Source organism: Lepidothrix coronata, unplaced genomic scaffold (assembly GCF_001604755.1).
Source record: "Lepidothrix coronata isolate B3197 unplaced genomic scaffold, Lepidothrix_coronata-1.0 Scaffold334, whole genome shotgun sequence".
Taxonomy (NCBI): Eukaryota; Metazoa; Chordata; class Aves; order Passeriformes; family Pipridae; genus Lepidothrix; species Lepidothrix coronata.
The window spans coordinates 10498-82586 of NW_016690514.1; the positions used below are offsets into that span (position 1 = coordinate 10498).

General features: G+C 41.0%; 1 long non-coding RNA gene across 2 annotated transcripts; it reads left to right on the forward strand.

Annotated features, from left to right (window-relative positions):
* The first annotated feature begins 34913 nt into the window (after positions 1-34913).
* On the forward strand, positions 34914-57542 carry LOC108509097. Of its 2 annotated transcripts, none has more exons than XR_001878577.1 (5): positions 34914-35007; positions 36503-36611; positions 44558-44595; positions 53724-53943; positions 57305-57542. It is a non-coding gene; the product is annotated as an uncharacterized LOC108509097 (long non-coding RNA). The 2 variants fall into 2 exon arrangements; XR_001878576.1 differs by lacking the exon at positions 34914-35007 and adding an exon at positions 36023-36174.
* The last annotated feature ends 14547 nt before the right edge of the window (positions 57543-72089 follow it).

Here is a 72089-nt window from a genome sequence, read left to right on the forward strand (position 1 = left end):
ATGAGCATCAATCCCAATCAGTGCTGCCCATCCAACCATCCAAATTACAGTGAAATTCTAGTGGCTGACAGCTCTGACTTTATTAGTGAAACTCAATTAGATTCAAAGCAGATAGTCGCTGATCAACAACATGAATAAAACTGGAATCAAGCCCACCACTCTAGTTCTTCTCCTAAATATGCCTCACTCATTGAAAGGTTCACTTTGAAAAATGCCAACACACTGCTGTGCATGGCTTGATATCCATACGTTGCTGAATAATCTAACAATTAGCAGTTAAATGAAGGTGAGCATTCCCTCATCTCTAATAACACCAAGAAACAGGCAACTAGCCAAGAATCTGGTACATTAGACAGAAACACATGTACAAAATCTACAAATGCTTCTTGAAAGCACAACACTATTTCCAGTAAGCACATATAGAAACTAAATACATCTCAGGTTGCCCTCAGGTAGAAAAAGATTGATTGATTTCAATCACACAGTCCAAAGTAGCCACAGCATGGATAGCCCCTGGTACTGAACCAGGAACTTCAACAGCAGCTGCCCACCTGCCCACAATAGATAGAATGCACAAAGATATTGTTCAGCTAAGACAATAAGTCTATCCAAAACCATTTATGAGTACACCAAGCATTTCTTTAAAAATAAGCCTAATTTATATCACTTTCAAAGCTATTGTTATTGTGTCAGTAAGTTTCAGCAACCATGTGTTGAAAAGATGTGTATAGCCTTTGTTACTCAGTTAGATTCTCCACTCATCTGTGGAACAACCCAGCAAATGTTTCTGCTGGCTACAGATTAAGTAACAAAAGATGTCCTAGCATCACATCAATCAGAAGTACAAAACCATCCTCAGATGCAGTCACAGAATTTTATCCTGGAACTTACAGAGTAAAATTTTCAAACATACAGACAACTTCTTATCACTGTCTTGAAATAAAACTTTGGAACCAGAAAGCCTCAAATTTTTGTAAGCTTTACTCCCCTTCTTGCACATCAGTCTCAATTTGAAATATAGCCTCAAACTTACAGCCCATTTCAGGACTGATGTCAGAAGTCCTATGAGAAATTTCCATTTAACAACCTATTCTGTTCAGCATCAATAAATTAAATATCCTCTTGCCAGCTCTAGAAAATCCTTATTTGTCTATTTCTTTCTAGCATATACCATGTCCTTAAAGATCTTAGCAGAAGGTTTATCTTTGGATCTCTATTTTAACAGAGCTCAGACACATTGCCAGTAAATTAGTACACTTGGGAAGGATTTTGTTTCAACTGAACTTATTTCTCTGCAATCAAGAACTACCTCACTCCAAAGGTTCCCCATCTGCCTGATCACACAAACCACAGGGCTGGAAGACACCTCAAGAGAAGTCTAAATATTTCCTCTTCTTGCCCCAAGGCAGAACGAGTTACATTTATTTAAGTGATCTCTCAGTGGTTATTTCTTACCTTTTCTAAAAATAATCGTTCTCTTCTTTACACTGCACAAAACCAATGTGTACATTTTTCCCCTTCATAAGTTTTGTTTGATCACTCTTATTGTTTACATGTGCATCCACTTGAACAGTATCTCTCTTTTATGTGGTGTATGACCCATGCAAGTAATATCTTTAAATGTTCAATGCATGGTATATGAAAGGAAGTTCTTAGATGTCCATTTTAGGACATTTAAAAGACAATTTATTCTATACTGGTTCTAAACACTTAACACAACTAGGGAATGGACCTCTGTTATCCTTGTTTTCCCTTTCTTGCCAACAAAGTCTTCTTTATGGTAATTCTGATCACATATTCCCTATGACTACCACATTAGAAATGATTGCACAGACAAGGAATTTTTACTATGTTTTATTCATTATAAATTATTCAAATTATTTTAATTCAGGTTTCTGGCCATCTTTCATTTGTTACAGACCAAAGGGCAAATATTTTCCTTGTACAGTCTAAAGTCATGTTTATCTACCTGAACAGTGGAAATCCATTTTCTTGTGTACAACACAGGTTCTTGTTAGTCCTTAGAGACAAAACACAGAAAGATGACTCCTTGTTTCCATGAAAGGCTTTGATGGGATTGTAAGTTGCGAGGTATATTACTAACATAAAAAAATATTCCACCATGTTAATTAAGATGAACTCTCTGTATTTTTTACTTCAGATGAAGGGCAGCTGGCAAGTATTCCCAACTGTGACTCTGTAACTTTGTAGTATATAGTCTCTTAGGAACCGTGAGCAGATTTAACCATGAATAGCTAAATGCGCCTAGATACATGAAGTTATATTTAACTATCTCCCTAGCTAATTAGATCAGGGAACCAGGATCTTATGGCTAGATTAATTAAGATAAATCAGGGCATTTGTAATAATTAAGTTAGCTATTTGGTCTCCTTTCCAGAGCAGGGAGTCAACGAACATCATCTGTGCAGCAGCCGATGACTGCCTCTTCAGACCAGGGATGCAGTCCCACCAAAGCTACTGTCTTTGCAAGACTGCCCAGAAGGATCCCACAGACAGTCTCATTTTATTTGTTACTTTTAAGAAGACCAGAGGAGCTCCTTCCCTGGTAGAATACCTATGTCTGCTCAAAAGTGAGGTTTCCAGAGACAGCAGGGTGAGACAGGCAAGAGATTCAAGCCAGGAACATGTAGCTCAGAAAAAAAGCCTTGTAAAATGCTGAGAAGAAGGTAGCAGACCCACAGTCAAACTCCAAAGGTGTTGGAAAGGAAGTTCAGGACCAGGGAGGACTGTGGTTTTTCATTCCAATGCACAAAACCTCAGCGTACTCAAAACAAGCATTAGTATTCAAAACTTGAAAGCGTTCATGGGCAGAGATCAGGCTATGAATAAACCTTATATCTATCTATTATTTTGGTTCTATCAACACTGTAAGTTTTCTCTATGTAAGGAGTTAATTAACTAAGATGACTAGCTGTAATTCTAATGAAAATAATATCCTTTGAGTTTTTTTATCTTCTTTGGGAACACAATGTACAGCAGATGATCTAAATCAGTCCTCTTCAGTTCCCTGGCCCCCTACCTGGGGACCCTCCACAGTGACCAAAGGCTATTTTGTGTCTTCACTCTGTAGCTACAAACTTGTACTTCAGAAAAAAAGACATATATATGTGCCATCATGAACTCACTTGGCCTGAACAAGGCCCTCATCTTGATGGCACTCATACTGAATGTGCACAGCAATCATGTTGTTGTCTCCATCATTTATAGATGTTATGCTTTATTTAGACACAATTAAAATCTCAAGCAATTAGAAGTGGATCCAAAGAAGGCTTTCTCTATGAAAGAAACTCAGGCCAGTATGACTGTGACAGCTACTGGCCTTTATGCAATATGCAGCCCAGCACAGCCACAGCTTGACAGACAAGCTTTGTCTATTACAATAGCAAATGTTTCCCCTAAAATTCTGTTTTGGAAGGTTTTTCAACTCATTAATGTAGTTTAATTATGATCTTGCAGCACTTTATTTAATTTTCTACAGGAATCAAAATCTAATTCTTCTTGAAAATAAGACTGACAATGCGACCTATTACAGACAGGTTTGGGTTTGTTGGCTTTTTCTTTTTAAGTTAGTCAAGAGTCACTTTTCCTTAAAACTAAAAGGTGTAAGAAGGAAAGAATTCTCTTCCCTTTCAGTCAACAGAAGAAATCACATTAATATTTCTTCAAGTGATAAGAAGTTTAAAAGTGTTGAATGCTTTCAGCTGGCAGAGCTCCAAGTTTTCCATATTGTTACAGGATTTGCATGAAAATTTGTTTAAGACCAAGTTCTCATGTTGATACGATCTCACTAGTGAACATCTAGATTTGGGAGCCATATGCATGCAAACAGTTGGGGTCTAGTAGCACTAGTTATAAAGCTTACAATTAAAGTTCTACAATAAGTCATTCTGTTCTCATGCCTCCACTCATTATACATGAATGACAGCACACACTTAAGCTTAGGACATAGATCATACCATGTTCTGCACATCTGCTAAAGTACACATTGCATGTTACTGTCACTGATTATCAAGGTATTCTCTGAAATAGGTTGAGTTAGTTCATGGCTGAAAATATGGACTTCTAGAAAGGGTGAGCAAGGGAAATGACAATATAACCACTATGATAATTTAATTGAAATACAGATAAATTATCTACAGGAATATGGTAAGGAAGGGTACAGAGCCAAAGCTAGATGAAAAGTTAGTAAATATTAGGTTGAAGACACCAAGCCTTTTTTTACTGTGACACATTTACAAATATGGACAGGGAAAATATGGTATATCCAAACAGATTAGAATACAGTTTCTAATATATAGAAGCATATAAAATTGCTTCTTTAACAAGGAGAAAATTTGCCAAAGAACTTGTTTTTTTAAGTAGAAAGGAAATAAAAGCTGCTGAAAGAAATATTTCTATTCTCAGTCTGTAAATTTATTGTCATTGTTTCACAGCAAACTCCTGGACAGACTCTTTTTCTGAACCACAAATCTGTCAGTGCAGAACTTTCTTCACTCCCTGTCATCTCTGTGTTTTAGATGGTGAGGCACTCGGATGTTCAGTCTCTTTCCTCACGGGGTCAGTGGCTGCAGGAGAGCATGCAAAGCCAGCTTGTTTCCCTCAACACCATCCTCCATATATCAACTTCAAGTTAGAACAGAGATGGTAGGTATTTAAAGACACAATATTTACCCTGCTTCAAGCAAGGCGGATCCACTATGTTTGTCATTTGTTGACTGCTATGTTTGCTCTTCTCCATAATGCCTTGGTGACAGTGTTGTTCCAAGACATTTTTGCAAAAACACCTGTAGGTGATTTGCTGTATAATTTGAACCCTTGGTAACAGAAGGTACCTCAGCACTGAAGGCCACTTTCAATACATCATGTGGTAGTGGATTGTCAATACAGCATATTGTTCAGTCAGGAATTAGACACCATAAGGAGCGCCACATTCCTTTTGCTAGAAGCATCAATAATTTCTTCTGAATCTGTCAGTCACTGACTCATCCACAGAAGAGAACGACAGCTGAACTTTCAGTGACTTAATAATTATTCTAGTTCTTATAAAAAAATACTGCATCATTAGTTTTCTTGAGCTCTGTTGAAGCTTTTACACACTATTACATGGACAGGAAAACAGTGCACTCCGGTGAGCTATCATATTCCAGTTCACATGACAGCTCTTATTTAGCATGGCTCTAAAAGTATTATTCATTAAGGTAATGTCATCAGTTCAAGGCAACTGGATGTAAAGCGTGGGCCACTATGCCGAAAGCTGAACGTTTCTCTAAATATCACCTAGGGAAACTAGAAGTGAATAAATCATTAGGATGCAAAATACTGTTGGAACATCAGATGGTTGCAAGAGGCTTAAAAGGTTTCTGCTGATACCTCTTCACTGCAGGATAGTTTTCTTCAAGGCGGAGATCCTTAAGGGCAGGAAATGAGAATATAGGAACAAAGAATGGATAAATCTCTCTTACCAAAATTTTTTCCTGCAAGTAGTACCAGATTCATCATAAAAAAATGCCAAGGACATCTTGTCACTCTCCTTGAACTCTCACATCCTACATGCAGCTTTCTAGAGCTATCAGGAAGTTCTTAGCTACAACTGCTGGAGCTACGTAGAGCATGTGTGGACTGCAAAGAAGGAAAGATTTTCCATATTTCCACATTTGCTTTGGTTGGCTAATTTAGGCATTTGAATGATAGGCTTGGGGACTATCCTGAGCACTCAAGTATCCTACAGAGGCCTCATATGCTCATAGTGAAAGCTCCAAGTGAAACAAAGTGGCAAACCAACAGTACCTTCTCCTATCTCTCAAAGTGAGGGATGGAAGAGCCTGGAAAATCTAGCTGGATTTTGAGTTTTGTGCCCTGGAGAGCTGCTGTCTCCCTTGCTTCACAGGGCCTGTGGATCTGAAAAGGAAAGCAATAGACAACAGCCACCTTTCACCCTTTCTTCAGTGACACCAGCTAGTCCCAGTGCAGAGTGTACATTCACTGGTGCAGAGTTTACACACAGGGTTGAGCGATGCTGCTGAAGGAAAACAAGCCCCACAACCTCAATACATCTGGCTAGGAAACCTGTTGGTTAGAGCAGCCAGCACATCTTCCCCATTTGCCTCACTTTTTCTGGTGACAGCAAGAAACCCAGAAGAGCTGTTTTCAGCACCTCAGATATCATTGAATTTGCCTCCTCCCACCAGCTCAGCACAATTAGCAGCAGAATTCAATCATGTACTTACCATCGTTGGCCAAAATACAGCAATTTTGCATATAGGAAACTTTGCACATGAATGGGAAATATTGAAATAATCTGAATATCTCATCTAGTGGTGATGGGTTTCTCTCTATCCTTTTCCAGACTCCTGGTTTTATACCACCTCTAGCCTGGTTTTGTTTTTGTTTTCTTTCTCCCATAATGACATGCTTCACCGCCTTGAGGGAAGATGATTACANAAGAAACCGATGTAGCAATTCTCAGCCTCTGGTCTATCTCAGGCAAACGGAAGTACTGAAGCGTTTCTCATGGTGTTACTCTTTCAAACACGTTGACTACGTGTTTGTAATGGGTTTTCACAGTTTTCTACATCCTGATTTGAGCTTCTCTTGCATGTGTTTTTCTAAGGTAGTTAGATGAGAGACTTGCATCATTTCTAGTATTGTTGATCCATTCTTTATTTTGTCTAACATTGCTTAATTTCTTCTCCATAGTTCAGCAATCACCTTAAATTTGTCTAGTGGACACACATCTACAGCATCCTGCTATGTCACCATCTTCTACTTCATCCTAAAATAGTTAATAAGGTCAAGATGTAATTTTGAATATGAGCCCCTCCTTCACTAACCATTCACATAAGGAAAACAGTAATAGCAGAAAATAATTTCACAAATTATAACCAGGCTCTGTCCTTCTATAGGGGTTATGCTCTACATCCCACTGAGCATTTAAAAACTACTGAAACAGGAAATAGTCAGCAGCCCCCAGATTTTACTGCTTGTACAGAATTGGCTTCCGTTAGCAATGTAAGGTAGCGATGGCATAGATTTCTGTCATTAAAATTAATCCTTGGAAATCTTTGTCATTATAGTTACTAGGCTTTTGCCTGGAGTAAAAGGTTATACTTCAATATTGTATTCACATCCTCTTCATGCCAATGCATCAGTAGACTACAATCACCATCACGACATCATCCATTAACATGCCCTTATAAGTAGTAAAAGGTAGGTGGCTAAGGCCCAGTCTTATTACACATTCAGTGTTGTATTCTTTGTAAGGACAGTAAGTCTCTAATCAAAATGAAACTCTTGTCACCAGCCCTATGGTTTACATTAAGCAACAAGTCGTGCTGCTCTGAACAACTGCTAGGGAAGTGTATGTAAAATAAAATCTTTTGAAAAGACATTAAGATTCCTAAAGGTTAAAAAATAAAATCCCTGGATCAGCAGATCATAATCATATGTGGCACCACTTACCAGGCTAAAATCTAAACTATGCAACATGTGACTAAAAAGCATGTGGCTTTCCCAACACTACAGCACCGGTGGGGTACTTGGCAGCCTATACTAAACAAGTCAGGCGACTATGCAGCCTACTTGAGTTTTATTCTGCAGAAGACAATACCAAACACATCAAAAGAGATCAGTCTCTGACTTCTATCCCAAGACAGAAGGTTTTTATTAATAAAACTGTTTCCTCAGAGTTAAATTCCATTAACTGTACTTAAGAGGGAATTACTACACATCTTGCTCCCAGGCAAAACCTGACCATTCCACATGTGTTACAAATCAGTATCTCTTTACATTTACTGGTGTTCTGAAGAAAGTCAAAGGATTTTATTTTCAGATTCTGGCAAGTCGGGAATTTTTCATGTTTAAGGAATCACATTTCTATCAATCAGTTTCTATTTTAAACTTATGAATTTTCATATCAAATAGCCAACAGCTACATTTTTATATTAACCACATTTCTCTATCTTGAAGTAAGAAGCTTAGGTGGCATCCTTAAGCTTAGGTTTAAGGAAGAGAGCTGTGAGATACAAGATGTTGTAAAGAAGACTTTAAAGTTCTTTCCATTCTGCACAAAGTGTTTCCCCTCTTCTTCTCCCTGCACTTTTTTTAATCTTGAAAGCATTTTCTACTAATGCATGAAATACCAGTTATGCTACATATGGTTTCTATTTTCAAGCCTCTAATGCTTTCAGGAATTTCTCTGATTTCTCTAGTTGTTACCTCATCCTTGTCAATCCTGATTGACACAGAAGCAGCAACCCAAGTCACTCCTAAGTATCTTTCTTTACTTATAAATCTGTTTCCGTACATCTGTAGGGTACTTCAAAATGGCGTGCCTTTAGTACCCTTGTATGAATGAAGGTACAGCATTGAATATTGGTTGATTATTATACTCTTCATTATACTTGAAGAGCATCTAGTTTTCTTACTTGAAGAATTCAGATTTTAACCATCACATTTACAGTGTACCCATGGATACCACATTTATGCCTACCCACCTAAATCAAGACCTGGAATTTGTGCATAAATGCGTACATACAACTGCGGAATCCTCTCCATGCAGATGGATGGGGGAAAAAAATGAAAGAAATATTCTGAAATTCTTTTCTTTCAAAATTAGTGTAAAATCAGTTTTCCATGGCACATTTCCAAATAACTAATAGCTCAATGGTAGCTGAATATCTGAAAATGAAGCCTCACAGAACTCTCCCAAGATTTCATGGGAAGGCCTGTTTCTGCCCTGCAACCAGCTTCTGTCTCTTGATGCATCCCATCAGGCCATGAGTGGCTGCCTGCCCAAGGGAAGAACTTAGCATTGTTCTGACAGAAGCTGTCGTGTACACAGGAGGCTCTGCTGAAGGACTTCATGGTTCACTGCATGGGGCGAAGCTACCAGTGGAACACAGCACAAACAGAAGAAGCTTCATTTGGAAAATACAGTTTATTCCAGAGACTTAATGTTGAAAGATCAAAACACACAAATACTTAAGAACTAGAGACAATTCTAGAGACAGTTTCAAAATTATGGAGGTTGCATACTCTGTATAATCTCAGGGAAAGAGTATGCCCCAAAGGTATGCCCGTTTCTGAAATAAATCAATCATTTATCATCAGATTGTTTCAGTGGGTGATGCATTTCAAATGCAAAGAAGCATAGAAGGAGGGGCGAAACAGAAATTTCACCTGATCATTGCTTCAGCAATAACTTGAACAGTAATTTTACCAGTTTTACCTTTTAATGTTGATTTTATTTTAACTGGATATGATATACTCAGAGGTTCATATCAACAGAAAAAACTGCTGCATGATTGCTTTTTGGCAGCTATTTACAGTTTTCTTGTATTACACGATCAGCTATTTAATTCATAAAGCATGCAAGAACAGACAGAGCCGCCATGAATTTCCCAACATTTTGGGTTTATTCTGTCCACAGACCAGAGTTGGTGCTCTCTGGTGAAACTAAAACAGCCAGACAAAAAGAAAATACTCACTGCATACAATCTAGTAGCTAGGAAGATCTTGAAACAAAGCTTCTGCCTCTTACAAAGTTGTGCAAGACAATGAATAGACAGCAAGAAAAAAAACCTTTGGTCGTGTCCTTCTGTCTTCCTTTTCCCTCACCCCTAAAAGATGGAGAGTCTGCCCAAAATTCTCAGAAACACCCTGAACACAAAAGGATTGTGTGGGATAAGGTGTCTCCCCTGGAGGCAGCAGTAGCAGCAGATGTCGCATCTTCCCTCAGTATGGCACTTCCACTCCATTCTCCCTGGTCCCGTGCTTAATGGGGAACACAGGGAAAAACCCCTCAGAGTTTGAAGCCTGGCTGCCAGTCTTGGTGGTGCTTGGCAAGCATCTGGCAAGCAGAGAGGGGACATTTTGACAGATTTTAGGGCTCTGATGGCTTCTTCAGAAGAGACCTTAATTGGAAACACTGGAAATACCAAGCAATAGCCATGCCGAGGAGCCTTGGGGTGTATGTTTTCCAGTGAATGTTCATCACCCTCGAGGGGAAGCAATAAAATCCACTGTCATCCCTTGTTTAGGAGCCCACTGGCAATAATCTTTTGTTAGCTTTATCTTCAGCTTGATAAACACACCAGCTGTCTCTGTTCAGAAACTGTCATTAGCTTACAAAACTATCCATTTCCAACAGGCTTACGCATGCTCCCCCTAAAGAGAAATATATATCCTAATTTTGGACAAGAGCTAGGAAGGAAAAGGGGAGGAGGAGGAACCAGCACCGATGCCAGCAGCGAGATGCAACAATTCGAACAAAAGAGATTTCAAGATGTCGCACTAACACACACACAAATCTTCCTGCTGAAAGATTGCTTCCCCTCGGCAGAGGGAGATGCTTGAGGAGGCCGCCCGAGCACGCAGAGCACGCGTGTCTCCCCCAGACGGAACCCGGCGGAGAGCACGTCCCTGCGGCGTGGCTGCTCCACAGGGCATCCGACTGCGGCACGTACGCTGCACCCACTTCGCCTCTTTCACCAAAGGGACCCAGGAGCGAACCCGGGATACCCGCGCTGCTGCAGAGGGACCCCCTGCTCCCCATCCCCCGCGCCGCCCCTCAGGGCCGCTCCGAGGAGCGGGGGTGGGTGTTGGAGCCCGGGGCGGGGATGCTGTGGAGGCACCCGCAGCCGCTCGCCAGGCACAAACCGAAACCCGCTGAGGGCGGGAAGGGGCCGGGCAGCACCAGCGGCCTTTTCCCCTTACAAAATTCCGAATTTTGTCTCTGCGAGGTGAAGGGGGAAGGGGGGGTGTGCATGGCCGCGGGGGAGGGGGGTGTGGCACAGAACCAGATGCCAAAGCTAAGCCGGGCGCAGCGCCGGGAGTGAAGGCTGGGGGGTCACTCCGACGATCCCCCCCGGGGCTGGTAGGGGGCAAGGGGCGTGTGGGGCGCCCGGGGGTCGCGGCGCAGCGCGGCGCCTTTGTTCCGCCGCCGGCCCCAGCCCCACCGCCCCTCCGCGCATGCGCCGGGCACAGACAAAGGCGCGGGCTGGACGGTGGGGGCTTCCGCATCCCCCCCGACCCGCACCGCATCCTCCTCCCCGCATTGCATCCCCCCTCAGCACCGCATCCCCCCGCTTAGCGCCCACCCGGCGCGGCGGGAGGATGGGCGCGTCCCGAGGAGGAGGATGTGTGTGTGTCCGCTCCCCCCCCAGCCCCGCGTGAGCCGCCACGCCCAGCTGAGGCGCGGGCAAAGCTCCCTGCGGGAGCGAGGTTCGAGAGGCGCGCGTGTGCGTGGGGGAGAGGCGGCACGGCGGCGCGGGTCGGGAGGCGCAAGAAAAAAGGTCGAGAGGAGGTGTAGCGTGCTTCGGCGCCGGGAGAACGGGGAGCCGGCGGGGAGAGGGGGACCTGTGGAAAGCGGGGGGCGGCATTCGATGAATATTCATGACACAGACACACTGGGGCGCACCGCGGGGGCGGCAGCGGCGGTCCTCGCCGTGTTTGACGGCCGGTCCTTAGCCCCTGCGCGGGCAGAGCTCGGCGGGGCAGCCGAGCCCCCCTAAACCTCGGCTTGTGCTGCCCGGCCGAGAGCGACGCTTAAAACCCGCCGGCTCGTCCACGAGCCGCTCCCGCCGCCTCGCCGGGGACAGCCGCGTTGTCGCCGGCCACAATGGGCACGCGCCTCTTCCCCGCGCCTCGCCCGCCCCGCCGATCTCCCCCACGCTCCCCCTGCAGCACCGCCGCCCCCCGCCCAGCCGCCCTGCCATCTTCCTGACTCCGTGCGTGCTCTTCTCCCAGCGCTTCCTTTCGTGGAGAGCTTTGGCATCTTCTTTTTTTTTTTTTAATTATTATTATTATTTAAGCAACCTCTCTTTGGAAAAAAAAAAAAAAAGGCTAAAGGCACCGAAAAGAAATTGGGCATAAACCACTATTATTCCCACCACACCCACCGCTCCCCCCACCCTTCCCCAAGAAAGCCTTCCCGGGCATTTAAATCTCATGGAATAGCCTTCGGTCCGTTGTGTGCCTCGAACCCGCTCCCAGGTGGTCCCCTCTCGAGGAATCAAGCTCCTCGCAGCGATATTCCTAAAGTGTGCCCGAGTAGGCGGCTCCCGGGCTGCTCCCTGCTCTTCCCGAGTCACACGCACATCTCCTCTCCCCACATCCGAGACAAAACGGATAGGGGGAAAAATGATAAAAATGACAAAGCTCGTGGGTTCTGCTGTGTAAATGACATAAATGAGATACACTGCTTCTTACCTTTATGTGTTTTTCCTCTGTCCCTCTCGGTGTGTTTGTGTGCTGGGGTGTCACAAAGAGAGTCCAGGTAGCCCAGAGCCCCCTTGCCTCGCTCGGAGCGCTGTGGCTCTCGCCCGCTCGCTCGCCGGGACTGGAGTGCCTAGTGCCTGCTGGAGCACTGCCGCCGCTACCGCGGCTGCTGCCTCTGCATTTCTCACTCTCTCCCCCTCCCTCTTTCCCTCCCTCCCCCCTTCCCTGTGACAGTCTGTGGGCAGTTCAAAAGCCACACGCACTTATTTATTTATTTTCCGGCTCGCGGGCGGGGGATGCGCTGCGCGGCGCTCGCGCTTAGGGGGCGCACGGACCCCAGGTTTAAATATCAGCCGTGCAGGCTGCGGGGGGGGGCGGGCTGGATCGCAGGTCCGCGAGCGCACCTTGCGACATTACCCCCCCTACATTCCCCCCAAAAAGGGAAGGGAGCAGCTAAACTCTCTGCCCCAAGGAGAGCGGGCGCGGCGTGGGGTCGCACGCCGAGGTGCGGGGCGCTCCGCGACCATCCGCGCCACGGCGGGGCCGGCTGTGCACCATGGGGCGGCGGGTCGCGCCTCGGCGGAGCTGAGATGCTGCGCGACGGAGGGAACGGGCAAGCCGGGCTGCCTGCCTACACCTGCAGCCCTCTCGGGGAGCGGGAAGCCCACCTGCCCGGCGGAGAGGGACGGCAGGGGCGGAAGAGACTGAAAAACCCCATACGTGGATGCTCTTGGCACGCTTAAGGAGAGAGTCTGCCCTTTAAACACAAGAGGCAACAAAATAGAGGAAAACAGCCCATTTCTCAGAATGGATCTGTCTCCCGGGCGCTCCTGCAGCTGAAGAGCTGGCCTGAACGTCGCTGGGGCTTCAGGACTGGTATCCCTCCAGCTCTCCCCCTTTTCCAGAGCGTCCCTGGGGCCGCCACAGCGCAACAAAGGACGCTGCCCGCACCTTCCCACCTCCCTCTTTTTAAAACCTGGCTGCGGCGGAGACCGGGTGCGCCCTGGTCGTCGCTCCGCGCCCACTCCGCTCTGCGGGAGCCCGGCGGCGGCAGGCGATGCGCGGGGCTGGGGCGCCCTCTGCTCCCCGAGCGGCAAGCAGGCAGGAGCTGCCGGGATGAGCCATACTGGGCGCTGGCTCCGGGCGGGGGACCAGCACCTGGGACCCAACTGCCTGGGACAGTCGGTGGAACGGACCCGCTGGGAGCGAACCGCCGTGGCGGCACCTCCACCGGGACGCTCTGGCTCAAGAGGCGCAATCCGGCTGCGCCAGGGCTTCATAGGCAGCAGCACCATCTTTCAGTAGGAACAATGCAGGCTGTTTCCCATTAACTTGAGGACAAGGACCCTATGAGAGGCACGCAGTAGGATTAGTCCAGTTTGCATTTTCGATGGAGAAGGAGCGAAAAGGGCGCAGGGCATGTGGAGAGGGCGGTCGCGGCGGCCAGGGTGTGTTGCTGAGGGCCCCATGTGTGCGGCGTGATGTGCGGTGGTTCCTGGACATTCCCATGTAGGAAAACTATCGGGCAATAAAATGCATTTGAGGTTTATGTCTTTCACACCCCGCACCCTGCAACCTGTAGCCGCGCCGAGCATCCAGCCAGCCGCTGCCGAGGCGGGGAGCTGGTCCGAGATGCAGGGGGAGACGCGGGGCTCAGGAGCGGACAGACAGCGCCGTGGGAGCCCCCATTATTCCCCCACGGTCACGAAAAAGCCCCGGGCTTGGAAGGAGCAAGGGAGAGAAGGAGCGAGCACGGGCATGGCGGGTTGCCGGGGCTACTGCAAAGACAACTCCCCATATTTTCGTGCAAGCCTTTACAAGCCAGCCTTTTCCTCGTTTTTATCTTATGGGCTTTTCGTTTCCCTAGTTCTTCCCTGTACCTCCGTTTTTTCCCAGTGGTTAAATTCTCGCCTCTGCAGCCCCCGAGGCGCAGCAGCTCGCCGTGCCACACCTGCCCCGATGCAGCATCCCGCCCCTCTTCGGGCGCGGTGCGGGGCTGGCTGCGCCCTGCCGCAGCTGTAGGAGGGAGGGCAGGCGGGACCCTTTCTCCCACGTCCCTACCCGCTATATCTCTCCGCTCAAGTGTGAGCGGAGCATACATGAGTAAGGCATGCAGCATTTCCTGTTAAATTGGGTAATCGAGGAAAAAGAGAAAAGAGGGGGGAGGGACACGCCCTGACACGTCCTCAGCTGTCGGAGAAGGGGGTAGCTGCTCCCCCCGGAGGCGAGGCGCACCCCGCTCCCGACCTGCCTCCGCTTAGACAGGGGAGCAGGGGTCCGCCTGCTCTCTTTCCCGGGAGCATTCCTGTAGAGGGAACAGTAACGCCAGCGCCAGCCTGGGGGTGGTCTGCTGCAAGGTCAAGGGAGAAGAACCCTCTCCCCAGTTTTATTTCTGAGCCACGAGTATTTGTGAGGCAGGGCTGCACAGAAGTGAGAGGCAAATCTAGGGTCCAAAATCAAGGCAGAGTCCAGTAGAGCATAGCAGCGTGTCCTGGGCTGGGCTGAAATCGAGTCCTGGACCATGGGTAGGGTTCAGGGGAAGCTCCAGATTAGGCTGGGCAGGGACAATCAAGCCTAACAGTGCCCATGAGGCCATGACATTCAGACTGTCGAGATTGTCCTGTAAAATTGCCTAACCATTACACAATTAGCATGAAATTATGTTAGAGAGAAAGAAAAAGACTGGTGTTTAAGACTGTGTTTAAAGGTGGGCTTAGGCAGTTAATGCTTACCTGCATGGAATCAAGCACTATCTGACTTGGTAGCTAAAATACAGGGTTCCCAGTATATCACAGAAATGAAATTCCTGAATGTGTACTGAGTCATTTGCCTGGGAAAGCCTGTACAACCAAAAGTGGCACAGAAATAATTATTGCTGCTATCAGTTTGAGAGGGATTTTGGTCCTTTTATTGTTTTCAGCAGCTAGAGGACTGAGATGGTAACCATAGTTTACCAGTTAATATTCTTTTAATACACCTACATGCTAAATTATGTATCTCAGAACAGCTAAATTCAAAATTCACCAAATGCTCACTTTAGTTACTTTGCTGCTTCAACGTATCATACATATCTGGATGTCTTATTTGATAAATGTGATACATTTAGCCAAATGGGGATTCTAAGCAGTCTTCGAATATCTTCGTCATACCTAAGGGTGTGTAAAGTGTCCTCACCTTTTCCTTTTGAAATTAAAAATAGTATCAGGAAGAAGAAAAACATGGAACAGAGTCACCTGCAAAAAGATGAATAACCAGGTCTGTTGTGGAAACATCGGTTTCCATGTCTCTCTTCGAGGTCTCACCTGCTGTCATATTTCCATCTTCTCCAATAGGGAAAAAATCCAGTCCTAAATACTCTTTTCTTATCTTTAATTTGTATTGTTCGTTCTTCTGATTAATAATCAAGTATTTTTTCTGTACTTATGTTAAGTCTGACAAGAGCCACAAGCCATGTCTCTTAGCCCAGCATTACCACAACAAAAGTCCAAAGTACTCACAAGGCCACCTCCCCTCATCTTCCACCAACACTCTACCAACATGCCTTCATCTCTGTCACCCAGCACCTCCATTTTTGTGTCCGGTAGCTCTTTGGTTTTTTTCTTCAGGAGAAGATAGTATCAGTAAGGAGCACCTGTGCTGGAGTAGTGGAGGCCTTTTCTCTACTTCACAGGAAGAGAGAAATGACTAGCAAACAGGAAAAAAAATCGAGTTAAAAATATCACCAGTGCCCCTCTTTCAGAATCAGTCCTGAAAACGATATGCCGCCTTCCTCACAACCAAACAGAAGCAAACGCAGAGCCCTAACAGCTCGGGGCTTTCCAAGCCTGTCAGCTCCAGCTGCAGCTGCCAGAACAGCCCGCCCCCCCCGGTCTCCAGCTGCTCCCCTATTCCTACCGCTCCCCTATTCCCGAGTTTTTACCACAAGAGGGAGCATTTTGTTCAGTTTATTGTCAAAACCTGGTTTCCCTTGTAGGCAGGCAAAGAGAATAACCACAATTTCCCGTATGTACAGACTTTCCCCAGCTCATTTTCCCCATAAGCATTTTCGTAATAACGTGGGTTTTTTCCTTTCACCATGCAATGTAATTTTTTGAAATTCTGTAAAATTATTATTCATTTAAAGTAAATTTTATAATTAATAACTAAACTGTGTTTCCTTGTTGATTCACTCAGTTATAGAGTCATTCTTTCAGGGGAAAATACAAGATGCTAGTGTATCGCATATGTAAAATCTTCTATTTGCAGTGGATATCGTTCTCCTCACCAATTTAAATACCATCTACAAGAATTTCAAAAATTGACTGCAACAGCATAGGCAGACACAAGGTATTATTTCATAGATTTGCAGGCAAAGCACATAAAATACAGAGCTTTGGTCAAATCCTGAAATAACAACTTTGCTAAATCACTACTGGAACACCTCATACAAATGTAAGCCCTGATGTGAAGACAGATGCAAGCCTCTGATAACAATTTTAACCTGAACAACTCAAAGTCATATAGCAGTAGGCGTACCTCAGTCTAGTTTTATGTTTCTGTTTCTACCATAAAAAATGGCACTTCGTGCCTGTAGCCAGGTAGGGATATGTGGGTTGTGAACCCATCTTTACCCTAATGTTCCTGGCTTCAGCTCAATCTCTAACACAAAGCATATGTGCCTCCCAGGAGGTCCTGTGCTAGCTATCAATATTAAAAGGCTTTCCTACTCCACTGAAGTCTACATGCAAGTTTTCCCAAAGATGGATATAGTTGCTGTTCTGACAATACAATTATCTGGGTTATTTCTGTCTGTTATTCCAATTACCCTAAGGAGTTAGAGTTACTTATGTACAAAAGAAGCAAATGTGCTCAACTACTATAAGCTTCCCTTATGATTTATGCATGCCAGGCTTCTCCATGACCATCTATAGGTTAGATCTCGAACTCTTTACTCCATTTTCACTTGCAAGTTTCACTGAAGCAACAGCCGAAGAAGATATTCACTGTTTGGCTTCTATGGCCACAAAAATGTCTTTCAGTTAACAACTGGAGTGACTATATCAATATCTTGATAGTGATCAGAATTGGCTTCTCTTGTGCTATTTTACTCTCTTCTCATTCAACTACAAGAATGTCAGTAATGCAGGATCAAGTGCACAACTGACTGGATAATCTAACTAATGTGACAGCTATTATGATGTACCTCCTAGAAGGTAGGAGAAGTGAGGCACATGGAAAAGAGTGCCAAATACCCTCAGAGAAGAAAAACATAATTCTCTGCTCTAATACTTTGTGTTCTGATCACTGTAATGAAGGATGCTTATATACTTTCCTTGTTGTACTAAAACGCTGTTCTGTTTGAAACACAAGTTGTTGGATTCCTACCTTGAGAGAGAACTTCTGGTTGTCACCCCCAGGACCAAGGACTTGAGAGCCCTGACTGCCCTTGCCAAACCTCCCTCAGGACCTCACCCCACCCCTTCCCACAGCCTAGGACCCCCTTCCAGCTCAGCCCAAGCCATCAGTCCTGGTCCCAGCTACACCACTGTTTATCCTGATCCCATCCCTGTCTCTGACCCAGTCTTCTACTGCTTCTGACTGAACTTCATGGATGGACCCTGGATCTGGTTTATCTCCTTCTCTTGCCCCTCCTTCAGCTCTCAATTCCTCCTCCCTTGTAGGGCAGCCCTGTGCTTGCTGCTATGCAATATCCAGTTTGTAACAGGAGCCTGCTGGCAGCCCAGTTAGCTGTGTAAAGATAGTGCAACGTGCAGTTCCTTGCAGTAACTCCAGCTTAAGCCATTTGGTTTACCTGGCATATTGCTCCTTGGTGAAGGCCCTTGTGACAATGATACCACAGCTCTGCTTTTGAATTCAAGCTGAGTCACGTGAGGCCACTTGAGGAGCACCTGCATCTGTACTTTTGCAAGCAGTTTTATAGTTAAAACTCACTTAATAGTGCCAGTGTTATCTCAGAGTCAAAGCAGAGGAAGGCCAAGATGGATACCCATCTCAAATTTGTCTAACAGCAGCAAATATTCCTGAGACCTATCTGTCTCCATTTATTCCTTCAACTTGGAACCACTAGATTTAAAGTTGTCCTTTTACTGCACTATTTGTGTCAAGAGCAAGCTGCAAATTACTTTTGAAGAGTCAAATTGAACAACTACATTTGAGGTGGCTAAAGCTAAAAATATTTGTAAATGTTGAGATTGAAGTGGCTCTCACAGAAAAAGAGAATCAGATAATACTTATGCCTCAAAACCATTATTCCTCAGCTAACCACCAGACACGTCCACAGAATTGTTGAGACTGCTCCTGTGTACAAAAACACTCCTCTGCTTCCAATAAAGAGCCAATTGTAGAGATTTATCTGAAATTAAAATGTTAGCAGTAGATCACCACAGGAAAGACCCTTTGCTTCAGACTGCCAAAAGCAAGTCTGTGAGCAGCTACATGGTAAGTTATGTGATCACATCTAGAGGGCCTGTCTTTTCATATCAGAGATGAGTACATTCTCAGAACATGGACCGTGCATTCAGCCACAGGATTCTCCATGTTGGAGCAAGACATGCTGTCTGCTTCCTGAATGCTTCTTTGAAATGCTACACTACATCGATATTTTTATTTTCATGTTTTTATGTGCTAAGTTTAGTTATTGGAGAGGATGGGTGAAAATACTTGAGCTTTAAATAAGCTTTGCAATGTGCACTACCAGCTGTTTGTAGCTGAATGACAGAGAGTCTGTAGCCACCTTTTGCCTTTATTGGGTGAATTTTGTGGATGCTACAAATGAAAGAACATATGGGAAATTCTTACATATGGTAGGATCAAGGTTGTTACAGTACATAAATCAAACACACACAAAATGGTTCAAGCTTTATTGAAAAACTTCGGAAAGAAAAAGATAAAGGCCACTGGGATCTGTGGAGATGCAGAAACTGATCATTGATTGTACTCCAGCATGGAAGTATCAGACATTCTCTGCTTTATCAGCCACAGTTCATTGACCAGTGTAACTGAATGACTTCATGTAATGGAGGCAGATGCTGGTTTTGCTTGCCCAGCAGCTCATATTTGTTTAGGGACTGGTAACAGCCTTGGTGACAGGCACAGGCTGCTGATGTCACCACACTGCCAGTCTGTCCTTCAGTGCAGATCAGTTAATTTTAGCAACAACCATTCAGACCATAGAAACAGCAGCTCCAGTTTCTATTTAATAAGTTAAAAAGCTGACAACTTTCCAGTGGGACAAGGACAGCATCATCTTTTCTCATCAAAATCATCAAAAGAGGTCCCGCTGCTGGTAAGTCTGACACAAAGCTCACAGGACAAGCCATCCATTTGACTGGAAAGTTTTAACTTTCTACAGGAAGTACTTTCCAAGTGTTTCTGGAACATCAAAATTTCCAAGATGGTCGAAGTCTCAATCACCTTCCAGAAGACCTGTGACTGGCGGTCCATGGTGTGACCTTACAGTCTAGACTTCCTCAATGTAAGACTTCTGTGAAGAGGCATATGGTTTTACTTCTGGTCAGTCAAGTTCATAGATTCCAGCTTGTATTGATCCCATCTGCTCTGTGTTCTCGAGCAAACTTGTGTGTTTTAATTCATCAGTCAGGAAAACAAGGCTAATAGCACACCTGGAGGTAAGTTCCAGTTTAGTAAATGTGTCCTGAATTCCATGAGCTCCATAAGCCTGAGGCAGAGCTATTAATAAGCAAAGATTACCAGTCAAATCTTTGAAATGCTTTTGCTCCATATTGGGTAGCCACTGCATTAGCAGAAGGGCTTTCAATTTTTTTTGAACTAAGAAAGTGAACTGGGAAATGGCATAGTACAAAACAGTGGCCATTTAGCCACTTTCCCTCTCCACTCTCTCCCCTGCCTTCCCTTACAAACCAGCACTTTGGCTTCTTGGCAAAGGTAGGAATTTATAGCATCTTTCACCAATGCAAGGATTCTGCAAGAATTCAAAAGGTAAGTAAAATTAGGACAAAATTGATTGAAAATCAAGTCACAATCATCTTGCTTTTCAGTCTTCCATCTGTGCAGTCTGTCCTGTTGCAATGTCAGGTCTTTGTGACAAGGCAGAAACTTGTCCTGGTTATACACACCTGTGTGCTGTAAGTCCTAACCAAGTCAAATAGAGCAGTAAGATCATGATCCTGGCTAGGCTTCTCTACAGTTTAAGGATCATAAAAAGCATAAGCGTGAGTGATACCCCTATAATGGGAATAAAAGAGTCAAGGAGGCAACAAGGCTGGATTTAGTGCAGGCTATATCCCTCTGTTGTGGGGATAGCTAATGGCAGTGAAGTTGGCTCAGTCACCTCCTGCTGCTTGTCCCAACATAGCCAGCATGACTGAAATTATGCATCAGGGAGGATATACTGGCACCAGAACTGCACCTAGAGCAAATGATTTCCTCTCTGTAAAAAGAGAAGAAGGATGTTGGAGGGGCTATCACATCAATTCGGGAAGAAGTGAACCTACATACAATTTTTGGTATGGAAGCCATCAGTACTAAGAAAAAATCCTTATTGTCATATATAGAAAGAAAAGATGTCCTAGTTAGAACAGCTGGGACCAGTTCATCACTGTATGGGTGTAACCCAAAACTGTGTATTCTATAGCCTTCCATGCCATTTCCCAGGAACTGTTGTCAATAGACCATTTACACCCTCTGCCCAGAGCAGCCTGACTCCTCAGGCTATAAACTAGGTGTTAAGAGGCCTGCCAGATAGGAGGATGCTCCTGTCCTCATACCCATTGTGGAACTCCCTGCCCTGAGGAAGGTACTGGGCATTCCTGCCTGAACTGGAGGATATATATAATCTTGGAGTCTTGGGACTTTTTTAACCACTCGTGGGATCCAGAGGAAGACTGCAGACCACTACTCTCGACCAGACTGCAACCACCACTCTTGACCAGACTGCAACAGCACTCTCACCAACAGGTTTTCCCCTCTCCTTTTACTTTGGACTCAGGGGGCCCAACGAACACCACTCTGTTCATGCCCCAGGGTGCTGGGTTATACATTTGGGTTTTGTGGGTTAAAACCAACTGTTTGTCTGTATAATCATATTTATTGTATTATTTTATCAAATTGTTATTCTGATTTATAATCTCTGCTTTGAGTTGAGTTCATTTCCCCTGCTGGTTTACCTTTAAACCAGCACAGATGACCAAAGCATATTGGGCCACTCATATTCTGAGTGAATATTGGTTTTTTCGCAACCAATGTAACAGATTTACTTTTGGGGATTTCATGGTGAATTTGCAGTGGTGTGTAATGAATGCATAGCCATGTGCATGGTTTGAAGCTCTGATCTTGTCCAGTCTACAACCTACACCTGGTTTTGTTGTTCTGCCTCTTCTATTCAATCTGCTTCTTTTGCTTGTAGAAGTTAGTAACATAACTTAAACCAAATCCTGTCGTCTTCTCTCTTTACATGTTTTTTTTTTTTTTTAGAAGGCCTTCTGAGGAAAAGTTACTGTATGTTCTGGCCTGAATAATTAAGCCTCTGAGCACAGATGAAATTCCATATTACAGGACAAAAACATAAGCTTTGCCATGCTGCTTTCTCAAACACTTTCTTTTAAGTATAGAAGCAAATACTTGCTAGCCTTTTCTATAGCACAATTTTGAAAATATTTGCAAAAATTACCATAGTATAGGCCTTTCTCATGGAGGAATTAACCTGTAGCCAGCAATTTATTTTACAGACATGAAGCAATTTAGTCACAAGAGCCACTGCCCCAACCAGATAAAGAAACAGGAAGCTTGAAGGAAGGCTGTCTTCTCCTCCTGTTCCCTATAACCGTCGACATTTGAAAAGCTGCTTTCAGCACAAAATGCAAAACACTTTAAGCTGGTACAGGTCATTCCCCATACTATGCAATGAATGAAAGATGCTGAAGATTTGCCTCCACTTCTTTCAGCCTTCTGCTGAAGCTAGAACAAGGTTTACTTTTGTTAGTCAGTAAGTAGCAGAAATGTTTAGTTCACCACAAGGTAGTTGAGCTGTAAGGAATCATGGGAAGAATATACTGCAAGCTTCTGCACCATTATGATACAAAGGCTGAACGAGACCATTTTTACCAGGGTATACTAGAGTTAATATTGTAAACAAAAAATACACGTCAGCAGTTTGCTTCAGGTTGCTTTCCATTTGATCACTTAATTATCAGTTTCTGGATTTATGTGCAATACAATTTTATTGACTACTGAGACCTTTCAAAATAAAGTGCCTGAATATAATATTTTCTCTTCTCTCTCCAACCAAACAACTCTAAAAAATATCTACTTTGAGATAGAGGGGGGAAAAATGTCATAAACTGAAATTACTTCCTTACCAAAAAGATTTCCCTGACAATCTGAATTGTATATCCCTCACTGATATACAGAACATGAGCAAAATAGACTCCTTGAAATACAAGATTTCAACATAGACTGGAGACACATCATAGCATATTACAAGAGCTGTTTTGAGGGAATTTTGGGAGTTTTATAGTTCTGTTTTCTTCTTAGAGCAGGGCAAACATTAATGCTATAATTGGCCTGTCATGGCCTCATCTGGATGAGTCTTGAAAACCTCCAAAGGTGGAGACAGTACAGCACCTCTCATAACTTCTTCCAGTGCTGCAGTACCATCTTGTTGAATAATATTTTCCTAATGTCTTATTTGAACCTTCAAAGTCACAACATGTGTCCCTTACTCTTGCCTGTTTTATGCTTGCTACTTTAAAGAGAAGTCTGGCTTTGTCATCTTCATAACTTCAGTTTGTGTAGTAATAGGCTGTTCAATCTTCCTGTTGTCTCTTCTTTACAAAAGTAAATAAGCCCAGCTGCCTCAGTTTTACCTACCTTGATAACCTTCTGCAGGACCATCTCCAGTTTTTAACCTCCCTCTTGAAGCGTACCCCAGAGCCTGGCACAGTACAACTATGACCTCCTCAGCAGCAGATTAAATCAAGGAATAACCCTACCTTGATCTGCCAGCCATGCTCCCTCTAAGGTAATCCTTGGCCATTTGCTTGATTCATGATGGGAACACACAGTTGGCACATATTTAGCCTGGCATCCACTGTCTCACCAAGTAATACCTGTAATCCCAGGTCTTTTCCAGTGAGGTTACTCCTCTGCCTGCCAGTTCCCCACTAGTGCTGATGCATTGGGTTATTCTGTCCCAGGTGTACTTTTCCTTACTGAGCCCTATTTTCTCAGGTCACTGTGAACCTGTAAAGAACTGTGAAGTTCTGCCATTTGAGGTTTTGGTAACTGCCCCCAATGTAGCATCATCCACAAATTTGTGGGGGATGCGTGCCACCTCATCATTAAGACTGTGAATGAAACACTCGATAATATGGACTGTAGTGTTACCCTCTGAGGAACAACACTAGTTACCAGTCATATCTTCAGCTATTGATTTCTTACCTTCAAGCCCCAATTTCTACTCTACTCAAGCCCAGATTTCCTCATCTGCTGGATGAGATTTGGGATATGATAGAAGGGGATGTCAAATGCTTTACTAAAGTCAGATATATTATACCCACCATTCTCCCCTTACTTACATAGCCAGTCATTTTTTCAGAGAAAGTAATCTGGTTGGCAAAGGATGATTTACTCTTTGGAAATCTGTGTTGACTAGTCCTGTTTACCTACTTGTCCTTTGGGGGTTTGGAAATGTCCAGAGGACATGCTCCTCAGCTTCTTCTCCTGATTGTCATCAGAGGCACCACAATCACATCACCCATCTCTGTCAGCACCCACTTTCTGCCATAGACTGAATACTTCCTCTAATCTGTTGTGCCTCCCTACTCACCACCTCCTTCCAAATATGTGCTAGTATACAGAGGGCTCTGGGAACAGATTTTGTCTGTGGAGGCAGAAGCAAAAAAGGACTTTAGTACTTCAGTAATTTCCATGTTTGTTACTAGACCGTCTCCTCATTCATTCACTGACCTACCTTTTCTCTGAGTTTCCTTTTCCAGCTAATGTTCCTATAACCTCTCTTATTACCCTTTCTCTCTCTGGCCAGGTTTAGCTCCCCACCCACCTTCTGTTTTGACCATCCTGATTTTGTCTCTACAAGATTTGTCTTAAAGCATTGCTCAGCAGTATTGTTATACTCTTACTTCGTTGCCTTTCTGTGTTCCCATTTCTTCTACACTCCTTCCTTGTGTGTTTTAGTTCATTGAGAAACTCCTGACTTAGCCAAACAGGCCTTTTACCAGAATTCCCAGTCTTCCTGAACAACAGGATGGTTTGTTCTTAAGCTCTCGAGAAGTTTTCTTTAAAAATTAGCCAGGTTTCCTGGGCACCTTTCCCCTTCATGGCTGCTTCCCAGGGCACTCTGCCTAGAATTCCCTAAAAATAAGCTAAAATCTGCTCTCTTGAAATGCAAAAATCCTAACCCTGCTGCTTTCCTTCCCAGCTTTCCTTCATATCCTGAGCTCAGTCATCATGTGGCTACTGCTACCCAAGCTGCCAACCATGTCTGCATTTTCCATTAGCTCTTCACAATTTGTGAGCAATAGGTCTGGTAGAGCATTAATTGTGGTTGAGCCTCTAACATTTCTGTGTCATGAAATTATCACCAACACAGTCTAGGGTTTTCCTGGAATGTTGCCATGTTTTTGATGCCTATAGGGTTGAAAAACCCATAAGGATGAGAGTACAAAATTAAGAGACCTTTACTAGCCATTTTAGAAAACTTCATCTGCTATGTCCTCTTGGTTAGGGAGTTCCTACAGACTCAGTGTACTCTCCTCCTCTGTTCTTGACCCAGGGACATGCTCAATTTCATTGCCTTGCTTTGTTTCTACTTCTTGTACACTCTTTCCTCATGTGTTTTAGTTCATTGAGAAACCCAGTGACCATGTCCTCCAGCTTTATGCTGGAGCACTGGACAGTCTGACTTTAAATAAACCTCCCTTCTCTTCTTCCCTGCTCATCCTTCCTACAAGTCATGCCTTTACTTAAGCCTAATCATGGGCACCAGCTACTGTTCAGGAGAGATTTATGTTGTACAAGGGGGTAATACAGAATTCACATTCAAATTGTCCAACCTTGCTGCCCATTTGTGGTTAGCTTGCTGTTAACTTTCACAAGTTATACAAAACCTGACATGTTAAATGTTGTTTCATGTTTTGGAGTGAAAAAAATCTAGGACTTGTCCCTCTTAGACTTCTGCAATCAGGGGTAGATGAAGTTGTGATCTGAAAGGGGACAACACAGCTGTTCCCTGTGACATGGATCACAAGCGCAGACAAGGTGTGAAATGAGTCACCAGACAAGCCTCAGCACTTGGATTCAGTTTTCTACCCACACCTGCATTTGGACCCTGGAAAACACAGGATTGCTTAAAACAACAATGACTTTGCCATGACACCACAGTCATGCTGCACATATGAACATTCATGCCGAGGAAGAGAAGAAAGAGAACTTGCTCTCAACTTCAAAGTAGTCAGCGTATTCCTTTAACTCAGGAAACTCTCATAAAAATGTAAATATATCCTATTTCCTATTGTATTCAGTAGTGCCTATATACGTCCAGCAATACAGTTCACAGCAATCTTTTATAGAGTTCCAGCCAAGCTAAATGCTTTTGAAATGCTAATGAACACAATGAAACAATTCTTCATAACCCAAAACACTGCCATGCACTCAATAAAAGGAAAGCATCCTTAGGAAAGCCTGACTGTCCCCCTTCACATGGGAAACTGTACAGGTTTGCTTTTGTAGAACTTGTTAGTGGAAATCCAGAGCCACCTTCAAGCTAGTACTCATGCAGATTTTGTTATATGCCTCATTATTTATGAAGCAGCTAATTTAAAATGTGTTTCAGCTATAAATAAGGAAAAATATACTTGCAATCCATGTAATAATTTGTAAGTGAGACTGTATGTGGCTTGCATATCCCTCTTGAATTTGTGATGCCAAACAAATTTCAACACACATAGGAATGCAGCATCCTTACAGAAAAGGTACAAATCTATGTGTGCTTAAGCAGATATCCCCTGAAATGTCAGGAATCACTAACATCAGTGAAAAGGCATCTTAAATTACTTTGGATTTATTGTCTCAATCTTACAGCAAATGACAATTGTTGAGAATTCATGTTTTCTGTATTTGGTATTTGCTGACAAGACAAAGAGCTTTCCGGTCTCCAAGTTACAGGACAGTGTTGACAGTGCCATTGTTGATGTTCTATATGAAGCAAGGTTTGTACAGAAAATAAAATATTTTCAAGCAGAAAAGTAAAATATAAACTACTTTCCCCCTTCACTTCCACAACTTCGAACAAATTGGCCAGTTTTATCCAACAATGACAACAGAGATCTCACATGAAAAGCCTCCATGTATTCATTTCTAGAGGGACTCCAGTTTTGCTCCACTTTAGGCAAAGGTTATAATGTGATCTTGCACCTCAAGGACATCCGAAAATGCTTATATGAACATCCTGAATGCCTTGGGTTTAGGGAAAAATTTGGACACATCTATAGATAAAGAGTCGAGTCAGGAGGCAAAAAGTTATTAAGGGCACGTTAAGAATGTTTCTCTTATGGCATATTTACATAGCAAGTCAGCATCTCACATAAATGAAACCAGATGTGCTGCACAGATGTTGGATGGTCTGATTTTACTGCACACGTACTTTGCAGTTGCTGTGTGCACATGCAGCACAACTTGTGTGTGGTAGACATTGAACATCGGCTACAGGGATCTGGAAAACAAACTTCCACTTGTTACAGTAACTTCAAAAGCTCACAGAGTTCCTTGTTTACTTGCACAAAGCTGTTTCTCTTGATACTTTAAATCTAGCAAGGCCGGCAGGAGGATCACTTCCTTCAAACACTGTGAAGCTCTTAGTGCGTAGCTGTCATTGCTTCCCAATTGGCTCCTACCTTTTAGATGGGATCACAGAGCACCACAAACTTGCATGCTACAAATATCAACCACTGCTGTCAAAGGAGTTCAAGGCAATGTAGTTCTAAGTCCAGGATGGTGGGTGGTCTTCCTAGACTCTTGGCTTTCTGCACTGTGTGAACACTCTCCAGTAGTGTCTTAAGCAAAACAAATGATTTGTCATGTGTTTAGTCCCCACTTTGAAAAATCAGGCACAGCTTTCAGATTGCCTCCCTGGAAATAAGCAGAGCAGCACTATTTGCTGCACTAGTGTGTCCCAGTCCAAAGGAAACTGGGAAGCCACCCAGTTGATTTATTCTTGGTGACAAGTACCTTTGGAAAGAATAGATCAGCACCATTCTATGCAGAAGGCACTGCTAGAAATGGCATTATCAGAAAGCTTCATGGTTCTGCACATTTACCAATCCAAAAATCAAGCACAATCACATTAGGGCCAGTTTTGATCAGAGTCGAAAGACTCATTTCAACTATTTATACTTTGAATGAACTTTTGAAGGAGTAGAATGTTTAATTTATCCTTAGGTTCTACAAAAATAGCCGTGACAAATTTAAAATTTCCCTCTGAATCTTACAGCTTTTGTTTTCTGTTTTAAGTTAATGCAGGTAGGGCCAAAACCAGCTCCCAACTGATTAAAACATCCCAGCCAGCCTACCAGGATGTGGTTCTATGCTCCTAGAGCATGATGTGATAGCTAATCCTAACTCCCTGTTTTAGGAGTACTACAAAAGAGGCATTTGCTATGCCCAAGCTTACCCAGCCTTGTCCTGGAGTGGGAATCCTGGAAATTCACTGTCCTGTCCATTCAATCTTCCACACACAGGAAGTAAGCAAATGATCTCATCTACTGTTTTTTGGTCAAATGAAGGCTGTATGTCACAGCTTGTAATACCACGTGTATTGGCCACAGAAGATTTCCTACCTTTTCTCCCCAAAATCACAGAATCATGGAATATCTCAAGTCAGAAGGACCCTTGAGGATCATGGTGAAGAACCATTTGCTGCTGTCCAATCTGCATTTCCCCTGATGCAGCTTCATTCCCTTTCCTTGCATCCTATCACTGGTCACCAGAGAGAGAGGTTCAGCACCTCTCCCTCCACTGCCCCTTGAGGAACTTGTAGACTGCGGTGAGGCCGCCCTCAGCCTTCTCTTTTCCAAGCTGAACAAACCAGGTCACCTCAGCTGCTCCTCATAAATCTTGCCCTCAAGGTCTTTCACCACTGTACAGTTGCGGTCCTATGAACACACTCTGAAAGTCTGATGTGCTGAATGGATTAGTTCACCAATCCTTCACCCATACTATAACTGGAATTTGCTGAGGCAGCACAGCTTTCGCTGGGAGAGACTGTGAGATATCTCATTTTGTCAGTCCAAATCACTACTTATTAGCTAACCTGAAGGGAGTCAGAACAACAGATTAACTCAGATTCTGACTGTCAGAGAAAGAAAAGAGCCATTTTTTAACAATTCATATTATTCAGTCTTTCCTAAAATGATTGCTAACCCTGCTATTGGAAGTGTGTTTTGTGTTACAGGAACATGGTAGTTATAGTCAGTCCCTCAACATCTTTATAATTTCAATCCAATTTACAGCCACCAGAACTAAATGAGATCTGAGCAATGTCATAATAGTACATTCATTAATAGAAGAGGAGTCTATTTGGAAAGTGTAAAACATCTGAGATTCATCAATAGTATTTAAAAATTGGAACACAGTGTGTTGTTTTTGTTGACATTTGTTGCACTTCTAGTGAGCAAAAAGGCTGGAAGGATACTAACAGGAAATTCTGTTCACAAGATAAGCAGCTGTTAGCCCCCAAAGCTTCAAAAGTTCATAAAGGCTGAAAAAAAATTTCTCTCTGTGTCTGATTTAATGAATAGTCAGCATTCCACATCAGCCAAAGGAAATGCTTTGGGGACAGTTTTTACAGAGGCAATCCAATCTTGTGTTTGTGTGAAGAAGGACAGAGCTTGCCATTTGTTTGTGAAATAACAGTTTCAAAGGTTATGCTTTCACCACAAAAATCTTGAACTGTTGTCATTCCAAAATACTTGAGAAGCAGCCTATTTTGTAACTTACTGTTTAATTTCTGGAAAGAGACTTGGTCCAGAACATGTCATTGTTTTCATATTGGAAACCTTCATGACTTTAATGCACATTTCTTGAAAAGTGTTCTGGTCTGGCTTATAGTCATCCACAAAGCAGCTAACAGAACTGCTTCAGTCTTTTTGTCTTCTGTTTGTGGCCCACAGATGATAAAGCTTTCAAGTAAATCCACACAGGAAAGAATAACAAAAGCAAGTCAGTTGTAGACTGCATGATCCATTAGTAAGGTCATAAAATGGTTATGTCTTCAACAAATTTCTCAGTGCTGTGCAGTGAGATACATCTTCAGCTGACATAGGTGACATAAGCTCATTTATTACTGCTGTGCTAATTTACATCAGCCAAAGCTTTGGACCTGGTGAGTCACTGTTAACTCTGGGAAAATTCCATGTTTCTTTGGAAACATTTGTTCTTGGAAAAGTGGCATTGGAATTTTGTATATAAAATACGTCCAAGGGCTGTCCATGATAGCAAACAAGTGGTAGATTTAAATTCAGACATTATGATTTCATACGAAATAATGAAAATAAAAATGAAATTGAACAAGTTAATGCAGGTTCTGTATGATTTATTTCTAGAAGGGTGGTGAAATTTTAGAGCCCTGAATTCCTTCCAATGGAAAAAAACAAGCTGTAAGGAGCTTGGCATTTATGAAATCTTAATCCAAAAGGTAGTTATTCATGCGCATTGCAGGGAGATTGACATAATAACTTCAAACCTTTCACAAACCCAGCGACAGAGGACATGTTAGACCTTCAATCAAGCTACTCTTCAGTTCTTTTTGATATATAAAAAGAGAAGGTATAACACTTGTGTTCTGTTAAAGTTTGGTAACCTGACAATGAAGGCTGGCAGCCTAAATAAGACAGAAAAATTACAAAATGCAGCACTAATTGCTTGCACAAACTATCACTAATAAACTGAGAATTTTCTCAGGCTTTATGAAATGATGAAGGAGAGGACCACACAGCTGCTCTGACAGTGCATTCAAGCTGCTTCTGGGCCACGGCTATTCCAAATTGACAGGCACTTGAGTATTCAGCTGCCTTGGACCAGAACAGATCCAGTAGGTCTAACTATTGTCTCTGATTTCCCTATCATTAATGCAACCTCAGAAGGTGCAGGTGTAACTGATGTTGGAAATGACACCGTGAAAAGGGAATAAACATTTTTTCAGGAACATCCTGGTTTCAACATAACAAATTATACTTTTATCTCTGTATTTAGCATGTTGTTTTATTAATAATGCCTAAAGTCCACAGAAGTAGAAATGAGTTGTGACATTTATATACATTGATTTCTGTCTTCACATTTGAAAATATATTTTCTTTGGAAAAAGTTGAACAGTTTTATTTTCTTCTTCTTCTTTGTTGCTTTGTTTTTAATGTAAAAAGTTCTTTTCAAAATGGAAATAGATGTTTCAGTTTTGTTTGAGCTTGAAAGCAGTATTTTATTGGAAGAGAGCATGCTCTTTTAATTTTGTTTTGTTTATGTGCACGTGTGTTTCATTAATGTGTATTTATATAGAAAAGTTTATATAAAATTTCCATAATTAAAATTCACTGCAATGTTTCAGAAATATATTTAAATGTCTAGTCTACAGGAAACTTGAATTTCCCATAGATCACATTTTAAATTAGTCATCTGTATTTTTGAATAAGCACACTTCAAGACTGAACCACTGCACTAGATCATACCTCACTGAACTTGAACAGAAATGACATCTTTTATTTCACCCCTTTTTTTCCTGACCTGGGTGTTTGTACTGCTTTCCTCAGAGGCAGTACTTCGGTAAGCTGAAGTTCCTGCCTTCCCGTTGCTAAAAGCAGCCCTCTGCTAGCTGAACACTAGTACGTGGTACATTTTTACAGCAGTCTCACTGGATTAAGTCAGTAGATTCTTGTTCTTTTATTCATAATGGTATTTTCATTTGTGTCTCTCTTAAAAGCTTCTGCGCAAGTGGTAAGACTCCTGCTTTGTTCAATGGGAAAATCCAGTCTAACCTTTGTCTGGGACCCAAACACAAAACTAAGCATATCACACTTAGCCGAGGTGCTGTTTGACGATGCTTGCCAGTGCTTTTCCAGAAAGTGCTCAAATTCAGTTTTCCAAGCTGTCCTTCAAATTCATCCAGACAGCTGACAAGAAGCTTTTTTAAGCAATGGCAAGTCTGAGATTTGCTAAGACAGAAGGGGAAGGCAGCTGTTTTTAGTTATCAGAGATAATTTGAATATGACCAGGTATTTCCTGCTGGGTACAGAGAAACTGAGCACCACAGGAAGAGGGAGCAGCAACTTTTACAGAGACACATTAATGCTTGCTTTGCTGTCACTAGGCACATTTACCTGTGTTCATGACATCTTCTTTCTTCACACAGAGAATCCAGAATATTTGTGAAGTAGCATGATTCAGCCTACACTGAAATACTCAGAGACAAGTTGGCTTTCCCTCCAATTTCCTTCTCAAAAATCAGTCTGGTATTTTGTAGGGTAAATTTTCACTTCAATATGGCATCATCCATGTCACTGCTCCATGGACTGTTACTGAGCTAACCCATACCATGACACATCCTCAACTCTTGTTTCTCAACAGATCTTGGTAAATACAGTTATCTAAAGGATACCATTTGCTCCAGCTCATAAATCAAATAAACTTTCTGTATCCACTTGTTAAGTCAACTGCGTCAAAAGATTTAATTTTCCCCTTCCTTTCCCCTAAGTGATTGCTTACATACAAGCAAAACGCTGTCTGATGTTTTGATGGTTGCTGACTCCTTCCCCTTGCAACTTTGAAAACTTCTTCCTATGATACTTACGTGATGTTTGTTCATCTGGAATTAGAATAGGAAAGCAGTTGTAGCTGTGAGGCTCTTTGTGATGTAGATAGAAATCCAGCTGCTCTCCTGCGTCCCTAACCCTTTTCCCATTGCTCATAATTCAAATTCCTTTTGGCTTCAATTTTCCACACTCAACTTCAACACAAAAGTGATTATGTTGGACGTCTGAGTAAAATCTGTTGAGCCATTTTTGAATGATTCAAGTGTGAAAAAATACTGCTAAATGCTCTGACCAAATATAAATAAACAGAGGGAAAACTTAGAGCCTTTCTTTTTCTTTAGTTTTGTTTGGGTTTGTTTGGAGGGTTCTTTTTTGGGGAGGAGGGTTGTTGGTTGGGTATTTTTGTTTTGATGTTTTGGGGATTTTTTGTTTGTTTTATTTTGTTTTTGCTGTAGAGGTCACTGAAGGAAGTTTCTCAAGCCTTTTCAGAAGCGGAAGTTTAGAATGGGATATTCTGTTACCCTGTGTACAGCAGCAGCTCCCCAAACCAGCCTCATATCTTCTACTTTTCCCCAGTTCTACAGCCTTACTTCAAAACTTTACCTCTAAGTGCATATAGGCACACAAGTAAAGAGCATCATTCCACATGTGCTGTCTGTGCTGAGAGCAGCATAATTTAGGTTTACTCTCTGCTCGATGGAAGTTTACCACTGAGCTAAAAAGGGAAACCCAAAGCAACACACTGCTTTCTGTTCCAACTGAACTTTGTTCATCCAAACAAAGTGTCTGAAGGGAAGACAGGGCAAGGACACTACGTGACAAGGCCTTCCTCTGAAGGGCTGTCTAGAGCTGTACATCCGGAGATCCAGAGGAGATGTTTGATAACTAAAGACAGGCAAAAGTCATGTGGGTCTTAAAATAAAGGCCGAAATGTCAACCCAAAGAACTACAGGTTAATCTATCCCACTTTGATGATCCCTGGGGAGATAACTAAGTGTGGATTTACCAAGAGTAAATTAGTCCTGGCCCACTCAATTGCTTCCTATGATCAGGATTTCAGTTTCCGGACAAAGACAATGCAGTGCGTGTCATTTATCTTAACGTGGCCAAGGCTTTCATCACAGTGTTGCATAATATACTTGGATTCAAGTTAGAATGTTATGGTTTGGATAAATAAGCAACCATCCATCTAAAAATTCACTCATGAGGCTCATAAGAGTAGAGGTTAATAGGTCATACTTTATCTGTAAGCTAGTAACAAGTGGAGTACTCTGGGTCTTTTCCTGCAACCTGTCCTGCTTAGCATCTTTATCAATGTCCTGACTGCACTTTCACTGAGTTTGTAAATGAACCAAATTGGGGTGCAATTGCTGATGCACTCAAGGTATAGAATTTAGGTCTGTCATCTAAAGGGACCTAGACAGGTTGGAGTAATGGGACAGGAGAAACCAGTTGAAAATTATCGAGGACTAATAGCAAGTGCTGCCCCTGGACAGGAAGGACAACCTGGTGCAAGGACACAGGCTGATGCTACCTGATTGGGAGCAGCTCTGCAGAAAGGGACCTGGGGGCTTGACAAGCTGGGCACGAGCCAGCAGTGTGTCCTGGCTGCATAGATGGCCAGTTGCATCCTGAGCTGTGTCAACATGGGCACAGCCAGGACATCAAGGGGAAGGTTTGTCCTTCTCAGCATCTTAGACCACATCTCAAATACTGCATGTTGTTTTGGCTTCCCAACACAAGAACAACATTAATGAACTGGAGTAAGTTCAGTGGAGAACCCCAAGCTGCCCAGAGACTGGAGCACCTGCCTTGTGGCGGAAACTAAAGGGTCCAAGGCTTGTTCTGCCCGGAGAAGAGGTGGCTTCAGGGGGACCTAGCATTAGCTTGCCTGTGTCTGCAAGGAGGGCATCAAGTAAATGGATCCAGGCTCTTCACAGCAGAGTGTGAGAGGACGCACAAAGTGGGCATAACCTGAAACAAGAGATGTTCAGGATGGAAAACGAAAAAACCACTGGAACAAAGAAAATAAAATTTTTTTTTCACTGTCACAACAGTGAAGAACTGGAACAGGTTCCCAAGAGAGGCAACCATGTCTCTTTCCATTCTTGGAGAGTTTCATGACCACACTGGATAAAGCCTTATACAATGTGGTCTGATCTCACACCTGACCCTGCTTGTAACAAAAGTTTGGAATACAGATCTCCTGAGGTCCCTCCAGCCTATGATCCTATCATCCTGTGTTGTATTGAAGGGCAAACATAGCCTGTCCTCCTAGCTCTGCTGGTGCAAATCTGTACTGTAGCCTGAAGGTACCAGTACTGCGGTTGATATTGTGTCAGGAGGCAGAGGAAGAAACCATGAGAAAACGCTGTGTGCAGAGTGGCATGTGCTCCCCACCTGTATGCTTGCCTTACCCATTAGTCACTCCTACAATCCCACGTGTAGGGGATTTGGACTATTTTTCTATTTTATGTATGAAAAACATTAAAGAAAATTTTGAAAAAATGTTTTGTAATCCACTAACAAGCCCTGTTAATTCCATAAATGTCAGATCCAGCTACTTGGAACTTGGAGTATACTTGTTGGTATTTGTTTCAAAAAGAGGAATTTATTAAAAACTACTATTATTTCTAAGACATCTTCCCCTCCCCCCTAGCCAAAAGGTAACAGTCAGCTTTGGCCCAAAGCACATTCAGTCAAATTCAGTGATACAGATCTCCCTTTTTTTCCCTAGAGTTGGCAGTAACCATATTAGTCTAAAAAACAAATTGTGACTTCATTGGTATGAAACATTAAATATCATAGAACATGAGGGCCACTATTATTCTTACTTGATAAAATAAGTTTTAATATGTGAACAAATCATCATTTTCCAGACTCGTTCAGAAGCTCAGTGAAGTAGCTGGGGTTTCCCATCCACTGCCAGCTGGCACTGATTCAGACTTAATGTGCAGTAGTGGAAGTAACACTGGTAGGTTTGAGTCTTATTTCAGTCATGACTATAGATAAGCTTGTATTAGAGAAGCAGTGGATATAGTTGTAAAGATGATTAATTCCCAAGCATATGAAGTAGAAATGGATAATGAAAGACTGTAATGATGAAGAGTTGTGTGAGAGCAAAAGGAAACTAAAATTGCTGGATGAGTGAGTGAATGTCATATCAGAATGCCTGGAAACAGCAGTGGAAGATGGAAAAGCTAAGATCACAAAGTAGCAGCACAAGATCTTTTCCAACACAAAACTGGAGACTACTTAAGGGTTTAAATGGCTAACCAGGAAAATTAAGCACTTAAATACTTAAGAATAGTGTTGGATCAATGTTTTCATCTTCAAAATTAGGTTTACAAAAATTTATTTCATTAAGAGGTGTATTTGCAAATAGAAGAAACAAATCTTTTGATGTAACACACTAAGCAGAAAGCCATCTACAGCACTGTGGTAGTTTTAGTCTAGGCCTTCCTTGGTGACCAGTTTGTAACCGAGGAAGTGGCCATATACCCAGTATTCCCTATGATTTTTACATAAGCCAGGGGTATAAAGAAGAAGGGAGGAGAGGCCTTCGCACTCTTTCCTTCCCGTGGTTCTGAAGGCGCAGGTTCCCTGCTGGTGGTTCTGCTGTGTGGGGAAGTGAGGCCTCGTGAGGCCTTGTAGACCTTGGGTCTCCGACCTGGGCCTGTTCACCCCTCCTTAGTCAACCTGGGGTAGCATGCAGTGTTTTACTACTCTCATACAGTTAAAAACATTATTGAGTCAAACAATGATATGTTATGTAACAATTAGGTAGTATTAATCTTACCTACTTTTCCATAACCCAAAAACTTCACAGGACAATTAATGGAGTGATAAAATATCTGTACCTGGGATAGTAATATGTTTTCTCTTAGATCATTCTGAGTTATCCTGTATTTAAACTCAAGAGTTTTTTAATTATAAAAACAAGAAAAGTGAAAAAAAAAGAAATTATCTGAACTTATTAGCCAGTGAAAAGTATGCTTGGATTTTGTATCTGACTATTAAAAGAAGCTTACTCTTAAATGATCTTTCTTTGGCATATAAGTCCTCCCCAGTATCAGTAGAGTCATGGTGTATTAACAGGGAATATGAAGATACTACAACCAAGAGAGCAAAACCCTAACAAGTAAGATTATATTGTTTTGGAGTGTGTTCTTGCCAGACCTGTTTGAACACTTTTGAAAAAATGGAATTTTGACTTGGAAAGTGAGTCCTACATGCATGATTTGAAGTCTGAAAACCATGGCTAGGAATGAGAAGAGTACATTCAGTTTTAGTGAACTTTAGTCTACAGAATTTTATCACTGTCTTGTGACATAGAAATGAACTCCAATGTAACAGGACTTGCAAACAAAATTGCAAGAGTAATTAGATATATTTTGTTTAGTGCCAGAATACACACTGATCATTTTCTGATGTTGTCCCTGACCTCAGTTTTGTTATGTTTTCTTCAGGTTTATAGCACTGGAATGAGGCTGAGCTAGGAAGAGCTCAAAAGAAAATCACTTTTGTGTGAAATCATCAAAAAACAGTCACTGAACTTGTGAACATGTATGGCTTCAGGTACCCCAAGAGGGAACAAGGAGGGAATGAACACTGCAGAACTCCTGTCCTTTATCCCTTAGTTTGATTTAAATAATTTACTTATCATTTATGTAAATGTGATATTAAATCTAAAATGTTATCTCCTAGGCATAGAGCCTTAAGGCAGTTTACAGGTAACAAAAATTAGAACTAAGCTTAGATTTTAGAAATACGAATGGCCAGTATTTTGGAAAAAGAAAAAGAACAGGCCTTGTGGACATTACCAGAAGACATGACACTCTGTTTAGTTTTTGTTAAGGCTAATACAGTAGGTATGGACGGACCCAGTCCGTAAGAAGGTGTGGTTGATGAACAAGTCTCTTTGCACAAATATGGTAAGGGGAAGGATGACAGTTCACCTCATCTGGATGGATACAGCATTTCCCAAAAGCTTAAGTACTCCTCTTTAATTTGCTTATGTTCCTTTGCTCTCCCTGTTTTTTAATGCATGGTAAAGTTAGTTTTGCCTCTAATAGAGAAGGCTGAAACAGTTGTCTTGTTCACCAGGAAGGAAAAGTAGTACACAGTTCTGAGATGGGTACAGGGTGGTCCACAGTACAGTCTGTGCAGAAAATTATTTCAGACTGAGATTTGAATTTCCAGTTGCCTGCAGGTTCTTCAGTTAAGTGATCTGTCATTTGAGACCCACAGCAGGTGAGAGTGCATTAGCAAGGTCATTAAGATTGTGCTCATCTTACTACTGTGCTCCTCCCATCCTCTTATACCAATTTGAAGGCCATCAATTGAAAGGACAATTTAATACTGAATGAGTGTTTTCCTAGAAAATATGTTTACTTCTGTAGAAGCATCCCAGGTGCAAAAACTAATTTTTAAAAGACAAATGACTCTGCAGGGAAGCGGAAGGACTGTGCAGGCCATGCATTTCCCTTAAGCCATTACAATGATTGACTCAAATGGTTTGTTAGTTTAAAAGACTTTTAGCAGGATCTGGAGCACACTGTATACTGTTTATGTTTTAAGAAAACATGGACTGTGTTGATTTACAGTTCTCTATGTTTCTCCTTTAAGCAAAAATACAGACTCCCGATGAGTCCATAGAGGGGAAAAAAAAAAAAAAGACAAAACCAAACTAACAAAAGAAACACAAAATAAATGAACCTCCAAAAAATTTGCAATTCTAGAATTAAACAACACTACAGTCAGGCAAGTAGCAGCATTCAGTTTCCTAGTTTCACCATCTGCTTTTTAACTTCACTCCCTATGTGCAAAGCTAAAAATTTTAGAAGGGCAAGGGGTCACCATTACTTCAGATAATTGGTATTTTAAATATGTCAGAAATACCATGAGTGCTGGCAGGAAGCCATTAGCTGCAGACAAGGAAGCAAAATTTGTCTTCTCAGATTTATAGTGAAAAGTCCGTGCATTACACTAAACCCCTGCAAAGAAAGAGTCTTTAGAGAAAAATTCAGTTCCTCAAAGTTTCACATTTTCATCAGAATATTCCACTACCTTGTACATCTTAAATAGCTGCTTGTGCAAGAAAATTCATAACCAAGAGGAAGAGAGCTCATAGTACATGAACTCTGACTTCATACTTCTGAGAACAAACAAGTATGTAAATCCCTGCTTTTGAATGGCATTTGCATTGGGTTTGGTTTTGGGTTTTCTTTAATTGTGTTAATCTTGTCATTCTCCCATTTGGTAGCACCAAATTTTTCTTGTGGTTCATGACCACAAAGGCCCTTCTTCAATTTTGTCTGATTGTTAAGGGACAATCTTAAAACCTTTAGCAACTATATCACAGAGTGCAGCAACTAAGCTTCTGAAGTCAAATATGCCACACAAGATACTTTTACACAAACTACGTAGAATTAAAAAGGAAGTGAAGCTAAGCCTTTCAACATGCAGAGTAGCTCAAGTGAGTCCAGGGGAGGAGAAGGGGTGTGTGTAAAGGTCCACGCATAGGATATATGAGCAGGTCTTTGTTAACAAATGTATTTCTTCACGTAAGCACTTCTGAGTGACATCTAGGATACCTTAACTGAAGGAAATAGGAATTCCTGCACCCATTTAGTCTGAAGGGAAAGTTCTGCACACATGAGACTCGTACCCTCTCTACCAAGTCACATGTATTTTGTTTTACTCTGGGATGACCCCATCAAGTTCAGTTGAAGGGAGGGGGAGAATTTAGCAGCATGAACTTTTTAAAATTCCATATAGCGTCTACTATTCATTTTTAATTTGCTGCTTCTTTCATGAAAATGGTACTTATTAGGTAGAATTTCATTTATACCATATAATTAATCTGAATTAATATTGCTTGGATAGTTCTTAGAAATCTGATATTAGTGTTGGCAGAGTTTCCCCTATTGTCTGCCATGTTCTCTAAAATTATGCCAAGCCACAAGCTAGGTCATCACTGCTTTTATAGACTCAAATAAAGCTATCTAGCAATAGTATGCTTTTGGCAATTTTAGAGTTGCTATTTTAAAGCTTCTTTGCCTGGAGCTATGTAGTCTCAGGGGTTACAAAAGGAATCCTAGACTTTCCAATATAGCATCCCAGACAAGGATATATCCTGACTTTTCAGTAATTGAGAATAGCCGTAGGATTAGACCATCATTTGATACTGTGTTTGGATAAGACCCTCAATTTAGATGTTATTCATATCAGACGGGTTTTTTTAAAGTGAAGCATATTTAGGGTTTTAGTAGCTCAAGCCAGATGCCACGTCAAACTTTCTCCACACTATACATAGCCACCATCTGGCACAACTGCACCAGCACAACCCCGCAGGGCTCCAAGCGGCTGGTCCCTGTGACAGCAGTAGAGCTTAGCACAGTTCCAAGCAGGTGCAAATCAAACTGGAGCTGCAGCTCAGTTACTGCAAGACTAGTACTAGAGCAGATCACAGGTTGCCAGTATCTAATGTGTGACATTAAGGCTAGCATGAGATGAAGCTCAGATATTTGTAGTCTGTTCATCTGCATTTGTCTAAATTATGGACTGAAGAGCTTTAAATGGGCTATCATCTTACTTAAATGAGACTGCTTGGCCTGTTTTCTAACATTCAGAGTGCTGAGTCAGCTTACTCATGAGTGGGTTCTTGCCTGTCAGGTCTCTAGAGACAGCCTGGTGTGTATGAGAACTGTGTTACAAGAATCCAAATAAGGAGAGTAAACTTCATGCAGATGAAAATATTTCATAGTGGGAAACTTAATCAGTATTCATTGTGTTCACTTTTGGTCTCCCAGATTGATCCAGAGTGTATTGACTGAACCTTTCAGATGAGGTGTTGATCCTTAAAATACTCAGACCTTCACCTTTTAGTGTAGTATTTAGACCACTATTAAACACATCCAGCTGCAGCTCTGGCATTAATTAGTGATACCAAATATTTTATGCAAAAATTAAGAATTAAATATATATGCAAAATATAAAATGGTCTACACAATAACACTTGAACTGTCATTCTATTTCTTTGCAGAAGCCATGATGGACTGCCCTTAAAAAAGTATACACAGATTATTTCTATTTCATACATGGCAGCAACTTCCATCCAGGCCCCACAGAACAATGACTTAATTGGGCTATTAGGTAGACAACTCACATGAGCATATTTGCCATATTTTCTTACTCTGTTTGCAAGGATAACTAATTAGAAGCAACTCATCCAAACATATTAGAAAAGAGCTGAACACGACACCTGCTGTGCATGGTTTGTGTGCTGCATACACAAACAGTGCAGAATTGCACAGTAGAGAAAGTCAGCACGTGGCTAATGAGTGACTGCATTCACAGAATTACAAGCTTTTGGCATTTCACATAGACTGAGGAAAGTGGAGGTTAACAGTTTTGAAATTATCTATTTTATACTAAAAGTCAAAAGAGCAGCTTTTTTTTGATTCTTGTTCTACTCTGCATTGTGGTATAAAACTTATACAAAGGAATAAGAGGGATACCCTTTGTAATATCCTTAGAGAAATATTTGTAAGGGGGCATCCTCATGGCTGCCAGGACAGAAAATGGTGTAACAGTTCTGCAGGGTTATACGAAAGGTATGACCAGCCTAACGGCTAATACCTAGAAAAGAATGCATCAGAATACTCATGTTGTGATATGTTCCCAGAATACTTTTCCATCCCTTAGCAATTTTCACTTTGTTGGCTTCCAGAGGAGATGTTGCAGGCTTTGTATATCGTGATCTTTGATGGATACTGTTCCACGAATGTTTGACTGTTTTCAAATGCCTGTACACTAGCAGTATCCACACCACCCCTTGGCAAGAGATTTTTTGCAATCACTTAACTTTACTTTGGATGAGGAGGTATCTCCTTTTCCTCTTACCTGAAACCTCCCTACTTCTAATCTGGCATGAGGAACAATTCTTCTCTTGGGAGAACAGTCAAACAGTCAATACCCCCTCACAATTTCCAGGCCACTCACAATTTTGTTGGACTCAGTTGCTCTCTAGCTATCCCCTTTCCAAACTGAAGGGTCCTGGTCTTAGTGGGGAAGATCTTCCACACCCTGCTGGCTTTCACTAGACCTCTTCTATTTTTGTTGCACCCTTTTTAGGTTGAAGGAATAGAACTGCACACCATGTTTATAATGGGAGTGTGCCATGGAAGTATTCAGTGACATACTGATATAGTCTGCCTTTTACATCTTTGCTAGTAACTCTCAACACTATCCTTGCTTTCTGAGCAAGCTAGTGAGCTGATGTATCCACATGTTAATAAGAAAATTCTGATTTGTGAGATATATTAGTTTGTTCGAACCCATCAGTTAATATTTAAATTGGAAGTGCATATTTCCATGAACACTACTTAAAATTGAATTTCAACTTTCATTTGAAATTCCAGTCACTCAATCCAGTAAGGACTACATGCAATTCATTCTTCCTATCCTCTATAAACTGACATAATTGTAGGACTTTCTCACCTTGCTGCTTGTGCCCTTCTAATTTTTTTTATGACTGTGCTGAACAGCTGATCTCATCACATCAGCCTTACCACATTTCACCATAATGTGCTGCTGATGTCCCTCTCCACAGCTAAAAATAACCTTTTCCTCCTATTGTATATTAACTGTTTAATTATCTATGGAATTATCTTCCCTTGAATGCGAAGGCTGCCTCATTTCCTTGAGAGCTTTCTGGAAATCCAGGAAGACTAAATCAGACTGTACCTTTAAAAGTTCCAAGAGATTTATGAGATGTGACTTCCTTAACAAAAACCATTGATCCTCTGAAGTGTGTCATTTATCTACATGTGTACTAATTCTTCTACTGATTCTATAATGTAGCTCTGCAGCAACAGACGACTCACTGATCGAGTTTCCTGAATCTGCCCTGGAATTCCTTTTAGCAAAAGCTAATTTTAACTTGTTAGGAAAAATCCACATGCCAATCCAAACAAATCCAGATATTTATAGGTTTCTTGCTGAAATCCTGTACAGGTTGTATGAGGAAAATCATACACTAGCTTGCAAAGTCTTCTGCATTGTCCTGCATTAACTCACAGTAGTAGTATAAACAGAAGGGGAGAAATAAGAAAAATCTAATCGAAAAGGGATAAAAGACTCTCAGAGGCCAATCTGAGGTTCAAGCAAGCCTGTCTTTATCTGTAGCAATGATATACAGACACATTAGATATGTATATTCCTCCAGAACCAGTATTTTCTAAAAGGTTATGTCAGCTGGAGATGATAACTCCTATGTTATCTCACTTTGTCACTGTGAGAAAAAAAACTCATTAATTCTTGAGCCTCGTGGGTGTCCTGTGATGCCCTAAGAGGGGATGCAAGGCACCATAAAGCAGTAATTGACTGATAAAGCAGATACATTTCATCTCATATTACAAATATAATACTAGAAAACAAAGTATTGAGGACATATTGTCAGAGGTCACAAGATCCCACTGCCCCTGATCAGGTGGTATTTCAGATGCTTCAGTACTCTGTGAATTGGGCATTGTGAACATTTGCAAAAATGTTGACCAAACACTGCAAGAGCTTTTCTGGGAACCCTCTTTTGAAACAGACTTATTGTGTGTCTACACTTTTCTTAAAGCACAGTGACTTGGAGATTCTCCTTGTTACTTAAATATTTCAATTAGAATATTAGTTGTTGTCACTGACAACAGCTGGAAATGCTGCAACAAAAAATGACACTTTATATTAGCTCAGACTCATCAGTGTAAACTCGTAAAGTGTGATTACAATTTGAAAAGAGAGCATTTTGAAAAATATGAAATTTGCATTCATTGGAATACTGCTGCAAGAAATGAATGTCAAGTGACTTTAGCACTGCAGGGGCAGTTGATCAGTGGGGCTTTACCACAAAATTGTGGTGTGTAGCTAGTACATAACTAACTAACCTTTCAGTAGGGATTGCAGTGGGCAATGGAAGCTTTAATACTGGCAAGGTCTTTGCTGTACTCCTCTGATATGCTGGAAAAATTAATATCTGCCATTGTTGTTCTGGGAATTAATATGGTCAGGGACAAACTGCCAAATATAAAAAAAATTCTAGGCAATCTAAATATATTACCTCATCATTACTGTTACCCACTGGCGACTTAAGCTCCTGACTAAAACAAACCTGCGCATAATCATCTTACAAACTACAGAGAAAAAATGTCAGAAATTAGAAGAAAAATATTTCTTTAATGGTGGTAATTTTCTAAAGCATGGCTTAAAATCTTTCTGAAAGATCTGAGAGCATCTATGGAGTTATTGCCAAAGAGAACTAGATGTTACACCCTCAGGGTTTACACTGCATGTATGCAAAAACTTCTCTTACTTTGTGTGTGGCCACAGATCGACTAATGCTGATAAAGCATCTCTTTGGACAAGCAAATGGAAAATAAATCCATCAGATTCTATTAATTTAAAAGACACGTCTTCCTGCTCAGTGCATCTGAGCCTCTGAGCCACAAAATGCTGCAGGCTGGGAGAGCACTTAGAAGACATGTCATTACATAATGGCCCCACTCTTGCATTTCCCCTGTGTCTGTTGTGGGTTATTGGTCTTCCCTTAAACATGGGAACAAGTCCCCACAGAATACCAAATGAGAGTAGAGAAACACCAAAAGGGAGAAGTAGAGGCTGCCAGCTCAGGAAAAAGCACAAGTGACTCCACAGAAGATAAATGTAAAAGGGATGGGGTGAAGGATTAAAGACTCAAAAATGCAAAATAACTGGAGGAGGTGCTTAGCTGGGGTTTCCAACAGTGCCCATTGCTCCACAAAATGTATGAGGAAGCAGTGGATGCTGCCAGGATACTCTATGTGGACACATGACAGAACAAGGGAACAGAAATAGGATCCACAGTTCTTGAGGTCTCCTCTTGTCATGCTGCTTTTTTCCACTGCAGTGGGTGATCAGCTTAATCTGGCCAAGGGGAGCATGAATAAGAACATCAGGCATTAAAAAACAAGGGGGACAAGTGCAGCCAGAACCTCAGCAACAGAGCTGGATTCAAAGGAAAGACTATAGCCTAAGGGACTCAATATACTCCCCTTTGCCATGAATTGGACAGCACAGCTATGCCCATCACTTCACAGTTGAGTTTTCTACTCCTTTGATCTGTAGAAAAACATACATCAAACTTAGATCATATTCTAGCACCCGAAATCACAAATCTAATAATGAGAAATTTTTGTTTTTCAACCTTGAAAAAATTGTCCAAGATAATGTTCTGTACTGTATAGTGGGTTTTCCAGTCACAGGAGACAGAAGGAAGATTTTCTGAAAGCCTGGTTACAGTGAATTAAGAAATGCAGAGGGTATATTGCTGGTGTGTAAAATGTGACATTTACGATATTTATGTTAGCTGTGAAACTATCTTAATGTTTCTGTGGTTGAGCATCCTGTTAAAATTATTTAAATTAAAAATCTTCCTGTAATAGTACTTCTGTGTCTCTCAGGAATTGTAACAGTTGTTTCATTACTATTTGTAGAGCACATCTGGATATCTTCACCAAAAGAAATTGAAATGGTACGTACAATTTTATCCCAATTCTTTGCAATTGAATGTGACTCTAACACCACGAGATCTAAATACCATTTACGATACTATAGAGCTTTCTCTTCCTTATTTGAAAGTGGCATTACTAACAAATTTTATTTTTAGAAACAAGACTGCATTTGTTTTACTTTTGTCTGTTTAGCTGCCTTCATTCTGACAGTATTTTCTCCCAAATACATCCCCTTTTTGGCAAGTATGTGTCTTCACTTACATGGCAATACTATCAGAAACAATAAAAAGTTGCAGCTTGGGAACTCTGCTGTATATAGATAAGATTTTAGCTGTGCCTTTAGATGCAAATAATAGAATTAATTACTTCATCATACTGGTTGGATGAAATACTTCAAACTGGTTGGATGAAGTTCAATCTTAATTTAGGTCACTAATGTTAATTTAACATCATCTTTCTGACAGGCTGGAAAGAACAGCTAAAATAATATTCCCTCCCCAAAATTACCAAAGCAGTCATTTTCAGGAAATGACATACAATGGAGATAAATTCAAATTAAAATTGAGTCTGAGTAGTTGCAAACATTGCTAGTGTTGAGAGTTCAGAATCCAAACTTGGCATCACCTGTTACATTTGACCCTGAATGTATGAGCTGGGCTAAATGCATGCACCTGAGAACCACATCAATTTGGAGATTAGCTCTCATATTTGTCCTCTTGCTCAGTCAGGACCTAGTGCCCATTCCATCTGCCTTCAGCTTTGAATCCTGATGTACACGTTACAGCAGCTGTGGTGTGTCTCTGACTTGGAAGCCAGGCCCGTGTGGTCCTTGTATCCAAGGTGCAGAGGAACAGATGTGTGAGATGGGAGCTGCTACAGGCATTGGACCATATGATCACAGTCAGCTAGTGGCTCATATGAGCTCACTTTCCTTCTCTGCATGAATAAAGAGTGCTTTGTTCGCACTGCAGAATCAAAGACTACTTGCGGGCATTTCCCATGGTATAGTGGGACTGCAGAAACTTGGCAGGGGAAGTCAGCACCAAATATGCTGTGTGGCTCCGAGCAGCCTGTATACTGGTCTGCATCCCAGAACCATCTAGTATTGCAGACCAGGAAGAATAGTGAGATTTTTCTTTCAAAGCAGAAGACCATAGAAAGGAGCCCAGATCTACCTGTCTTCTCTGTGGGGACCTAATCAGCAAGTGAAAACAAACAAACAAAACCAAACCAACAAACAAAATACAAAAAACCAAAACAAACCAACCAACAAAACAAAACAACAAACAAACAAACAAACAAACCAAAAAAACCAAGAAAACACCAAACAAGAAAAATTGGAAAGGCGCCCAATACTGGAAAAGAGCCCAGTGTCCCAAAACAGCCAGTCTTCCTCCTTCAGGGTCTGCCAGCCCACTGCTCTCCTCTGCCTGCTGCGTTGTCCTGCCTTCACATCTAGCTCTTGTCTCCTGGGCTCACCTCCATGTCTCTTTGCTAAGAGCAGGGAATTAAAATCTCTTTTACTGGCACGTGCTGCCGTTTCCAAGGGAGAGCAGCCCTTTTCAAACACTGTCCCTTTGCTCTGTGCAAACACAGTGCTTAATTGATTTTGCGAACAGCACAGTCTGCTTTTCCGAGGGTTATAGTAAACTATGAAGTTTGCACTTTACACTAAAACTTAGGGGGCAAAAAAAAAAAAAAATCATTATTCGCAGGCCTTGAAGAGTTTCCACACTTCATGGCAAGATCTGCCTGTGTTGACAGGAGTGAGCATTGCCAACTGCATGTGCTGAAAGATTAGGAGTTGTCCCACATGGAGGAGCAAGGAGTGCTTCTCTTCCCAAGGATGTACTTCCGTGTTAGTAAGTATCAGCTTCAGTTAAAAGAAAACATATTACAAAACTATGTGACTGTAACCGGAAGTAGAGACTCTTACCAATCATTCCTAAACTCAAAAACATTTCAGTGTTTGATATGAGCTGCCACATATTGTAGGACAAGACTGTACAGTCTGAAATCATGGACTCATATTTTAAGGCGGAAGTGTGCAGAATTTTTTAAGCTGACCAAATTTTTATAGCCATCCTTTGACAGAGGCTTTAGAGACTGACTTTTTGAAGATAGAGAGACTATCAGTTATTTTTCACTTCAGAAATTAAAGGCAGGGTACACATCAGTTTTGAACACAGAACCCAAACCCCTAGTTTATTTTCTTCTCCACAGCTCCAAGTGCAGTTGCATTTCGCTGCGAATTCCATAAGACAGCATGATGCCTGCACCAAAATTGGGACCCCGTGAGAAGAAGTACTTATTACTAGTCTTCAAATGAGCAATTAATAGAAAGCTTTTGTTGCACAGAGCTTGCATGGACTACCTTAAACAAGAAAATTCAAAGTTTATAAACTTTGAGAAGAATTAAAGAATCTCTACACATATGTTTTGTTCCTTTTTAGCAAATGTCTTGATACTTTTTATTGCAGATAGGTATTTTGGTTTTTCCTCTGGATTATTTAATTAAATCTGAATGAACAGAGAGGGATGACTGATAGCAAGTTGTCAGTACTAGAAGGCATGGAAGGAATGACATAATTTGTTTTCCCCTTGATGAAAGCTTTAACATGTGACTGAAGTTTAAGGACATATGAGACATTAGTGTTTACATTACTTTCTTTTCTTTCTATCTTTGTCCCTAGTTGGGAATATTAACTAATGATGCACAAAAGTGAAAACAAGCTTGATTTGCAGAAGACCTATCCTTGCCCTTCATAATATGTCTTCTTCTTTATACACTTCTCGTATATCTACAAAGTACAGAGTTTTAGCAAAAAGGCAGATCTTTGTCCAGAAGGTTTTTAGTGGTGCCAGGTTCCCCATCCTTTCCTCTTTGATATGAATCTATATCTCTTTGTATATTAGTTTATAGTCAACAGGATACTGCATCATTACTCTTCCTAAGGGCGACTTCCTTTGTTTTTCTGAAGGAGCCATGATTGCCACATCTCAGTAAACTGCTGCAACCAGTTCCTAATATTTACCCTTCTTTAATAATAAACTTAATATCACATATGGTGTCCTTTTAACTTTTTAAGTTGATATAGTCATTGAACTTAACAGTGAGTGGCAAAAATGGAAATTAACATTGGTGACATGAGGAAGTTGTTCTTTCAAGCACTGAGCACACTCTGTTCCTGGCTCTTGGAGGTCCCATCACAAATACTCCTGTACTGCAGTGATAGATCCCTACTCCCCTTAACTTTGTATCTTCACATACGTGAAAAAGACACATTATATAGCATTTTCTTAGAATATATGTATAGAGAACCATTTCTTGGTAAATATTCTTAATAGGACCGTAATTATATTCCCCAAAGTTTAGGGCCAAAATCAATGATTATTAATATAAAAATACAAATAGAAGTATTTTCTTTATTGATTTCATTCTGCTCCATAATGTTGTACCATGGTAACTCAACCTATTTTATAGTGCCTTTTTACTGGGGATGTAATAATTCCATGATAGTCAGTGTGTGACAATTACTGGAAACTAATTGAAATTCCATCAAATTAACTACTGTAGGTATATTTTGTTTACTTGAAGAAGTAAGAGTTTGATGTCATGCCTATGACTGAAATCTCAGTGGTAACTCTTATGACGAGCAGTCACTAACTAAGCATTTGAAATGGGCAGAAATTCCTGCTAGTGCAGGGAGGTGGCATCTGCTATATACCCTGCAAGTGCACAGGTGGGTTTGGCTGAGTGGGCCAGACCTGGTTAGCAGAAATATTACAACTGCTAAGTTTTAAAATTGGGCACATTGCTATACATGTTTGAAAGAGGGCTCAAATAAACTGTTTGCTGTGCCCAACTAGGGTTAAAACCTGTAGGATGAGTGAGTTTAGGTCAGCTTATAAAAGGATGGAGGAAGAGCCAAAGCAACGATTCCCCTGCTACTTGGCACAGCTAAGTAATAATAGTTCTGTCACAGTTCATATGATACCTTCACAGAGGATTTTCTTCTTCCATTCCTAAATCCCAAACAGGAGTAATGCCACTAAGAACTTCCTGCATCCCACAGCTGCAGGAATGAATTGTTGAAGAGTCACTATTGAACATGACTGAAGAGCAGCATATAACATAAAGCTTAGCAAGAGGGATAGTCACTCAGAAGCTTAAGAGAAGAGCTCAGCTTTACCAGGGTGCCCAGAGGCAGCAGTTTTACTGACTGAGTATTTGGGTGTTGCTGGGTTTCATTGCTGCTCTTTGCCTAGTAAGGCTGTGTTCCTGTTCAGGTCTGACCAACTGCCCAGTTGGACTAATATACCTTCCCAAGGAGCTGGCTGGCTGAGAGCTGGTGACTGAGGGATCAGCAGGAACACCCAAAAACCAGATCTGGTTCCTATTACTCCCATGCAGCACAGGGTGACAAGGTGTGTCCTCTTTTTCCTCTGGAGTGTAGGCAAAGATCATCTAATTTAATTTTTGTTTGATTATTTTTAGTTTATATTGCTACACAGAATCACAGAATATGCTGAGTTGGAAGAGACCCACAAGGATCATTGAGTTCAATGCCTGGACCTGGACAGGACACCTCAAGAAGCATACCATGTGCCTGAGAGCATTGTCCAAATGCTTCCTGGACACAGACAGGCTTGCTGCTGTAACCACTTCCCTAGGCAGCCTGTTCCAGTGCCCAACCACACTCTGAGAGAAGAATCTTTTCCTGATATCCAACCTAAACCTCTCCTGACTCAGCTTCATGCTGTTTCCTTGAGTCCTGTCACTGGTCATGACAATGAAGAGATTGGTACCTGCCCCTCCTCTTCCCCTCATGAGGATATTGAAGGTACAATGAGGTCTCCCCTCAGTCTGCTCTTCTCCAGGCTTAATGAACCCAAGTGACCTCAGCTGTTCCTTGTATGGCTTCCCCCTCCTGACCCTTCACCATCTTCACAGCCCTCCTTTGGACACTCTCTCGTAGTTTCATGTCTTTCTTATATTACAGTGCCCAAAACTGCACACAATGTTCAAGGTGAGGCCACACCAGTGCAGAGCAGAGCAGGACAATCCTCTCCCTTGACCAGCTGGTGATGCTTTGCCTGATGCCCCCCAGGACATGGTTGGCCCTCCTGGCTGCCAGAGCACTGCTGACTCATATTCAACTCGCCATCAATAAAGACCCTGAGATCCTTTTCCACCTTGCTGCTCTCCATCATCTCATTCCCCAGTCTATACACACAACCAGGGTTGCTCCACCCCAGGTGCAGAATCCAGCACTTTCCCTTGTTGAACATCATATGGTTGGTGATTACACATCTCTCTAATTTGTTGAGGTCTCTCTGCAGGGCTTCTCTGCCCTTGAGGGAGTTGACAGCTCCTCCCAATTTAGTGTTATTGGCAAACTTAGTATTCCTTCGAGTCCTGCATCTAAGTTATTAAATAAGATATTGAAAAGAACTGGTGCAAGTATGGAGCCTTGTGGAACCCTACTAATGACCAGTCACCAACCTGATGTTACCCCATTCACTATAACTCTTGTGTGTGACCTGTGAGCCAGTTGCTCACCCATCTCATAACATGTTAATCCAGCTGTGTGCTGGATATTTTGTCCAGAAGGATACTGTGTAAGACAGTATGGAAAGCTTTGCTGAAATCCAAAAAGATTATATCAGCTGGCTTCCCTTGATCGGCTAGGGGGGTCATAGAAGAAAATCAAGCAGGACTTTCCCTCATGAAACCATACTGACTGTGACCAATGATTGCTGCATCCTCCAGGTGTTTTTCAATACCTCCCAGAATAATCTTTTCCATGATTTACAGGGCACTGAAGTGAGACTGACAGGCCTGTAGTTTCCTGGGTCCTCCTTCTCACCCTTCTTGAAAATCAGGACAATGGTCACCAGCTTCCAGTCAGCTGGAATTCTCCAAATCGATCAAAAATCATTGAGATGTTTTGTGATGACATCAGCCAGCTCTTTGAGGATCTAGGATGAATCTCATCAGGCCCCATAGATTTGTAGGGATCCAGCTGGAGCAGCAGATCCCATACAAGTTAAGGGTCAACTGGGAGTTGATCATTCTCGCAGTCATGGTCCTCACCTCAGGGCACTGAGACCCCCTTGGTCCATCATCCATGTTGAAGACAGAGATAAAGAAAGAGTTAAACACCTCTGCTTTTTCTATGTCCCTGTTTGTGAAGTGACCATCCTCATCCTGTAATGGGTCAATGATATTTCTATACTACCTATTTCCACTAATGTATTTGAAAAAACTTTTTTCATTGTTCCCCACATTTCTGGCCAGCTTCAACTTCAGTTCAGCAGTGGCCTCCATATTATTAATCATCAATAATCCACTTTTCTGCTGCTATAGCACATGGATAATTAAGGGAAAATAGCCCCAAGAGATGCAAATATCTAACAAAAATGACCAGGGAATTCTTTAAATTAAAATTATTAAACACTCCCTTTTTAAGTTGAACAAAATGTTTTCTTCAATTTGAAATCATTCTTTTGGAGGAATTCTTCAACTTCCTGTCAAAATGTTGTCCCTGAGCAGTGAAATGAGAAATCCACTTCTCAGAGCAAGATTAGGTAGCTGAAACACAAGATACACTGCACCCCTGTGATGATAAACCAAAGTGTCTTGTCTTGTCTTTCCTCTACCCTGTGAAGTGTTAAGAGCACAAATTAGGAATTCCTCTGAAATATTGAGGAAAGTGATTAAACTGTTAGTGAATTTGCCTATATACCTGAACAGTAAGCATGCAAAGGAGAACAGATGCTAAAATACCTATAGATGGCTCTGGTTTATTTTTTCTTATTTAGCTTCTGTGTACTTACATTTTGGTCTGACTGCACCAGCATGCACATGAAATGGAATCTAAGTGGAATACTAAACACCTGTTTTCATCACTGCTCATCCACACAGAGAGGAGATAAATATTATCCTAGAGAATGAAATAAAGTAATAAAGCAGAGCAAATCCCTGGAGCACAGCTTCACTCGTCGCATAATAAATAACAGCATGGTTACAAACGATCCTGCTCTTCCAGGTATTAAGACTCTGCTTGACATTGTGGCTATAAGAAAATAGATTTTGGATGCACCAAAATGAACAAAATGAGATTGAGAAATGTATCTCTTCTCTTTTCGTTAGCCAGTTCCCCATGTGGTCTGCTGCTTCTAAGTCAGGAGAGATCCCCTACCCTTTCCCTGCTAATTCAGCTGCTGCAGGGAAGCCCCCAGAGTTGTCCTGTAGCCTGTCCCTCCTGTGTGCTTCTCCAGAGCATGAGAGCATGCAAGAGCACAGGGCAAGGAGCCAGAGGCCCACAACAGCTCCTGTGGCATAGGTTCTCCAAGCAATCCTTACCTCACCAAGTTCAGCAATTTTAGTTCCTCTGTACTATTTTATCCCTTATCCACAGCATAAGGAATGTTTGTGACTTTTCGTGATGAACAAGACTGGCTTTAAAGGAGGTGAGCAGGCTTCACTGATGACCCTGAGATTAGCTCGGTTATAGTATGGCATTAATAATGCCAAGGTTGTGGGTTCAATCCCCATTCATTCATTTAAGAGTTTGACTTGATGATCCTTGTGAGTCCCTTCCAACTCAGAATACTCTGATTCTGTGACATCAAATAGGTGAGACTTAGTTTATCTTAATACACGCTGTGAGAATTGCCACTAACCATAAATGCAATAATGGAGATAAAAGAATGGATAAACTGTTTAGTCTGAGAAAATGCGTGAGCTGGGGATTTTCAAGGTCTCTGAGGATGCAAATGTTTGGAAAAAAATTGACAAATAACTTGAGTTCAAAGGTACAGTAACTTCTGGTGAACAGGATGACTCCTTACTGAGCCTCAGGGGAGGCAGGGCTGTCTCCCTTGGTACATCCCTGGGAGATGTGTTGCACACAGCACCTGCACTGCTGATGGACCTGCTTAAATGGAGTGAAAAGGTGATGTTGAGATCGAGTTCAAAACAAAACAAAAAAAAAAAGCAGTGAAATATTGTGTTGGTCCTCACATTCATGGTGACTCAGGTGTTGGACCTGAAGTTCAGGGAGTAGCATAATAATTCTGTTTTTCAGCCCACACTTGGTTAGAAAGAAAAATAGAAAAGTGAGTTTTATCTTCACTAGGAATTTCTACATTGCACTTGTTCTGTTACCTGGTCTTTGTTCAGTGGGATGGGAGACACCTGATTTTCATGTCCTTATCTGGATGGAAGTGAGATCATCCCACAACGTCTGATACCTTTATAAACATGTTGAGAATGTGTGATCCAGCCATACCATTCCTCCAAGAGAGTAATACAAATTTCATAGGCATGAACAGAGCCAAATGAGGGAAGGAATATTTCTTAGTTACGCTTGTGTGGAAAGAAAGTCATAGAAGTTTCAGACAAGCAGGATTTCTCTAGTTACTTTACCAAAAGAGTAAACTGGGCCTGAGATAGAATTTGATGTCATTGTATGTGGAAACTGGAGAGTTCAAGCAGGTAATAAATTGAATGTTTTGAGTACCTAGTGTAGCTCTGGCAAGGGGGAAAAACAGTGACATTTTTCACGACCATTTTGTGTTGAATAAATCCTAGTGGATTCTGTTTTGTCCTTCAGTTCCTTTGGGTAATTGGCCTGGGCAAGGAATAGTCAATGCCCCTGAACTGACTGCAAGCATGAAATTTGCACTGATGAATATTAGGAAATGTGTGGAGACATACACCCCAGAACCAAATAGCTTTAAAGTTACGCTGGGAAAGCCAGGCTTCTACTGTAGATTCATTAATGAAGATCGATGTATAGAAACACGAACAGATTCCAAAGCCTTTAGTGAAAGAGAAGACTTTGGTTACTGGTCTCAAAAGCTCAGACTTATGAAAGATATCCTTAGGCAGAATCAGCTCCAGTGCTATGGCCCCAAAGGCACTACCAATCCCAAATGTCCCTGCACAGCCTCTCCTGTGGCTACCACCACATTGCTCATGGCTCAGGACCCCATTTCAACCCTTCCTGAGGCACCCAGTCCTGGTTTGAGCTGTGCTGGAGGAGTCTTGGTCTCCAGCCTTGCTTCATGTATGGACCTCAGACCTACACTGCAGCCTCATCTCCACCCTTGTCTCTACTTTTTCCCTTTTTTGCTCCAGACTGCACTCTCCGGATGGACCCTGAGCTTGGTTTGTCGGTTGCTTTGCTTGGGACTGCCAATGGATCCTGACACCAGCCTGATGTGTTCAGACCCCGTGAGACAGCACCCATCAGGAAAGGCACCAAGGAGGATCCCAGCTTCTCTTCCCTCGTGGAGCAGCCCCACCCTCGCTACTTCCTGACATTCTTGGATCATGTCTGGAGGTTAAACAGCTCCAGGTTGGTATAGAACAGTCCTTCAGCAATGTAAAATAACAGTAAGATGTACAAGGGAGCCTCACAGCGCTAAGACCTTTTCTGCTTAACAGAAAAATATCTACTTTTTAAAAGGACTGTGTTGTGTACTTTCATAAACAAATTCCTCACCTGAAGATTTTTTCTAAGTCTTTCATTCCTAGTTATTTATTCCTGACTATGGGATTTTCATGCAATAGTAATGTCCTAGAGTTTGTATATGTCACCCTGCCACAAAAAAAGTCATGCTAAATTAATCTGTCTCTGCTCAACCCATACTTGACACTTCCTCCTGTCACTGGAAAAAGCAAGTAGCTGAGGTGTTGGTGTGTGCAGTTCAGATGCTTTATTCCATTTTTTCCCATCTCTTGAAACTCAGCATTAAAATTCTAGGGTATGGCTTTTTAACACAATAAATTATTTCTATTGAGTTTTCAGGCAATGGTGAGGGAGACACATTAATAATTCAAATATTTCTGCTGTTTTCAGAGTTTCAGAAGCCAGGTATGTTGTTTGGTATTTTCCAAAAGGTCAAAGGCATGTAGTTACTGCCAATGAAAGATTTCGTATTTGAGTGTTATGACTGCACTTTACAGCAAGTGAGCAATAAAAACCTGACAGTCAATGCATATTTAGAAAGTTTGATTCAACTTACCCGGTTCTCCTGGAGATTATTAGTTCAGCTATATCTACTGATCATGTGGCCATGGGAATTTTTCTCTGAACTGTGGAACAGCTCAGGGTGAAGAGCAGCCTAAGGCTGACCATTAGCAGTGTTTTCCAAGGACTTCTGCTACAAGAAAAAATATTCCAATGCATTTTCAGAGTACCCCTAAGGATAAGTGGATTGGCTTTTCTTGTAGGGTGGTAGCGTAGAGAAGAACCAGTGTACTGTTGATTGGCCTGCTGCTTTTGATCCTACAAGCTTATCTACCTCTTGCAACCATCCAAAAGACAGCCAATTAGCTAAAAATCAATTCTTTTATGGAGACGCAGAAGATTAATTTGAAAAAAAAATAAAATTGAATGATTTCTTGCAATCTGGAACTAACCTTTTCTTCATAGTGCTGACTAAGTGCTCACAGCACCACTGCTACCTAAGCCACCCTGCAACAGCTAGCAGTAGATGCTGCAGATCAGCAGCATATAGATCATCCTTTTCTCAGACATATAGATCTCATTAGTCCTGTAAGGCAAGGAAACAAAGAAAAGAGCAATGAAGCCAGGGGGCAATACTCTTCACTTCTTGAGAAAGATTAGAGCTAGCAAGGAACAAGCAATACAGCTGAGGGGAGTTTCTTATCCTGTCAAGGAGAACTACAGTCATCATCACATGCCCTGTTAAATCTAGAAAGTGTAAAAAGATCTGTATTTTTAGAAATTTACCACTTACTTCAAAATAAAGTGAACAAAGAAATGAATTGTACACCGTTCAAGACTGTAAGGTGGTTTTCCTCTCACCAAAACTATTTTCCTTCATTTTCTTAGATGTTACTTGATGTGTTAATTCACATAGCAGCAGAATTCTCAGGGCAAGGACTTTGTCTTAATTTTTTTCTTCTTTTTTTTTTTTCCCCGCCCCAAAGCACGCAAGATTTCTAATTCTGGGTTTAGCAGGGTAGCTTCCCCTAATGGCTTTGACACAATCCTAACACAAAAATAGCTTTCATCACTGTGCAGTCCAATATAAACAGCCCTAGAAAACGCCTTCCAGACTTCCAGCAGCCCCTTGATATCATCTTTGGATAACTGTTTGGCTGCAGAGAACCTATGAATTTACCACTTACTTGTTTGAATTTTTTCAATTTTACCTTTATCTCTGCAAGCTATATTAGTCCTGCTGCTAAACGAGGTTAGTGGTCTAAACATTACTAAAGCAAGCATGCTTTCCACTTCCCTCCATTCTTACAGTGCTATGCAATTTTTACCTGGGGTATCCTAGATTTTTCTTTTCCTTTTAGCTTTCCTAAATTAGCATACCCTTCACCGATATTGTAGTCCCAGATTAAGTGTAGATCCAAGCATTCTTGAACTGGAATTCGTATCCAAGTTTTGGTTCTGAACCAAACCAAAATCTTAGATGACAATCCGATTCTCAGGAATAAAGTTCAAATTGGCTAGGCATCAAGCCCACAGATCATTAAACTGCTTTGTGTAAGCCTTGTATATGTTACATTGTAAATAGTAAGATTTTCAATTTTTCCATCTATTTCCTTTTGCCTGATGCTTTTTGCAGTCTTGTAGCCCTAATGGCAGTTAATAAAAGGTAAATAAATATTGCTGAGAGAATCTGAAGCAAGTTTTATAGCCCTTAAATCAAATTAACTTTTGCAGTCATGAACTAATGAATTGCCTCTCTTTTGTATGATTCAATCTGGAATTTGTGATTTAAGTTTTCTGTAATTTAGCATTCTTTTTGTATAAAGGCTATAGAAAGACATAAAATTAGCACATAATAAAATGAATTGCTGAACTTATACCATTGAGAAAAAGAGCTGTAACACATCCAGACATATTAAGTCTTTTGCTGAGAAAAAAAAACCAACTAGGCATGCCTAATATTGCTTGTCCATTCTTTCTCTGTAAAAAGAGCCAAAAAAATTTGGACAAAGTTGTTGTAGTCATAGATTGGACTCAATGACCTGAGGTCTTTTCCAACCTAATTGATTGTGCGATTCTGTGATTCTGTGATCTCTTCGTGTTGTCATAGGCTGCTACCTGATCACCCTTTAGCCCTTCCTTTGCCAGACAAAGAAGTACAACTGCCTCAGGTTTTCCCCATAACTCATGTTCTCTGTGTCCCTGGCCAACCCGATAGACACTTTATAGCTCCTCTCCAAGTTTTAACATCTCTCTTGAAGGGAGGTAGGTTCTCAGAAGTGAACACAGTAGACCAGTTATGCCCTACTCCTCCCTTTGAGTGTGGAATAACCTCCCTTGATCCCCCTAAGGTAACCCTTGATGGTTTACTTTGATCATTATGAGAACACATGGTTAGCACATGTTCAGCCTGACATCCACTGTAGTGCCTGAGTCCTTTTGACTGAGTTTGCTGCCCTGCCAGTTGGTTCCCAGCCCATACTGATGCTTGGGGTTAATCTGCCCAGAGGTATTGCATCCTATTATTTTTTATAAATTTATTATTATATTGTTCTTATTATTATCATTTGTGTTGCCCCAGTCCCTGAGTTTTTCAGGTTTTTGTGAACTTAAGTTGTGCCATTTGTCATGTCCCCCCTCTAATTTAGCATGGAAACCACGTCCACATAACTGTACTGATTGATTAAAGATATGTGTTATATCTGAATGCTGAGAGTTGATCCTAAGGTCTTCTCCTGGTTTGTAGGTAGATTGTAAAACATCTCTCCTGTATGGACTGGACACTAGATGAATATTGCTGAGAGAAGGTGACATGTAATACTCACCAGATGGCTTCAGCCCACACTGTACTTTTTAGAGGAGGACTGTCCTGTGCTGGTTTCTTACAAGCTGATCTACTTTAGCTACTCAGAAAACAGCTGTGGTAGTTCTTAAGAACTGTTTACTGATTGAAACCATGTCATATTATTAGAAACATTTATAAGTATTGAAAACATAACAATACTGAATGATCTAGCATCTTCATAGAACAGTTGATATGCTGGTACCATTCTCTCAGATAAGTTTTACAGCTGTAAGTTGTGATTAAAAGGGGGGGGCGGGGAATGAGCACAACAGTGGGAACTGTTCCAAGGGCAGCGATAAAGATCTCCCTCCTTGTCTGGAATTGCCCTTTAAGCCCTAGACTCTTAATCAGCAGCAAAAGGAAGCAAAAGCTTCCTTCCCTGACTAGACCTGATTTCAACAAAGATGTGAGAGTGTCTTTCACAAAATACTCCCATCACAATCTGTGTAAGAGCTGTTTTAAAAATAAAAATTAAAATAGCTTGGTCTTTTGCTTCCTTCAGTTGTTAGACTAAATAATAAGAGACCAGCACCCTTTCTGATGGTCATTTTCATGAATACAGAGCTGTCCCTGTTTCACTGAGATAAAGCAACTTCAGCAATGTGTGTTCTGCTTTGCCAGATAGTCTATCTTTTTTAGAGGATGAAATTTCTTCATCCAAAAAGTGAAATTTAATCATCTTTATAGGAAAAACAAGGCCTATCTGGAGTTTTCTGGTAGATGATTGTTTTCTTCAAATCTTCCCATCCCTAGAAATGTTTTACAAATCCAGATTTAGCAGGGAATTAGGACCATTGTCCTAAAGTGTATTTCATACCATATTATGTAAAGAGCATAAATTTCTATTTTACTAGTTCAGGGCAGGGAAGGAACACAGGACAGACTGAAAAGCAGAGATACATCTGTACCTCATTACTCTAAAAGAGCCTCTGGCCTTTCCAATGCTAGCATAGCCCAAAGACAAGGAAGCCTAATGAAGGCAATGCTGACTAGGTCTGAAGAATGCTGAACCCACAGGGAAATGGGCTTCATGAAAGGAGAAGAGGAAGACTGACAGGAACTGGAGTCAGAGACAGCAGCAAAAGGTAGTCAGTTGCTGAGACAGAAGAATACACTAAAGTGTTTTGAGTGTGTGGGCAGGTTGCTTGAATACTCTCCTTTTAATGCACACAGCAATGGGAAAAAATACTAAATGTTTGTAATTAAGTGTTTAAAGAGTATCTACCTGTTCATATTTAAGGGAAACTTTTATTCCAGGCACAGATAAGAATTTGGGTACTTTCAAAAAGTCCCATTAACCACTTCTGTGAATCCTTAGATGACAACTGTGCTAGGTTTAGGCACTTAAGAAAGTTTTCCATTGTATCCCCCAAGGAGAAACTATTAAGTTTTATACAGGATAATCATTACTCTAAATATAATGAGTCAGGCTGTAGATCTGTCATGAAGAGCTTTGAACTCATAGCAAAAAGCCATAATTCACAGCAGTTACAGTTTGGAATATTTATTAGGATTGCATGTGGCCATGCCAGTGCAGAGAATAGGAAATGTCGATAAATCTGCTAGGTCAAACTGACTGTATTGTAATAAGTGTTGTTCCCACACTATTTTCCTTTTTCCAACCAGTTTCTCAGCTCAGAACTATAGTCCCGAATCTGCCTTTCCCTAAAGGAAAAACATGTTTTCCCTTTGTTTGCCTATCCTTGTTACTTTTATGACCTTTGGCAGCTTCTGAAAACTGCTACGTAGAAGACAAAAGAGCTATAGTCTCTGATGTATGACTGATGAAGTAGGCATGTAGGCATGTCTGTAAGAGCTGGGGAATGGAGCTGTACCATACTTCAAGTGCTTCTATCTGGGGTACAGTTGAATATTATGCTAAATTAGGTTTGCTGACGAGTACCTCAGACCAGTCTGTGAAACCTCTTTTCCTGTTCCGGTTTGGTAGCTTTGATGTTCTTATCTACAGTACTTTCAAATTGCAAAGTCTACCCTGGGAAGTTCAACCTCTGAAGTTAAGTGAGAATTTAAACTAGTATAAATACTCCCTTTTTCTTTGAACAGTTCCAGTGGTCTTCAGTATAGTTATTTTGATTTGCAAATATTGGTGAAATTTGTGGATTTGTTTGCACAGTCTGCATTTTTGTTCCTCACAAGTTATCTTAGTTTGCGGCTGATATTCATGTTAAGTGCTGATGAACACACTTTGCTTAAATATTAATTGGAGAAAGTCCAAAGAACACATTTCAACTAAAAAAAAGCTGACAGTTTAAAATCCTGACCCAATTAAAACTTTTAAATTAAACATGTCGGTTAGTGTAATATGAAAAAGGATTTTACTTTGCAGGAAAAACTTATTAGATGAGACAGAAAATAAATTCATGTGTCAGTCAGCATGACGAGAACAAATTCTGTGTAACTGAGGTGCTGATGTTCATTTTCCCTGCCATGTCGTGTACGATGCTTTAAGCAGACTGTGCTGTTCAGCCTTGGTAAAGTGCAGAAGGAGCATGCATAACTCCAAGGAAACCTCTCCTATCTGTTTGTGTTTGTTGTTTTCCCTGTAGTTTTAAACCAACTCCCAAATGATAGATATAGGACAATTGACAGGCATTAGGAGCTTGTATAGAAAGAGCAGAGAAATAATGAATGAGCAGAACTGTTTTCAGTTGGAAACTAGAATGTGCAGGGTTTACAGGTGGCTGTGGGATATTCTTTGTTATCTGGTCATGCAAAGTGGATCAACGGGAAAGAGCTGATAGCAGGGCTCCAAAGGGCAATGGGTTTCAGTGAGTACAGGAACGGGGCTGACAGTGATGCTTACTTACACAAGGGTAGTGTTGTTGCTGTGGGTTTTAATCTGAGTTACATGCATGAATACAGATGTCACTAGGAAAGAATTCAAAATGTTCAGGTTGCCAGACGTTGTGAAAGAAATTAACAAGGGGCGATAATGTGATTGGTCACATGTTTGTTCTCAAAGTATTTTTTCCCAAGACAGCATTAACCTGGGTCATTCATGCTGCACAGAGTGGAGGGTGTCCATGATTATTTTGACTTCCCAATGTTCAATATCATGGAGCACTCAATTCAGAGCAATAATCATGATCTATGCTTTTTCTTATCCATGTATCCAATTACCATTCATTAGCTTTGGATTTGAGACAGGTTTATGTATGAAACTATAAGCATATATAAGAGAATATGTGCCTGTGGGGTGCCACAGTTTGTCCTTGCCTTTTGAAATGTTCAGAAAAAAAGGATGAAAGTACCACTTTCTCCGCAGAAGCTGATGCTTTGCACAGACATCACTAGAGGAAGGCAGAGCCAGGCTGCAGATATACAAATGAAGGGGAGGGTTACCTCCTAGATTTCATTTTTAATGATTGGATTCTAAGCTAAATTTAGAGAGCCTGCTTTATTACAGGCTCTTCTGACACTGTCTAAAGGTCAGTTAACTGCTACAGACAGCTTGGTAGCTAGGACTTTATATAAACTCCTGTTTGCCAAATTCCTATGCTTGTCAAATACAATTGAGATTGAACTTCCTTTGGATATTTGTCCAAGAAAAGTGGGGTTTGAGCATCAAAATTAATATTAAAGTTGTTTCTATGACCAATACCAGAGAAAAATATAGCGTTTTGTTGATAGAAATTAAGTAAATTGGAGAAGATTAAAGAGACAAGAATAAAGAGGATAGTATGGGGTATCAACAGAGATCAGAGTGGGGTGGGAGGATAGTAAAGAAAGGGACAAGGAGATGTGGACAGACAGAAACAGAAAAGGTCTACAGAAGTAGGATAAAAAAAAAGTAGACAGTAGGGACTGTGAGGAACTAGCAACTGGACCCTACTATCTGAAAATGCTCAGTAAAAGCCACATGTGTCTCTTCCAGTGATTTGCTTAAACAGAGAGGAGCAGTCTGTTGTGAATATTACTGTTGCCTGAAATGATAGAGGTCTGTGCCATGATATTAAAAATCCGTCTCCATTGATAAGAATTACTAGAACTGGCTTTTATAAGATCTGGAAAAGGGTATGCAAGTTACTGTATGGGAAAAATACTAAGCCTGTAAAATCAAGCTTCTGTCAATCATGCCAGAAATATAGTTAGCTGTACTGTTTTAAGCTGATCATCTGTAACATGCATTATCATACTTTCTAGATATAGCATAATATGACCTTTTTCCCCTTCAATGGGTCTATGAGTTTGCCTAACATGAATTATGCCACCTTTCATGACTCTCAGGGTTTTTTCAATACACTGAGAAGTATTAGTATTTTTAGATGACTATTGATTTCTTATACTGTAGCACAAATCTGAGCCAAATTTCTTTACTTAATAATATCTTGAATTGCACCACAAGATGTTATTGGTTTGAAATAAATTGGAATTGCTGTGTTTTCCTGACAGGACTTAGCTTTAAAAAAGGGAATTCATTCATAAAAAAGTAAACGTATCTCATAAAATTACTCTTTCAGAAGTTCATTTGATGTTTTCAAACTACCATGTTCTGTAGGCGTATGAAAGGATCTAGAGAGCTTGTAGGGATTTTGTAAAGTACCAGCTTAAAAATGAGCTAAAGAATGCTTAATGTCTCAGCTTTCTCACTGATTAATGTGTATTTTTAGTGGCTCCCTGTCTTTTAACTAATTAAAACTATGTATTAAACTTTGTATGGTTGACATACTGCAAATGACATATGTAACATATTAAAGTTAATGAAGAGGGAATTGTTGATTAATAGTTTATAAATGGCACCAATAAATAAATGTCAAAAGGACACTGCTCTCAGTTATATAAATTATTCTTTAGCTTGAAGACTGCTGATGTTGCTAATATAGCCCATTGTTGAATCCCTGCTACAAAGTTTTTAGTACCTCTGACTTTCATTAGTCCAAAATCCTTGAGTGGTTCTTAATCACGCTGCCAATTTTTAAGCAGCTTTGAGACACCAATAGAAATTACTCCTTTTAAACCCAGTAAGTCCTGACCTGTAGTTCTTAACCTATCCCTCCTTAGACACAACCACTGTTGATTTTAATGTATGTGCAAGCAAGTTCTAAATTCAAATTCAGCAGCCCTAGAGAGGTAAAAAGGTCAGTTTCACCCCCCACCATCACTACCCCAGTGGTACAAAACTTCAAAAAGGGGAAATATGTGAAAATTAGGAATTTGTTATATTGAACCTAAAGTGAGTAAATCTTCTCAGGATACAAGGAGGTTACTGCAGGGCTGCATACTGGAAGCCCAGCACTGTGTACCACCTGTTAAGAAGGCTTAAATAAGGGTAAAAAGGAAGCAAGCATGTCTAATCAGCACAATAACTAGGTTATTAGAATAAGAAGACATCTTTCAAAAAGCTGGAATTGTATCCAAATGAGGAAAACACAAAGGATTTTAAACCCTGGCAGATTAATTGTATAAATGCAATAGTGCATGTCAAAATAGAGCTCAAGGAACAATGAGCTAAAAGGATCAAATGAATATTAAATATTCTCTCAGACATGTGAAGTGCAGGAAGCATATCGGAGAGGCCTTAGAGCCAAATGGTGATTATGGCATTGAAGGAGCGCTGAGAGGGCAAGAACACTGCTGAGAAGCCCAATGAATTCTTTTCTTAAGCTTTCACCATGGACTAAACTGGAGATCTATGTTAGATTCTTTTGGAGAGAGAAGATGTTCCTCAGAGAGTACATCTGACACTGAAGAGGCTAAAGAGGCTGTGGAAACATTAAAAATGGAAGTATTAACTGATGATGGACAGTGTTCATCCATGTGCTTCAAGAGAAATCAAGGAAATTGCTGAACTGACAATGTGTAACTTTGTCGTTTAAACCTATTCTAGTACCCAAGGACTGGACCGAAGGCAAATGTTATCCCAGCCTTTAAAACAGGTTCCAGAGAGAATGAGGGAAACTACACATATGTAGCACAACATTTAAAGCCACCAAGGTAGTAGAATTCTGAGAAATAATTGGCTTAGTGGACATGTGAATATATGTGATCTGTGTGGGAAGATGGTTGGTTCATAATCGATCACATCAGTTTCCTTTAAATCTCTTGCGAATCCAAAGAGTCATGGGGTAAGACATGGATTGGCTATGAGATGAGATGCAAGAGGTGAAGGAAAATGTCAATTACTGCATTTCAGAGAAGTCACCAGAGTCTTTGGAGGTCCATGCCCAAACCTGTGCTGCTGAAATGACTGGGGAAGAAGAGGACAAGGAAGACAGTGAGTAGTAAGTGAAATGATTTACAGAAGATTTGGGGTTGTTCTGATAGTAAGGGTGAAGGCAACAGTGAAGAATTGTAGGAGAAGTTTTTGGGACTAGTGACTGGGCAATGAAACGTTAGATGAAATTCAATGCAGATAAAGGTAGGGTGGAAAAATTCCATTTTGCGTAAGATAATGGAGTCTGTGCTGACCAGTGATACTCAGGAGTGAACAGCAATTCAATGGAAAATGTGAATTCAATGTCTATGCAATAGACTTCAAAAAAAGGCAAAATAAGAGGTAAGCATGATTTAGAAAGGAATGAAGGGCAAAACAATAGCATTATTTTGCACACATAAATGCATTGTTGACCCTCAGCATTAATATTACATGAACTTCTGCCTCCATTATCATTAAAAAAATTAATAAATCATAGAATCATATAGAATATGCTGAGTTGGAAGAGATCCATCAGGATCATCAAGTTCAACTCCTGGCTCTGTGCAGGAATCACACCATGTGCCTGAGAACATTGTCCAGGCTTGGTGCTGTGACCACTTCCCTGGTCACATACACTTCCCTGAGGAGCCTACTCCAGTGCTCAACCACCCCCTGGCTGAAAGACCTCTTTCTGATATCTAACCTAAACCTCCCCTGACTTAGATTCCTGCCATTTCCTTTCACTGGTTATGAGTGACCTGCCCCTTCACTTCCCTTCCTCAGGATGTTGAAGACTGCAATGAGGTCTACCCTCAGTCTCCTCTTCTCCAGGCTGAACAAATTAAGTGACCTCAGCTGCTCCTCATACAGCTTCCCCTCCAGATGCTTCACCACCTTCGTAGCCCTCCTTTGGATGCTCTCTAGTAGCTTAGTGTCTTTTTTATATTGTGGTGAACAAAACTGCACACAGTACTCAAGGTGAACCCGTAAAAAAAAAAAAAAGGTTTACTAAAACGGGAAAAGGCCCAAAGAAGATAAACAAGGATGATTAAGTATATGCCAGCGTAGGATTTCCTAATTTGAAAAAGAAAGGGCTTACAAGGCAATATGATAGAGGTCTTCAGAATCACACATTGTGTAGAGCTAATGGTAAAGATTGACAGCTCACTGCTTCTTGCAGTGTCAGACAGGCTTCTAGTAGGAACTAAATCCAAAGCAAATGAAAGAAGGTGGGTTTTGGTACAGTGGGTGCTAGACTTGTAGAACTCCTTTCCAAAGAATGTTGTGGATACTTAAAGTTTGAGTGAGTTGAAGAGGATAACTACTTGGAACGAAGATCTATTCAGGGATACTAAACAGGCAAATCATTTTAGGCCTAGACTATGCTGAAAATATGGGGTGACTAGGAGAATATTTGAAGTAGGAGAATACCTACTCTTCATTAGCATCTGATTATTGCTATTGTTGAAGAGAGGTTATGAAAAAAAAGGACATTTGGTCTATATTGGATTCTCAGTGAGCATGCTTCACCGTGGGCTTTCCACTTTAACTATTCTAGGAGGATAAAATATATCATTGTGATCAACCTCGCTTCTTGGGAGTCTTGAATAAATTATCTGCGCTGAAACAAATTTAATCTGTGGTTTATAAAGGATAGTCTTAAAATTAGCGAATCATTCAGACAATATGCTTTATTGTGGTCAAGTCTGCCTAGGGCTTGAAAGAGTTAGATGTGCCTAGTACTACAAAATAGAAATTATACTCATTATTTTACCCTTGCCCGTTACTTATTGTAGCCAAAACAATCATCATTCTTCAATCACAGGTGAAATTGGATCAGCTACATGGTGACAGACAGCTTTATTTGATTTTGGATTTGATGAAAAACATAAGGGCAAATACGCTGATTCATACTAAAAGTGCATCTAATATCTTGCCTATGACAGAGGCCAACAGTGGATGCCTAGGAAAGAATATAATAAAGCATAAGGGATACTTCCTGAAATATCGAGGTCTGCCCTCAGGCAACTTCCCATATGGAAATTGCTCCATGTGTTTTCCCTTCTCTATACCTTTTCCAGTTCTTCTGCATATATTTTGAATGGTAATGGAGCTATATGAAGCTTTGAAAATGTAAATGTACATTTCACAAGAGTATTTAAATGTAGTCACATGGTATCTTTTGCCCTGTTCTCCATTCATTACTCAGAATTTCCCAGTATGTGGTTGGTTTTGTGTTTGCTACTGGACACAGAGTCAAAGTTTTCAGGGAAGAATAACCCCTAGGTCTTGTTAGTGGGTGGAAACACTGATTTGAGATCCTACACTAATGGGTATATAAAGTTAGGATGCTCTACATTTATCTGAATTTTATCTGCTGTTTTATCACCCACTAAAACTCATAACATCTTTCAGCTAGACATTTCTCTTTATTGTCCTCCACAAATTGCCTCATAATACAATTTTCTTGTCTTATCCTTTGTGTGTCCCTTCATAGTGACCTGCAATAAAAGATGCCTCCAAAGAGAGAATACATGTTTAGAGTCCTGTTTTATCTAATTTAGTCCTGACTCTGCTGCTAATCCCATGCTTTCATAATGCACTCTTTCAGAGGTATTTCCTCAATTGGACATTATACTATGAAACAATAAGCACACATGTAATGTAAAACAACACCATCTACCATTAGTTTCATGCTAAGCAGATCAGCAAATGCTCTGAAATGCTTTCTTTGTGGGAACTCCAGGGATATATTAACTAGAATTAAGATTGTGACCACTTTATTAAGGAAGGAAAAGTTTCAATGGGAGCCTGTGGCATTTTCTGCAAAAATTAAATACTTTTTATAATACCATTGTAGGGCAGATCCCTTCGGGTTCACAATACAATCAAAATGAACTGTGTGCTGCTCGATACTGTGTTTCTCACTTCATGATAATGTGCCGTTGTAGCGAACTATGAGAAAAAAACAGTATTTAACAGTTGTTAATACCCTCCAAGAACTTTTACAATAAATGGTATTTGATACCATCAGAGGAAAATAAATGCTGGTGCAACGTGAAACGAAATATATAATCAAATGGAGATCAGAAGCTAAGATTGCATACAATTGAAATATTGTTCCATATGGCTGGCATTAGCTGCAGCTTCCAGGTAGCCCAAATTTATCTAAACAAGCACTGCTACAATCTCCTCATTTGCATCAACAGTATTGTTTAGGTGACTTCTTGGTAAAAGAGTTCTAGGGCATGAAACCCTTCAAAGACCAACCTAGTAAAAAAGTTCAGAGATTTATTCTCCTTTTAAGATGGAGTGCTTTACTGCCAGACCAAACTGCCATAAGTTCGTGCAAGAAGGGGACTGGCAACATGTGGCTGGAGAATAAGGCAGCATCCATAGCAGTTGACAATATCTCAACATATTCTTGTCATATACTGCATGATTGCAGAAGTGTTTTTACTTTGGTACTTTCCTTTCTTCTACAACTAATTTGAAATCAGCATTTTCTGTGCATAGGTAAGAGCACCACGTCTACTAAATTCACTTTTCTGACAAAGCAGTTTCTCAAATTTGCACACAAACAAAGGGTAAATGCTGCGCTTTTCCACCTGTAAAAGTTAAAGGATTTCATTAGCCTTGATGTATTTTCCTTTTTGTTACTCACTTTTTGTAAGCAATACATAATATGCATTTTAAACAGGAATAGTTACCAGGAGCCTAGCAGTCCCATTTTGATGGTTCTGCATTGGAAAGGTATAATTTGCAAGTAAAGGGAGAGGAATTCCACTTGTAAATACTGCACATTCTCAGAACAGTGATCATCTGTAAGAAAGAAAAGAACATTTGGTTAAAAGCTAAGTTAGACTGTAGCCAGAGCTGAAACACAATGCCATCTGTTTGTTTCATTCTTCCTGTTGTTGAACTTGTTGAATTTGTCATAAATAACTGCAAAGAGCATGGGCAAAAATAAATTTAAATGATTCATTATATGGCCACACTGTTTAGCCTTTTTTTTTTTTAGGGCTGTAGAATTTTACTCCTCTGTACCTACAGCCTGGCCTTAAATCCTGAGATCATAGGCACTGTGAAACTGCTAAACTGAAGGTTTTTTTATTAAAGCTGACTGCTTACTTGTTGTGTCATCAGAGTTTAACCTGAGAGTAAGATTTGTGCATTAGCGCTGTACTGTGAGAAATTCTGACAGCAAGCATAGTAAAGACAGGTTTCTTTCATCAATCCATTGAAGATAAATGTAATTGCTGTAAAAAGAATTATAAATTTGACGTCAAAAAGAAAAACTAAAGAAAGCATAGTTTCACAATCGGCGAGGGAATTGGGATTTCTACTTTTCATCTGCTTCTGCCAATCTGTTTTGGTACTAAATTGGATGAAAGGCTCAATTTATAGAGAAGTTATACATAAAAGTGAGACAGTCATAGAATCACAGAGTCATAGAATGGTTTGGGTTGAAAGGGACCTTAAAGATCATCCAGTTCCAACCTTCTGCTATGGACAGGGATGCCTTCTGCTACACCAAGTTGCTCAAAGCCCCATCCAGCCCGGCTAATCTCAGTCTCATCTGCTTCTTTACCCTCATTCTTTTCACTTGTTGCTCTCTTATTCCTCTCCTTTAGGTTAGTCTTCTTCACCTCTTGCTTTGAAAAGTAGCTCCTCTTCCTTGTCTCTTGTCCTCATGCCCTTCATTCCCCAAACAACACTGCCTCAGCCTCCCAGCTTGGCTTCAGCACAACTCCCTAAGGACTGCCCACCACACTTTGACATGCAGGAGGAAGTTCCCATGTTGAACTCATTTGTTAAGTACTGGAATACACTTGCTGATGATCAACAGAAGACCGAGGCAAACTGCACTTCACTGACCTGTCTAAAATAAGTTTACCATAAAGAACAGGGTTAATGAAAACTCATTTCTGAAGGAGTCTCATGTTCCCTATACCTCACTGACAAAACTATCCCTGGTTTTCTGATCAGAGATCTCTACAGTGTACCAGGCAGGATGTGCTGTGGGCCAGCCTGGAGCTACAAGGCTGCTCTCCTGCTTGCAGCTGGCTGGCTGGCAGGAGGGTCAACCTCGGCTCCTCTCCTTCAGGGCCTTCTTTTCAATTAGTTGCAAAGCTTGGGGAAAGAAAACATTAATAGAAGACTGATCACAGATATTATTTTTTAAAACTCAGTTAGTAGTAAGTTTCTCCACTTAAAACTCACTTATACAGAAGTAAAATTCCTTACTGAAAAAAAAATGCAGTTTGGTTCTGTTTTGCCATGAAAGAGTGGATCATAGGAATTATGTTAATGACATGGTTTACAGTGGGGTTCCCACTGTATCAGACATTTTGCATAGAGTCCCTTTTCAAAACTGCTGCCCTTCTGATAGGAGCAAAATGAAATTAAGGATATTATCTCTCCTCCAAACATCCTGTGTAGCCTCTTGAGTTGGTATCTGAAAATTTCTTATTTGTCATATGTAGTTTTAAAGAGGGGAATGTAAGGAGTGGGAAGGGATTCAAACAGGCCTGTATGGATTAAACAACTGTTCACTAGTAGAGATTGCAGGAGCAGGACTTCCAGCCTTGAGCTCCTAATAGTTGTAGAAAACAGTTTTGAAAATTAAATATAAGAAAACCCCTAAATGTGGTAAGCAATACTGGACTTTGCCCAGTCAGGATTTATGGTTTTCTATATTATCTGTTTAACAGAGTATGTATCTTCTTCATCAAGCAATTTCCATCCAGCATGGTAATTTATTTAAACTGTAACATACTGTAAAATCATTTTGAAAGGAAAACATGATATCTCTCTATAAACAGTATGAACAGCTAAATTTACTTTGAAGTTTGTACCTAATTTGTGGTGTGAACTTCATCTCTGGCCACTGACTCTTGGAAGTCTTTTCTTTCTTAATGAGCTTTCTATCAGATCTTCTCTCCATCTCAGCATTTGTGACTCCTAACCTTCCTGCAGATAAACAAACACAGAACTCATCTTTTTTTATTCCTCTGGCCTCTACTTGTTCTTTAGGCCCCTCTTTTTTCACCCTTAGCAGCATCTTCCAGTGCTTATGACTTTTAGGTTATCGGTCTTAATTTGCTCATAAAGTCCAATCAGGAACTCTTTTTACCTGGTGCCATGTACTAACACTGGTGTTTAGAGTCAAATTTTCACTATGAGAGTACATTTTGCTGCGTAACACAACAAGAATTCTAATACCAATGTTCTGTTAGTAGCCGAAATAAATATTCTGAGTGAGTTTTCCAAGTTTGCCTCAACAGTTTAGGCTTTTTTTTAGCAGTGGTCTTATCTGATTTTTAGGCCTGAAGTACAGATCTCTTCTATGAATTTTCATAATGCTAAATTAAATATGTATATGAAGTTTATATCCAAATCTGAAGTCAATGAGGTTAAGGAAGACATTTATTTACATAATACCCAGGAATTAAAAGAAGAACCAATACTTTCCTATAGTTATATCTCTGTGTGACTTGGTCCTTTTCAACACTCATATATCATATTTGCTCAAGTTTTATTTTGGAAATACTAATCAAGACAAATTGTTGAGTCTTTCCAATGAAGCCTTTTAGAGGCTAAAGTATATCATCACCTGAGAGTGAGGGAAGTGTGTTCTTAAACATGTATTTTGTAAAATGGTAAAACCCTGTAGGGTTCCTATAAACTGTAATTTATGCTTGCATTAAGAAGTTAAGGTTAAAATACTCACTAAGGCACTTGTTTTACTAAAACTGACAAGATCTATTTTAAATATGGCATTGCTTGTGACAGAGTTAACTGCAGAATTTACTCCAGGATTTTTTCTCACCTACTTACTGGATACAGATTTATAAATCATTTACCAACTGCTGATAGCATAGGTGAGTTGTCTTTTTGATAGGAAAGTTTACTCAAATGTCATTAATATAAGAGAATCACTGTGAAGACCATAGGTCACTAACTCCAGCTGCTGAGCATGTGCCTGCGTTCGGGTCTGTAAAAGTTTATGAGTGTTTTGTTCTACCAGTCCCATTCATGTAGTGTTTTCATTCAAAATTTGAATGATAGAAAGAAAAGCACAAATCATTAATGCTTCTCAGGACTCCTTTGTGACAGGCTGTCTATATTGAAGTGACTTCTGTGGGGACAGTATATGTAGACCTGACCAAACTATCTATAAACTAGTTATTATGGCTTGTGAGCACCACAGCGGCTTAGGACTGCACTAGATATAAAACACATTAATTCTTCCTCTACTTACATAGCTTTTCAAGTGAGTATTTCAATCCAGGTCAAATCTTGCAGTTCCTCTTGACCAGACTAGCACAAAAAGTTGAGGCAGTATTCACGGTGAAGATATCCTCTGATTTTTAAGTCGAGCAATCCCAATTCTAAAACTGTTGTGTGTGGAATAGAAGTCCGCTGGTATCAAACAAAGGGCCAGTGTCTTTGTCATGCATGGTGTAAGGAGCCTTGAACAAGCTGGGCAGGTTAACGTATCCCAGAAGTTCTGGGAGTAATGTAACTCCTCTGGAGTTGCACTGACTGGAAGCAAAGCAAACCTGCTTCTTGTACGTGAAGTCTCTTGGACCTCAAGGACAGAAATGCTCCAACCCATAGGCACAGCTTCCTTTTCTGGAGACTGCCTCTAGGATACACAGGCCCTACTCTATCATGCACTTACATGCCCTTGGAGAGCTTTTGCATAAAATTCCAATCCTCTCAGTCCTTGCCTTGTATTAGCTTAAAGGCATAGAAATCACAAATATAAATTTCCTGCAGACCCTTGTCAAGTATAATAGAAGAATTTCTTGACAGACATTTCCTATTTCCTGCAGTAAGGGGAATCGGATACAATATGAACTTAACTACTTTCTGCAAAACTTCGTCATAAATACTTTATGTCATATTGCCCTAGTTGTCCTAAATAGTCTTAAAATTCACTCCTTGAAGTGTTTTTCAGTCTTCCAGTTGTGTAGCATTCTTTTTGACAGAGGATGATGAAGTGAGGTTGTACCCCCAGTTTATGGAGAGCTGTGTTTCTCTGGCACTATTTGCCCTGTTCCTTGTCCATCTGAATACTCTGGCAATTGCTTTGCCTCACTGATGCAAAGACTGTCACCATGCCGTCCTTTAAGTGGCAGCCAGCTCCCTTTCCTGCAGTTATTTACAAAGATGCAGGTAGGAGTATGACTGTGCAAACTGCATGGGATAGGGACCAGGATGGCCTCCTTCCTGTAGGGCAGAGATAGCTGTGTTTCAGCTTGAACATTAGAGGAGAAGAACTCTTGTTTCCCAAAACTGGCACAGGCAGCAGTTTCTGGAGAAGGAGGGCTGTGATAGCATCAGGGAGCAAGGTATGACCTATGAAGTTCTTAAATAACTATGCCAGTATATCTTGCTCTCACGGAAACCATGAGGCAGGTTTCATATCACTGAAAAATGCCACTGTCCTTTAGTTGGTTTCTCCTTTCCGCTTACACAGTGATCCTATTAGAAGACAAAGTGTGGTATCTGAGACCTCTC